Below are 72,089 nucleotides of genomic sequence, written 5' to 3' on the forward strand. Positions count from 1 at the left end.
AACCACCACAATACCAAATTAAAAAACATAACTACCCACAAATACACGTTCACACCTACACTCTCTCTCACACTTTTATTTACATATATATATATATATATATATATATATTATCACTTTGTTTCTTTTTAAATTTAGAGTTGCATCATGATTTTTTCTTTAAAAATTTATCCCAGAAAATTAAGAGAGGAAAAAGTTATTAAAAAATAATTTTAAGTTTAACACAACTTTATAAAATCAGTTTATAAAGTAAGGTTTGTATCCACTTATATAAAGGTGTTTGTCTCTAATCGATGTGGGATCTTCAATACATCCCTTCACGTCGAGACTTGTCAGCTCGTGTGTGAGACTATATATTTATGGGTGATCTGGTATATGACCTAAAACCCAACAAACTCTCATTAGGATAAACTTTAAATGACTTTGATATCATATTAAGGAGTGAACTTTAACCTAACTCAACCCTTATGAACAAATTTTAGAGATCAAAATAATTAGTTACTATATTAAATAAATTAGACATCATTTTATAAACTAAAAAATTATTGGTATCTAAAGTAGTTTTTATTATTAATAAAAATATATAAAGTAGTTTTTATATTAATATCTAACCATTAGCTACTAAGGTTTTATTAATTAACTAATTTATATTCTAAATTAGTCTTTATCCGTCTTTTATAGAGACTAATTTGGAATCTAAAATACTAGCATCTAAAATCTTGATTGCTAATTTAGATATCAATTTAGAAAGCATTTTATAAATTTTTATTAATAACAGAAACCACTTTAAATACTAATAACTTTTTAGTCTCTAAAATAATATCCAATTTAATCAATATAATGACTAATTATTTTTCTCTCTAAATTTTATTTAATAATTTTAATTGTAGTATAAAATAAAGTTTACATTCACATCCACTTTATATTATGAAATATTTTTATCTACAATAATAAAAAATATTTAAATTCTCTTTGAATTCCATTCCCAAATGATATTCAACTACTAAAAGTGTGTACAATGATCACTGAAAATAATTGTTCATGAACATTTAATGTGTAACAGGTCTAGGTACAATCTTATAGTTAACAATAAAAGACAAATTTATTATTAAATAAATATACAATCAAAACGATAAAACAACTTTGGAAAAAATATTTATTTACTTTTGTTGCTTAATAATAACAGTAAATATTATATTTAATAAACTCTCTAAAATTATATCTCAAAGAATAAAAAAGTACATTAAACTTTTTTAATTGTAATATAACATTGATAGAGTTTTCCATTGTATTTCACTTTCCAACTTACATATATAAATTAATTCAAAAATATATAAGGAAATAATTGATAAAACAATAATTAATATGATACCTAACTTTATAAATGACATACAAATAAAAATTCTTTAAAAATCAATTTATATATATGTGTGTGGATTTCACGCTTACACATGACCAAAAATTTTAAAAACTAAATTTTATTAAAAAAATCATTAAATAAAAATTAGGGTTAATGAAAATAATAATTAATCATTATATTAATTAAATTAAATATTATTTTAAAGATTAAAAAATTATTAATATTTAAAATAATTTCTATAATTAATAAAATTTATATTAATTTTTAAATTTGTAATTATTTACCAATTTAGAAACTATAATATATAAATTTAGTTAACAAAATGTCAATATTTTTTAATCTACAAATAATATCTAATTTAATTAATATAGTAGGTAATTATTATTTTTAATTTAATATTTTTTATAATATTTATTTAAAATAATTGTTCCAAGAGTATTTAATGTGTAACAGGTCTAGGTACAATTTTATAGTTAACAATAGAATACAAATTTATTATTGAATAAATATACACTCAATCGGATAAAACAATTTTGGAAACAATATCTATTTACTTTTTTTTTTTAATTATTTTAACTGTAAATATTATATCTAAATACAATAAGCAAACTAATTCCGTTTGCTTTTTTTTTTTAATTTAAAATTGGAATTATTTATTTGGTTTAGAGAAAAATAATAATTTATAAAGTAGAAAATAATCTTGATGATTTTTAACTCTTAAAATGAATTTGTGATAATTTCGAATCGATTTTGAGTTTGAAGGCAGAGTTAGTATATATGATTGTTATAGAACTCTTCTCTGAACACGCATGGTTGCATTAGATCTACGTTTTGGGGGTACTCTCCTAAAGAGTCAAAGACCCAATGCATAAGGAGTCTTCAAGATCAAGCAAAAACACTGCCATGGAAACCTAATATTTACTTCTGGAAATTCTGTCGGCGTGGGAACCTATTTTTGCAACTTCATTTCCACCATCATCACGTAGCTGTTAGTGCAACACAAAATTATTCCCTTTTCCAAATTAAAAAGAAAAGAAATCTTTCATATTATTATTATGTTTGAACCATCATTGGTGTATTTATAGGTAATCAGCCACGAACTGGGGCAGCAGCATATATAGTAACCTAGGTGGCCCATGTACTATGCTGCACCATAATTATAATATGTAATACTTCGAATTTGAAGCAATGATAGACCTGTGTGATCAAGAGGGTTACGGAAAAAAAGAAGAAAAATAAAAAATATTTATGATGAAGTGAGGGTATTTATTTATTCAGCAAAACAGTGTAGAAATTGTTGATCAGACAGAATAAGTCTCTGATATTCTGTCTCTCTTACCTTCCCACGTTACCCGACCAGCATGAATTATGAGCTTTGACACATTCACAAAATATATGTAATATTTTCAAAATGTTTTTATTTACTTTTGGAAGCTTGTTCTGGTTTTATTCTTTTTTTTGCTACTGTTTTCACAAGAAAAACAAACTACACCGTATAAATTCTTTCTGAAGGTACTGTCATCAATTTAAGCAAGAACAGTTTCCTTTGTAAATTATTCAACTGCGATACATCTTTATTACTTCTGCAGACACAAGCAATTAAAGGAACAATTAACATGATAAGTATATTTATTTTAAAATTTGACGAGTATTATTTTTTTGCAATTCTTTAAAATGGTAGAGAATCTCCATCCATGTGTTGGTGACCTGTTATTTTCTAACATTTAGTGCCATGAAATCAACACTCAGTTTTTGGTCAACTTTTTTTAAATTTTTTATGTTTTAATATAATTTAAGTTTCTTATCTTAGGTCAGAACCATCTAATTAACACCCTATATGATTAGTAATATATCCAATTGGTTAAAAGTTATTTAATGTTAGTGGTGCAACACTCTAATATTCAAGAAGGCATGTATGTTGAATAAGTATATCAAATGTGACATCAAGTGAGTATATAACTCATTTGATTAAAAAGTTTGAAAGAAGTAGTGTACACTTTTAAAATTTATTGTGATTTTTTATGAATAAAAATAATCTAATTTATAAGTTTACACTTAATTATTTTAAAATAAGAAAATATTTTGCGTCAATAAAATAATTTTTGAAAAATAAAAAATTATCTTAATATAAAGAAAATTAATTTACAAAAAAACTTCATGTAACATTTTAAACACTACTTCACACTACTTCATTTTAACATGTGATACATTATTTAAAATAGAAATAAATAAGTAATAATATATTGTATGAAAATTAATATAAATTATTATTAAGATAGTATCATATGATTGTAAGTGTCAATTAATCCTCTTTTGTTATACAAAGTTTAAAAAGACACAAACAAAGACTTAGGTTGTTATTACTTTATATACTATTTATATACCAATTTTTTTAATATATAAAATAAAATAAAATAAAATATAATTTAATTAATATAATAATTAATTAATTTTTATCTTTAAAATTAATTTTTATTTAATAGTTTTCTTATAGTGTTTCTTTATAACTAAAATGGATTATGTGTTTAATTACAAATTCTTATTGATATGAAAAAAATACATGTTAAAAGAGATAAAAACACTTAATTATAAAATCTCAATACTTGGAGAGAAATTTGACAAAAATTAAGGAAATTTCATAAGAAATGTCTTGGAATTACTTGAAACAAGCACATTTTACATTAAGCCTTGTGTTAATGTAACAAAGTGTGAAGCAAATGAGGTGGTTGGTATAACTAACTATCTGAATTTCTGAGTTATCCAATTTTCCTGTTTTCCAGAGTAGCTCGCTCGACCACTTAAATGGTAACTGTTAGATTGGTTGAATCGTTTAATGCACAATATATAGTTAATTGCATTTAAAAGCCTTCTTTGTACAATATATCTCATGAGGAATGAGGAGCACATTAATTCCCATGAGGATAACAGTGTACACCTCATGAAACTTTTATTGAAGATCAAAGTGGCAATTTAATGTGTAATCCAATTGAAGAACTCGTGCACCTGCAAGTAACTTTTTGTCTACAAAGTTCTTCCAATTTCCAGTTGCGTAGATTTGTTTTTATTTTGTTTTAAGTACATGAGTGACACCATAGCTTACCTCATCAACCCTTCTCAATAATATAACCAACCAACATAGCACTCTCATTGACTTCACTCCATTTTTTAATGCTCTTTTAAGCATTGGTTATGATAACCACTTTGCAGAATAATGGTATATCACAAGGCAGATGGGCCAATTGCTCATTACACAGTCTCAGCTATGAGCACATCCACTACCGTAAAACATGACATAAAGATATAAAGGGTTTTTGCCTTTGCCCTTTACACCAACATAGAGACTTAAAAACATCAATATCCATGGATTTAACTAGGTAGTAGATCTGTCATAACAAATGCATTGAATATATTGAAACCATGTGGGGAAAACCAGATGGACCCATTTACATTACTTTAGCTCTAAGATTGTCTAAATCAATTATGATGTAGTTGAATCATGTTACTTGGTGCTTCCTCACTTGTCTCTTCTTTTTCCTCCAAAATACGATATTTTTCCCCCCTAAGGGAGGTGACGTAGAGTAATGTACCAGATTAATATGTTTCTACAAATAGTTGAACTCCACTTAATGAATCAATAAACTTAACTTGGAGTAGGTTGGTTTATTAAAAAAGAACCATTTTACTCCATATTCTTATATATGTCCCACACGTGTAATTTTGGGTACTAAATGCACGTTAAAACGTACAAGTACCATTATAATAATCTAAAAACATTTTTCTCACTTTTGGCTGTTGAAAATCTACACGGAAGTGTCACTAAATGCTAAAACCAAACGGAGCATGTGGACTTGAATTGATTGTACTGTGATATGTACAAAACAAATCACTGAAATTTTTATTTTTGTGTCAGCGAAATATAGGTGATGAAAAACACATATAATTCAGAATCCATATATCTTAGAAATCCAAGTCAAATTACCTTCAGGACCTGAAATGAGATCTCTTACCTTATTAGAAATAGGAAAATATATATGCAGGAAGATGAAAGTTCAGTCTTTTTTATATATAGCTTACACTGCAGAACAATAATAGGGTACACTCAATTTGTGAAGTTTCATCCAAGATATCCAAAATTTTAATATATATTCTGGGAATCAGAATGATATAGAGGGAGATATATGATCTGAGGGTGGTCATGAATCATGATTCGTTCACCACTAATTATAACCTTAAAAAAATATTTGAAAAGGTGTACTAATTCTATAGCCACCTCATTAGTAGAGTATGATTTTAGATAGAGTTTATCCCAAGCCTTACATGTTTGTTTAGGGTATACTAAGTATGTAGTTTTGTACAGATAGACTACAGAGCTTACGTAATTGTGTTCATTAGTTTAACAAGTAGCTAGCTGTTATCAGCAGCCACTATAGCCATCTCTGAAAATCTTTGGGAATCACATTCATACATACGATACACTTACAAATACAAAATGTGCACAGAAAATAAAAAAAAGTCAAATCAATAATATGACAGTCTCTTTCCACTGTGGTCCAGTACATTGTTTCCGCATGGGATCATGTAGTTTTCACTCATCATGTGTTTTTATCACATGGAATACAGCAAAGAGCGTATATTGTATTTAGAGATTTAGATGTTTGGTACCAAAAAAAACAAAAACCAAAGTGATAAAAATAAATTAAGAAAAATATCAGTCATGAGTGATCTCAGAATTAACAGAAGGAGACAAGCACTACTACCTATACTTGTATTAACATATTACAATAAGTTGGGTTTTCCAAAGACATACTTGTCTTCACATACCATATTTTAGAAACTAAAAACAAAGATGAAGGTTTAAAAAAATTAAGAAAAGAGGGAAAGAAATACCTCTTTCTGGGTTTTCTTACAACAACATGAACACAATCATCACAATTCACAAGCTTAGAGGGACCTGGGACTAACATGTTCACAGGTGCTTCTTCTTGAGCTTGGAAGGTAGACTAAAGACTCAGAAACAGCACAAGTTCTCTTGCAAGAACCATAAAGGCTAATGAACCCAAAACGATCACTCACACTCCTTGGCACCTTAGCTCCATTCCACAAGTTTCTACTTGTTTCTTCACTATCATCCTTTGAGCATTCCACCAGTGCAGCAAAGAAAGGATCCCTTTGGAAAACACTTTGTATTGAGTTCTTCTTCCTCACCCTTGCTTCTTCCTGACTGAGCTTCTTAGAAGAGTGTGTGGTGGTTGGTGGGGGCAATGGTAATAGTTTCAAGGATGACTCCTGCAGCTTCTTTTTGGAGTTCTGTTTCTTGGGAATTCCAGGCAAGTGTTCCCAAGAAAATGGAACACCTGAGAATCTAAGGGGAGATGAAGGACTAAGAAGAGGATCCTCAGGGAAATAGAATGACTCAAAGGAGGAAGAGGAGGATGAGGAATGAGTCCTGCGAGATGAAGGGTACTTTCCTGTATGGAAGATGTCACATTGTTTTGGAACAACCTTTGTATGCTCACTAACACTTGCTGCTGCTGATGATGAAGAAGAATCCATTGTGTTCCTTTCAGGAAGAGAAAAGATGTCTCACAAAACTTTCTCCCTCTCTCTCCCTCTCATTGCACATTTTATTATATAGGCACACAGGCAGATACATGTACTCTTTAAACAAACAAATACTTTATTTTTTATGCACTTCTAGTTAAACTAATCAAAATCATTTATATACCTATATTTTAAAAACACTATTATATTAATATTGATGACTTTAGTATAAAAAATTATTATTATTCTTTAATCTATTGAATCCCATTAATATAAAAGTTAACATTTTTTTAAATAATTAATGATTAAATATGTATTTCGTTCTTATATTATAATACAAAATTGATTCTCGTACTCATTCAAATATTGAAGTATTTGTAATATATAAATTATTGAAATGAATCTTTTCGTATATAGAATTGGTTCAATTTGAAATTTCTCTTCTTTAACTTATTTAAAATTACAAGTCAAATTAAAATAATAATAAATTTTAAAAAAACTAATAATCTTTAAATAAAATTAACAATCATTTCACATACATGAAAATTCATTTTAATTATTTTCATAATACAAGTATCACCAGAGTTTAAAGTTTAGAACACGAATGAAAATAAATTTTGTGGTGCAATACAAGAACGAAAAACATATTTAACTCAATAATTAAATGAAAATGTAAAACTATTATATATACATATATGAATTAATGGAGGTTGGAGGGGGAAAAAAGTTGTGGTTAGTGGGAGAAGAAGGAAAAAAAGAGAATGATATTATAGAAACAAGAAAGACCCATAGCATTGATGGAGGGGAGAAAATGGAAAAGATGGGGATGATAAAGGCATGTTTTAAATAGGGAGGTTACCATAAAGAGTGGTTAGAAAGCAATCACATGGATGGAGGTGGCTGGATGGGCAAAGATGAGGAATTGCAGGTGCAGTGTGCAGTGCAGGTTTAATGGTTTAATTCAATTCTGTTGTCTGTGTTCATTTAGAAGAGTAGCTCCTCAATTTAATCTCAAAATCTACACATCAAACCATAAATGCACACACCATATGTTTCAACATCTCTACTCTCATTTTATTTACTTCCCTAAAACCTCACCATCTCCCATTCCCTTCACTCCTAAATTTTCACTTTCAACACACTAATTAAACTCTACTTTTTTCTTGCTACACTTCAATTTTTTCTATCAGTAAGTCACAATTGTCTGTCCTCTAATTCCTACTGCTACTCTAAAAAAAACATCATCAGGTACAACTTTTCACCCAGTTGTTCAGACCAAACTATTTTTTTTTATAGAATAAAACCTTTGGTGGACTTTCTACACGTTATATATGTTTATAGTATCATTTTTCCTTATTCGTACATATATGTTTATAGTTCTTAATTACTGGTATGCTTTCTCAAGTTTTATAATAAAAAACTTCTTTTAGTTTCTATCCCATTTATTATTTAGGGATTAGAAGTATAGAAAATAAATGTAGGATTAACCAATATTTTTTGTTGTTATAGAATGAATTCTTGGTTGAAATTATAGAATGAAATTTTAATGATGATCATGTACTGATTATAGTACATTTTCAGTTCCGCCATGTGGCTTATGCTAATTGAATATATTTTGATTTGATTACCTAACTCAAAAGATAGTGGATAACTTCCCCATTTTAATTTTTTGTGGCACAAAATTGGAATTGCTGTTTTCGAATGTGAAGTAAGACAAATGAACAAAATAGGTCAAGATATTTTGTTGTTAAATCTTGACTTTCAATATTTTTTTTATCAAAATAATATGGAAAACAGTAACTTTCATTTATGAGTTTTTCAAAAATTATACTGTAATAAGATTCCAATTTTTAAAATTCTATACACATTTTTAATTGTTTTATAATTATATATATATATATATATGTATCGGTAGGCACCGGACGAACGTGGCCGACCGACCGAAGCCACAATAAATGTGAGGCATGTATGACAGCTAAAAGTGGTTAAGATACACCTTCGAAGAATAAGGAATGCGCGTTTAAAGAAGATATGTTCCCCGGGCATTCCGGAGCACGATTGACAGGACCTATCCACAACCACCCTGAGCCCAAGGAATAGAAAGCCCATTAGGCAATCCTATAAATATGTGCTCAAGCCAGAGAAAGGTACGTTTTCATTCACTGACTAAACCACACTTAGAATCTCACACTTACTTGAGCGTCGGAGTGCCTTCGCAGGTACCCTCCCCGCCCGACCGAAGGAGACACCAAGAAGGAGCGACCGACTGAAGGAGAAGAAGACCGACACGTCAACAACTACACTACATCAACCGACCGTGCCTGGGCCCCATCTCTCCACTCAGGTACAATTGGCGCCCACCGTGGGGCCGAGGCAAATCTTCAACTTTTTGAAGATATAATGGTTGCGACAAGAAACAACAACGACGCTATGGCAGAACAGATGACTATGATTCAAACCCTCCAAGCTCAGATGGAGGAACTGCGACAAAAGGGGATGGAAGACCATCGTCAACATGAAGAAGATAGACGCCGCCAAGAAGAAGAAATCGCCTTATTAAGAGAGCAGAATGCACAACTCCAGCAACAGGTCGATAATCCCGAACGAGAAGGCCAATCCCATATGGCCGACCGAACCGCCTCTCTCATACCTACACCGGCCAATACCAATCCTGCTTCCAGAGCTGAAACAGTCGAAAGAAAGTCAAGTAAAAGGGGTCATCCTTTTACAGACGAAATTATCACCACACCACTTCTTGACAAATGGAGAGGTCTCGCTATTAAACTCTATGACGGCTCGACCGACCCGGACGAGCATTTAAATGTCTACAAGACGCAAATGACTTTGTATACCACAGATAATAATGTGTGGTGTAAAGTATTCCCCACGTCCCTTCCGGGAGAACCTCTTACCTGGTTTACAGAGCTGCCTCCGAACTCCATTGACGACTTTGACATCTTAGCTGTAAAATTCTCCACTCAATATGCCACCAGCCGACCGCATCACATGTCCTCCATGTCTCTCCTAGCGGTACAACAAGAAAAAGGTGAATCTCTCAGAACCTTTCTAGATAGGTTCAACAAAGCATGTATGCACATCCGAGGACTCAAGCAGGAAGTTGCATTGCACCATTTGGTCTCGGCCATCCGGCCGAGCCGTTTTACTGAAAGTCTCATCAAGAAGCCGCCTCAAGACATGGAAGACCTTCGAACTCGAGCAACCAAATTCATGCAAATCGAAGAACACATCGATTACCACCAACGGTTCAAAACCGTCGGATCTAAAGTCCTCAAAGATCAAACCCCGAACAAAGAAAGAGAAGTCGAGACCGAACGAACCGTCCGAATCACTCCAAGATCCGACCGGAGCAGAGGAGGCCGAATCCCCAGGTTTAACAGTTACACCCCCTTAACTGTGCCGAGGGGACGAGCCCTAGATGAAGCACTACAAACAGACTTAATCCTGATATTGAAGCAATATCAAACGCCACCGAATGCAGACACCGCTAAGCATTGTCAATACCATTGAAACTTCGGCCACACGACCGAAGGATGTCAGGCGTTGAAGGACAAAATCGAAGAGCTCATCCAGGCTGGTCATTTGAGACAGTTCGTTAAGAGGACAAGGAATTCAAGATCCCCACCACGGAGTACCGACCGTCCATCTCGTGGTGTCGACCGGTCATACCTAACGATTACAAACGCCGAACCGACCATAACCAGGCTTCGCGGAAAACGCAGTGAAAGCCTCGTTCGGCGTACACGCGCCCGCAGCACAAGTCCCGACCGAAACACCCGCCCTCGCCAACGAGTCCGCGAAGTCATCAACATGATTGCTGGACCCGTTAACTTGGGCGAACCGAACCACGAAGCAAATTATATAGCCGGAGGCTTTGCCGGTGGCGAGTGCTCAAATTCCGCCCGAAAGAAACATCTCCGGGACATCCAGTCCGCTCATGCTACCACAAGGAGGCGTCCACACATACCTCTGATCACCTTCACTGACGATGACTTTTCAGCTATAGATCCAGCCCAGGACGACCCTATGGTAATCACTGTAGAAATTGACAAGTTCGCAATTGCCAAGACCTTGGTCGACCAAGGTAGCTCGTTCGACATATTATACTGGGAAATTTTCAAGAAAATGCGTATCCCAGAATCAGATATTCAACCCTATAACGAACAAATTGTAGGGTTCTCAGGTGAACGGGTCGACACTAAGGGGTATATAGACTTATATACAACCTTTGGTGAGGAAGACGGTCTCCACAAAACAATAAACGTACGATATCTACTGGTTAACGCCCAGACTTCCTACAACATCCTGCTCGGCCGACCGTCCATCAACAGATTAAAAGCCATTGTCTCCACCCCACACTTAGCCATGAAATTCCCTTCGGCCACTAACGACATTGCAACCATCCATGTCGATCAAAAAACCGCTAGAGAATGTTATGTCGCAAGTTTGAAAAGTGAGCCAACTCGACGACTCTACACAACCAATTTGGACGACCGAGTCCCACAAAAACGAGGACGATCTCCCACTCGGCGTTCCGGACGGCACATGTCCCGTCGTCAGATGATAGCCCTTGTTGACCTCGACCCTCGTATGGACGATCCCCGTATGGAAGCAGGAGAAGACTTGCATCCATTCCCGCTTCGCAATGATCGCCACACTACGCACATCGGCACTTCGCTGAAGCCGGACGACCTAATGGCCATTGGAACGACACTCGTTAAAAATGCCGATCTGTTCGCCTGGACGGTCGCGAATATGCCTGGCGTAGACCCACAGGTTATCACTCACCGACTATCACTGTATAAAGAGGCTAGGCCAATAGCTCAAAAGAAAAGACATGTAGGCGAGGAACGACGTCAAGCCGCACGTGACGAAGCGGATAAATTATTACAAGCTGGATTCATTCGGAAAGCCCATTACACCACATGGCTCGCCAACGTGGTTATGGTAAAGAAAACAAACGGAAAATGGCGAATGTGTGTTGATTACACGGACCTTAATAAGGCATGCCCAAAAGACTCTTACCCTCTACCTACCATTGATTGTCTCGTTGATGGAGCGGTCGGACATCACATCCTCAGCTTCCTTGACGCCTACTCAAGTTATAATCAAATCCAAATGCACCCGGCCGACCGAAAGAAGACAGCCTTCATGACTGATTCCAATAACTTCTACTATGAAGTTATGCCCTTCGGACTCAAAAATGTCGGGCCACTTATCAAAGACTAATGGACCATGTATTCCACGACATGATCGGCAGGAATGTTGAAGTCTATGTCGATGACATTGTCGTCAAGTCCGACTCATGCAAACAACACATTGCTGACCTAAAAGAAGTTTTTCAGGCCTTCCGCCAACACCAGACGCGACTCAATCCTGACAAGTGTGCGTTCGGCGTCGAGGGGGGGAAGTTCTTAGGTTTTATGCTAACTCATAGAGGCATCGAAGCTAACCCCGAGAAATGTAAAGCTATCTCCGAAATGAGAAGTCCCAACTCCATTCAGGAAATTCAGAGACTTATCGGCCGACTCACCGCTCTATCCAGATTTGTTCCTAAACTTGCCGAACGAACGAGACCCATCGTCCGACTATTGAAAAAAGCATCCCGCTTTGAATGGTCGACCGAATGCGAAGAAATTTTCCTCCAATTAAAAACTTTTCTATCTTCCCCGCCGGTCATCCAGAAACCGGACGCCCGAGAGCCCATTATAGTCTACCTCGCTGTTTCACACGAAGCCGTCAGTTCAGTCTTAGTGCAAGAAATCAATTTTGAAGAACGACCAGTTTATTTCGTCAGCCGCGCCCTCCATGGCGCCGAAATCCGATACCAAACGATCGAAAAAGTAACTACGGCTCTCGTTATTACCGCCCGACGAATGCGGATGTATTTTCAAAATCATCGTATTATTGTTCGGACAAATTACCCCATAGTAAAGATTCTCACTAAACCAGATTTAGCCGGACGAATGATCGGATGGACGATAGAACTATCCGAATTCCATATTTAGTACCAACCACGAGGGGCCATCAAGTCGCAAGCTCTTGCTGATTTCGCAACCGAACTCACTCCTTCCTCAGCCGAGATTGAACACTCATTGTGGGTCCTATACGTGGACGGCTCCTCCAACGAAAGGTCGTGCGGCACTGGAGTCGTTTTGGAAGGTCCCGACGAGATTGTCATCGAGCAAGCCCTAAAATTCGACTTCAAAACTTCAAACAATCAGGCCGAATATGAAGCCATTTTAGCCGGTCTACGCCTCGCTCAAGAATTGGAAATCACTAAGTTAATTTGTAGAAGTGATTCCAGGCTAGTCATCGGTCAACTTAATGACGAATATGAAGTCCGAGAAAGCTTTTTACAGTGATACTATCACTTAGTCAAAAAGTCGATGAGCACCTTTTCTGAAATTTCTATGCAGCACGTTCGACGCGATCACAATACTCGCGCGGACGCCTTGTCCCGGTTAGCAACCACGAAGTGTAAAGGAATGCATAGGTCGGTCATCCATGTTACGCTTGCATGCCCAAGCATCGACCTACAGGAATGCCTAACGACCGACGCGGAATCTACTTGGATTACCCCAATCAAGCAATATTTACTCGACGGCACATGTAGTCCTCTCGGCGAAAAAACCATGAAGCTGCAGGCCGCCCGTTTTGTCTTAATTGGCAACAACCTTTATCGCCGAGGTTATACCCAACCACTCCTTAAATGTTTGACACAAAACCAAGCTTCCTATGTCGTCCAAGAGTTGCACGAAGGAATTTGTGGAACTCACTCCGGCGCACGGACAATGGCTGCCAAAGTATTCCGGGCCGGATACTACTGGCCGACCGTCCAAGGTGACTGCACCAATTTCGTCCAAAAATGTCTTAAATGCCAAGAGTTTGGCACTTTGTCCCATCAAAAACCTGAGGAACTCCATTTTATGTTATCACCTTGGCCGTTCGTCCAATGGGGTATGGACATCATTGGTCCTTTCGCCCCCGGTAAAGGCCAATGTAAATTCTTACTAGTCGGCATTGATTACTTCACCAAGTGGATCGAAGTCGAGCCTCTGACTGCAATCACCGCCCGCAATGTTCAAAATTTCATATGGAAAAATATCGTTTGCCGCTTCGGGCTTCCACAAATCATCATCACCGATAACGGTCGGCAATTCACCGACCGAACGTTAGCTGAATTTTACGAGAAGCTCCACATCAAACACATCGCTAGTTCAGTCGAACATCCACAAACAAACGGACAAGCAGAAGCTGCAAACAAGGTCATCTTGAACGAACTGAAGAAACGTCTCGGCCCAGCAAAGGGCAACTGGACTGAAGAACTCTTAGAAGTCTTATGGGCATATCGCTGTACTCCTCAGACGACTACACAAGAAACGCCGTACAGCCTAACGTATGGCACTGAAGCTATGATCCCCGTCGAGATTGGAGAACCCTCTCTCCGTCGGCAAACCCTCGATCTTCATCTAAACAAGGAAAGCCTCTCGGTCGGCCTCGATCTCATCAACGAACTCCGGGACAAGTGTAGAATTAGAGAAGAAGCATGCAAAATTCGGGCGGCCAGACGATACAACTCCAAAGTCAAACCAAGATTGTTCCACAAAGGCGACTTAGTATGGCGAATGCGGAGCAGCGCTCGGAAGGAAGGAGGCAAGTTCTCTAGCAATTGGGAAGGACCTTTTCGCATAGCAGATACGGTAGCCGGTGGAGCCTATTACTTAGAACATTTATCTGGGAAGGACATACCGAGAACGTGGAATGCCACGCATCTCAAATTTTATTACAGTTGAACTTAATAAAAAGTGTACTCTTTCCTCGCTCGGTCGGTTTTTCCCTAAGGAGGGTTTACGACCGAGAAGGTTTTAACGAGGCACTATAAATTAAAATCAGTCTCCTACTCCTTTTATTACTCCCAATTTATGCCACGTTCGGCATCCGAATAAACATTACTTTAACGTAATCAGGGTTATTTATGCCTCGTTCGGCATCCAAATTAACTTATTACTTTAAAGTAATAAGGATTATTTATGCCTCGTTCGGCATCTGAATTAAACCTAATCAGGGTTATTTATGCCTCGTCCGGCATCCGAATAAACATTATTTTAACGTAATCAGGGTTATTTATGCCTCGTTTGGCATCCAAATTAACTTATTACTTTAAAGTAATAAGGATTATTTATGCCTCGTTCAGCATCTGAATTAAACCTAATCAGGGTTATTTATGCCTCGTTCGGCATCCAAATTAACTTATTACTGTAAAGTAATAAGGATTATTTATGCCTCGTTCGGCATCCGCATTAACATTACTTTAACGTAGTCAGGATTCTTTATGCCTCGAATTATCTTATTACTTTAAATTATTTATGCCTCGTTCGGCATCCGCATTAACATTACTTTAACGTAGTCAGGATTCTTTATGCCTCGTTCGGCATCCGAATTATCTTATTACTTTAAGTTATTTATGCCTCGTTCGGCATACGCATTAACATTACTTTAACGTAGTCAAGCTTATTTACGCCTCGTTCGGCATCAGAATTCACTTATTTTGCAATTACTTATGCCTCGTTCGACATCAGGATTAACTCGCATTGTTGCTAACGAAATCAACTACGCCTAGGCCGGCATCCAACTTAATAAAATCTACTTACAACAAGGTTCAAAAATATCAATCCGGCCAATCAGCAAATCCAAAATAAAACTATTGTACGATGCCCACATGCCGGGTCCAGCAATTATCTATGGCATATTCATTAATTCTTCGAACGAGGCGTCCGGTTGTGGTCCCGGAGTCTCCGCCTCAGCCTCCTCATTGATGTCGCCAGGATTGGTCGGCACAAGTTTTCCTTCGACCACCACTTTCTCAATGTCATAGCGGTCGTCCTCCAGTGGCGTACCGTGCAGACAAGCTACTTGTTGGATGCCCAACCGGAAGTATTCTTCGCTAATGCGAAGCATGAAGTCGTGACACTTAGCCACTTCCGCTTTTAAAGCCTCCTCCCGGTCGGCTCCTCCTTTCAGTTGCGCCTCAAGGCTCTTCGTGAGTTCCTCTTGCGCTTTTAAGGCCGTCTGCTTCTCTTCCAACTGGACCTTTAACTTCTCGGCCTTCTCGGTCGACATCTTCGTGGCTTGAGTAGCCTCGGTCACATCTTTCTTTAGCCGAGGTATGGTAACGGTCGTCACTCTCTCGAGCTCTTCGACCACCGTCCGGCTTGCCATAAGCGCCCGACTTTGTAACTCCAATGTTTCCACCATCAGTTTAGTTGTAGGGATGGTGGCAAAAATTTCATTCTCTTCGGCGGTCAGCTCCGCCTGCAGGTGGGCAGCTATATCCATGCCGACCGCCAACAGCGTTGGCTCAGAGGTTGTTCGGGATGGCCCAGCTCGGCCGTCCTGATTTCCCTTAGGAGGCCGACCCCTTTTCTTAGCAGCAATCGAGGCCCCCGCCGCAAGAATCGTTGTAGACGGAACTGCCGCCAACACCCCGGCCGTGTCGACAGAAGCTGACTGAGCATCCCTACTCTGGCGCAGCTTGTTCATATACTCATGCAAGGAAGCGTCCGCCCTACTCATGATTTCTGCAAAACACACAGGAATTAAACACTATTAATGGAGTTATTCAACCAAACCAAATTTACAATCACATACCAATAAAATCCGCCCAGGGATCGGACGACGCATATAACGAAATTATCTCCCTCGTAGGTAACTTGTGAGGGAGTTGGTCAAACACCACCATAACAGCCTTATCCAAAGCCGACAGGGCCGTACGGGAACTCGTGTTAAGCACAGTCCGATTCTGGGTCCAATGGAATGGAAACTTGGTAACATCATTATTATAAAAATACTCTCGTCCTTCCGGCTCCACAAATATCTTGAAATATTGCTCCTTGAAGTTCTTGTAGGACGTGGTGAAAGCCGCAAAACGTACACACCCCGGACGGCTGGTCAACGACACCCAACTTACCGGGTTGAACGAATGTGTGTTATAATAAAATAAAAACACTTCCGCTCTGGGCGTCAAGTCAAAAAGTTGACACACCATTCGGAAGGCCTGCATGCACGCCCATGAGTTCGGATGAAGTTGGGTTGGAGCTAGATTCAGAAACCGTAGCACATCCATCGTGAACTCATCAAACGGCAACGTCACTTTCAAATCAACGAATAACGTACTATAAACATAAAAGAAATCTACCGGAGCGTTCTCCCTTCCATGACAGACACGGTCGGTATACCCACATATTTCGACAATAAGAATATCTGAAGGTAAACCCGACCGCACGACAGGGGCCCTAGCTATCACTTTATCCAAGTCGTCCGGTGTCTTGAAAATAGTGGGTATATTCCTAACGCTACTATCTACCCACTCATAACTCGGACCCACGGACCCACTCGTACTTTCGCCACTTCCGGACGATGACTCCCCACTCTCACTCGACTCCCTACTAGCTCTATTTGAAGAAAGTTGAGACATAACTAACCTTTCGTTCACAAATATACAGCTCGGTCGGCAACTATGTTTCGTACAACGCAACAACTCGCAAAGTGGACTCGGCAATCGGAGCAACTCGGATGCCGAACTCAAGGAAACGTGGTCCTCCTACAACTGGGGCTGCTATTTATAGCATTTGCCTCTCACCCCCATCCGTTAGATCCCCTCTCATCCTACGACCCATATCAGCCGGAATTCGAAACGTCACTTAATCCACACCGCCGGATTCATCTCCGCCGTCTTCGACCAAAAGCAAACGTCCCATCACACCGTTACATTTAATGCCTGACACCTCGAAAAAACAATCATTACGACTCTTCGGCATTTATTCACCTCGAGCCTGGGGGCAAGTGTATCGGTAGGCACCGGACGAACGTGGCCGACCGACCGAAGCCACAATAAATGTGAGGCATGTATGACAGCTAAAAGTGGTTAAGATACACCTCCGAAGAATAAGGAATGCGCGTTTAAAGAAGATATGTTCCCCGGACATTCCGGAGCACGATTGACAGGACCTATCCACAACCTCCCTGAGCCCAAGGAATAGAAAGCCCATTAGGCAATCCTATAAATATGTGCTCAAGCCAGAGAAAGGTACGTTTTCATTCACTGACTAAACCACACTTAGAATCTCACACTTACTTGAGCGTCGGAGTGCCTTCGCAGGTACCCTCCCCCGCCCGACCGAAGGAGACACCAAGAAGGAGCGACCGACTGAAAGAGAAGAAGACCGACACGTCAGCAACTACACTACATCAACCGACCGTGCCTGGGCCCCATCTTTTCACTCAGGTATAATATATATATATATATATATATATATATATATATAATCTAAATTAAGAAAGATAAACCGAGAGAAGAGTAGGTAAGTGACGTGAAAATCTAAAAAAGAGATGAAAACGATTAGTGTGTATAGTTTTCTTTTTAACAAAAGTTTGTCCATATATAAAAATGAGTCCCAGGCCTTTTCTTCTATGTATGGGTTTTATAACCTTTGATTAATTCACAATAATCACACATTTTACAAGATTATAAAATATTTTTGTGTGTGAGAATTGAACTTCATTTTGGTGTAAGAATGAAAATAAAAAATATTAGTTATTAAATCTTGTTATAAATAGTAAAAAAACATAATTTTATTAAAAATTGTAATTTTGTAAGTGATGTAATATTAATTTTTGTTTGTAAAAATGATTGATATTCATTACAAACAATATTCATTACTGCAATGATATATTTAGAGTTTATTTTTTTTTATTCAACCTTGTACACAAAAGTAATTATATTTTCCATCTTCACCCTTTATTAGAGGTTATAAATATGGTTAGATAATCAACTCCATCTTCAATCTACTAGGAGAAGTTGTTAGAGAAGACTTAAACTTAGGTAGATAATTAGTTAACATTTTAAAAATTATTTATTAATAATAGAATTACTTTAAATACTAATAATTATTTTAATTTTTAAAATAAATATTTAATTTATTTAATATAGTAATTAATTATTTTTTGTCTATAAAATTAATTTTTATTTAATAATTTTCATACAGTGATAACTAATAACACATGAATATAAAATGGATACAATAACTAATTAAAATCCAAACACATACAAATCAAATTGAGCTTGATATCTAGAAATTATTAAAAACTCATAATATTTTAGATTAGACAATTTACAAAGAAGTCCCATGTAATTAAATAATACAATAGAAAATAAAAGTGCTAAGTGATGAGAATTTTTGGATTTTAGAGAGAAAGATTGAAGTACCCACAAGCCAATGAGTTAATATGTTGTATCGGATCCCATTAGAATCTATTGTATATGAGAAGATGCAAAAACATGTCATTAACAAATAACACAATAAATAACAAAACACATTACAATAACACAATCAGTGTCAAACACATGACAAGAACAAAGGCAATACAAATCACATGACAAGAACAAAACAAATAGACTCATAATTTGAAATCTCATTTGCAAAACAACTTGCAAAATATCTAAACACTCCATGTTTGAAATTAATTCCATGTGTGGAACTATTCTAGTGTTCAATCTCAAATTCATATCATACATTTTCAAACACAAACTTCACAATAAAACAAATTCAATAACTTTGTGTAATTATTTTTAAAGTTTTAACCTAAATCACATTAGTGGGTACTAGAGGCAAAGTTGAAGTTCTCAATAATTCAATACATTTATAAGATGACATGCACCGATTCTGAATGAGCTCTTTTGGACTCCCAACCACAAAACCCACAGAATCACAACAATTTTAAATATTAAAATTAAAATATGTTATGCTTTATATTTATGATTTTATATTTGGTTTGAGAGCTTGTGAATAAACTCTCGTGCCAATAGTCATTCTTGGATTAAACCATTGACAATATAGCAAAGGGAAATCTTCTTACTCATTCCTAAATATTCCAATTCACAAATATGTTTGACGACACTAAAGAAGTTGTCTTCTCCTCCTTTGATAACAAGGTTTACATGCACTCCACAATTTGTAGTTTTTTTTACCATCACTCCACATCTTTGTATGGAACTTATACTTATTAACAAAGTACATGCTCCATGATGTTGCACATGAATTAGGTCGTCAAACTAATGCTTTCATGTTTGGATCAATCATTTCATTCCTCTCATCATTAACTTGTGTATTAGTCATATGAATCAGGTTCAATAATTTGATTGTATTAACAAAATATAAACACTGTGGATCTTGACACTTGCATATCATTTAAACCATTATGGAAAAGACTCATGTGAAACTTGTTTGTTGTTAATGTTGTTAACTTGTAAGACCAATCTTCAAAAAAATACGTAATCAATTATACTACTATAACATTTAGTGTTATATGTAACACAATGAAAACCAAGTTGTTGAATAACTTACTCAAGTATTTGTTTAACCTCATTCCAATTGATTAGGATATGTATATGAGCATAACAAAATTCATTATAATGTAACCAATACTCTTTGTGTGATTCATTAGGTTGTTTAGATTTATTCAAGATTGAAATTGTTGGGTGGTCATTTGAATTGATGGCTCGATGATCATTTCTCAAACTTGTACTTGACAACAAGGTTATAGTTTTGAAGTAATAAGGAAAAAAATATATGTAAAAATAGGGAAAAACAGAATAAGAGATGATTGAATTATATTTTTATCAAATTTAAAAGCTTTTCACAATAACTCTCCTTCCTAAGTTAGTACAAACAATAATTACTTATAATGTAGATAGATTAGGAAATAGAGAAATACACAATAATTTAGATTAGGTTTCATTACGGAGACTAAGGCTTTTTTTTATCAGCAAATAACAATGAAATAAAATGGGACCACTTCAAGGGTGGTCCAACCCTTATACAGTAAAATGATATTCACAAAGTACCTTTCCAACTACATATCGGGAGACTAAGGCTACAAAATACGTTTCAAGTATTCTTTGGGTTTGTGGCCACTCTTGGCTCCAAACCACTATTGGCTTAATCAAGTACTTTTGAGACACATAGCCACATAGTGTGTGTGTAGTATGACAATATGACATATGCATATCTCTAAGTCTAAAAGCATGAGTCTTTTATAAGTAGAGTAAAGTGTTTGTATGTATTGGTCAATAAATTTTTAATATGAGGAATATTGAGTATGAATTATTTATAGACACTGGACTGATTTCATATAATGAAATGTATGACAGTCATAAATTATATGATTGTAATTTAAAGTTATAGTTATATTAGAAGTTTTAAAAATTGTTAACTTACCATATTATTTGTGGTGATCGTGTATTACACCAGAGTCGATGAAGTTGTGGGTGATAAAGTTTCACTATAAACTAATAAAATATTTTATTTTGTTTTAATATTTTATTTTTAAAATATGTAAATGTTAAAATTCCTATAAATAGGAATATATATTTTAAAATATTGTATGATTAATACATATAAACATAAATATTTAATTAGATATTGAATACATGATATAGTCTTTAAATAATATAAATAGAGATGTTATATAACACCTGACAGATGAAATTTAGATACTAAAAAAATAATTCATGAAATTAAAGTTTTATTAAAGTGTTTGATTTTATTTAGTAAATTAGTTATTATTATTATTATTATTATTGGTGTAGTGTATTTTTATTATACTACTAAGCCATTTTAAATACCTTTACATATGCAAAGGATTTAAAATGAGTACTTCACATGTTTCAATTACTTATATTTTAGTTATCAGTTATTAACTACGTTAATACGTCATCATGTAACTTTTTGTGCTATACATTCTCTCTTCCTAATAATATTAAAATATTTATGCGTATATTATTTATATGTATCAAATTTTAAATATTTTTCAGTTTTAATCTTAATAAAAACAAACCTTATTCAAGAAGTTTCAAATTTCTTAAACTTTGAATAGTTCTGAAATGTACCAATTTATTCACACATGCATGGTTTACAAAGTAAACATATAACAAAAGTGGAATAAAGAGAGGAACCAAACACATTTACGAACTTCTATATCACTTTACATAATCAAAACGTGATCACCAACTCATAAAAAGAGTTCAAATCCATCAAACTCTCAACTAACTCAAACCCTAACCCCTCCATTGTTACTTTTAAGAGAAAAATAAAAGGAGAGAACTTATTCAAAAATACTATTTTATCCTTTTTTTTAAATGAAAAAAACTGTTTTATTCTCTTTAAAATTATTTTTTGAAAACTTTCCAGAACATACTTTCCAGAGTCTAACAAATATATTTTTGAAAAACGTTTTTCAGAATTGAAGAATAAATTTTCCAAAATACATATAATGTTTTGGAATGTATTTTCTAGAATAATTTTTCTGAATTTTTGTTCCAGAATTTTTTTTAAGAAATAAGGATGAATTATATGGGATATTTAATCATTTCACTTATTTGATGGGGGTGCAATAAGAACTTTGATGGGGTGCAGGAAAACTTTGATGAGATGCACGAACAAACACCCAAACTATATTTCTAAACAACCCAAAATGTAAAGGCCCAAACTCCCCCTTCCTCAATTTACTTCAAAACTTTTCTATTCTCACTCTTTTTTAAAATACTACTATATCATTCCTTATATATAAAAAAATATCCCATAAAATTTAAATTAAAAATTAAACCTAAAATACTTTCAATTAAATCTTTTTAGACTAAGTCACACGTTTATATATAAGACACAAAACTCATACACTTTATAATTTATTATTTTTCAAAAGATTTATATATTAACATACTTCTTATGTTTTTAAAGTCAATAAAAAAGAGTTGTGGGCTCTGATAAAAAATTGAGATATGAATTTGGATTTTCTTTGAACTTTCTACACACATCTCAGGCTGTTTCTTCATGCACCTCCATATATTCTTTTCTCCCCTATATGATATTTCGGATTACGTAATCCGAAAGTATTTTTTCAAATTCGTAATTAGCTTCCGGATTACATAATCCGAAAGTCTTTTTTCAGATGCATGATTAGTTTTGAGATTATGTAATCCAAAAGTCTTTTTTCAAATGCGTGTCTGCATTACATAATCCGGAAGCTACTCTATGGATGACACAAGAAGGATAAAAAAGTATTTTTCCATTATCTATGGGGTGAGACACGAACCTATGGATGTGCAGAAACAAACAGTCCACGTCTCAATTAAAATTTCTTAGTTTTGAAACTAAGAAATTGTTTAAAAAAGATTTTGTCCTATGTGTGCAATTTTGAAACTCTCTTATTTTTACTTAGTTTTAAAAAAGTTTTAGTTAGACCAATATATTGATAATAATTTTTTTAAAACTTTTCTTAATTCTCATAACATAGGAAAAAATATTTTTAAACTAGCAACTACTTATTAAAATTTATTTTACATATAATTTTATAATAGTTCTTATAAAATAAAAAATATTAAATTCCTTATATTTCATAATGTATCACAAATTCTTAATTTAGTCAAAGTTTGTTGAATTGGTTTTTATACTATAAATGTTATTTACTTTACTTTTCTTTATTTGATGTAATTGATTTTCCTTTCATTATTAATTTTAACACGGTTAACGCATTTCTATTTTGATCCATATACATATAAACATTTAACACGGTTAATTTTGATTTTTTTTTAAATTTTGATGAACGATTTATGAAAGCAGATACTAGTTGAAGTGAAATTTGTAATTTCAAATTTACTTATTTCAATTGTTTAAAAATATATTGTAACAAAAAAATATCTTCTTTTTTTCAAATGTTATAACTATCTTTTTTAGAGTGAGAATAGTTGTAATTCAACAATTACATATAATTTTTTAGGATAATTTTCATATAAATTTTAAATTTTAAATATGATTATAAATATGTTCTCCAAGTTTGGAATATTTAGGATTAAATTAGTAATTTATAATTTAGCATACTTAATTATTTAAAATATTATAAATATTTTATTTAAATTTTACATTAAAAAAAATAATTGAAAACAGTTGGGTTATTAAATTCATATTTACTAATACATTCATTTAAAATTTTCATAAATATTTTTATTAAAAAAAATATTTTTCAAAACTATTATAAATATCTTCATGAAAAGGAGATTATTTGCATCTAAAAAAAGTAAAATCATACTCGTAAGGATTTCAGTTTTTTATATGATTAATTGTATGTAATATTTATTATAATAAATATTATTTATAGTGTAAGATTGGAGTTGAAATAAAGTCTGAACTTATCAAAGTAATAAATGAGCGTCACTATAAAAATTTGAAAAAAGATAAATTTCTTTCTTCAATTTAAGTTATAAGTGTAACTCTTATTTGTCAAAAACTGTATTTTTTCTTCTTCTTCTTCCTTTCTTTTTTTTTCATTTACTCAAGAACAAAATCTAAAGTTCTTATATACTTTCTAAGGTGATTTTCAAGAGTACAACCTAATTAAGATATAAAATAGAGTAAGGTTAAGTTGTCATAACTTGCATATGCCTTCCATTATTAAATTCTAAATTTTAGTCAATGAAAGATATTTGGTGATGTCTTCCATCAACATTTCATTCAACCATTTAGTTTATATATTTCCTAAGTCATCTTAAGGTAAAAGAGGTTAGAAATTTTCCTAATAGAACTGTAGATTCTATAGACTAACTATTTTTTCTCTTATAATACATATTTTATATGTGGAAGCAATAAGGTGTTTTCAATTACCCGTGAAACATTGTATCCTATGATTCATAGTCAAAATTTTGGCATAATTGTTTATGCTCTTATAGTTTGAAAACTAGTTGTTAAATTTTAAATTTGAGTTAGGTTACTAATGGTTAAGTAAATTGAATTAGATGGTAATTGAAATTGTAAAGGAATTATTACTAGAAATTGTTATGATTGGTGAATTTTTGGATCGTGATTAATTATGTATCAATTAATAGTTTATATATTAATATGTAATGTATTTAACTTGTTAAAATGGAGGAATTGATAAAGTTTTTAGTTGTTGTCAATGTTTTTTAGTGTCATATATGCATATCGTTAAAAGAGAATAATTTCATTTTAGTGGGAAAGAAATTCGATATAGATACTTTCCTTACTTATTTAAGTAATATGACGTATAAGTATGTCATTCAAATAATAAGTGAACATTTAAAGAAAAAAAATATCACATTAAGTATTTATCATTTATTTTTCCGTAGAAATATGATTGATAAGTGGTTATGTACAATTTGTTATTAATAGCATTTTAACGTTTGAGTAAGGAAGAAGACCAAAATCAACTATTTTTCTTGCACAATATTACTCAAACAATCTTATCATGGTAAAAATGATATATTCTTTTAATTTTATATATATATATATATTACATTATCTTTAAATATCAATTCATCTCTTCTAATATAAGTCCACCACCATGATAATATATGTTATTTTGTGGAATTTATAATATTTACATATTTGCATCTAACATTATTATAATTTTTTCTTATAAATTGTAAACCTTTATACTTTATAAATGTTTTTACATTATCAAACATTGGGGTTAAATTAGTAATGTTAATTACTGTAAATTTTGTTATACATGTTTTTTGAAATTTTAAAAATAATTAAAAATATTTTATTGATATTAGCATTTGAAATTACTAATTAAATTTAAATATATATTTAATTTTATTTAAAAATATTAAAATATAATTTTGAAATTATAATTTTAACGAAAAGTTATATACACGTGTTTTTTTTTCAAACGAGGTAGTAGGATTAAATTAGTAATTTTGAATTTATTAATTTTAGTTATTGAAAAACATTAGTAAATGTTTTGTTGAAAATTTAAAGTTCTAAAAACTCTAATAAATATTTTCTTGAATTGGAAATAGTATAGGATTTGTACTGCTTTATATGAAAGTTACAATAGTCCCATTTAAAGCTTTGATAGCAGGAAAATTGATCTGGATGGTGAGAAGGATAGGATAGCATATTCCCCATTTGCAACCACTGTATGGAACCTCTGTAATAGACTAAAAACTCAACAAATGTTACGAGAGTGATCACCCCACCCCCAGAAGAAGAACTTCTCATTTGAATCACAAAAGGTTTTCTTAAACGCTGGTGTAGGGGAAGATCACCATAACTTGTATAACATTTTGAATGTTCCAAAGCTGCTGGTGCATAGCAGACACTCTGTAAATGGTGGGAAGTTGAACTTTACTTTTCAATTTTTCAGAGCTATTGGAAGGAGCTGCACAAAATAGAGATGACTATATTATTTTTAATACATGTCATACAAAGTATTAATAATCAAAACTTAGGTACCATGGATAATATAAACTCATCTCTTGTTTTAAAACTTATAACGTTAAACACTACAATATTGTGGTGGACGTGTTTTGGACAACTAATAATGTTTCCGATACTTACCATTACGGATTTCCGAATGAAAAGAAATGGCAGAGCTAAGAGCCAAGAGCTGTAAAAAAACTTGAAGATTATTTATATATATTCCATTAAGAAGAAATTTCTTTATTTCTTCCCCTAACATTCCGAATACAGAATGAACTTAGAGATTTGAAATCCAAATCTACAATTACACTTCTCTTCTCTCTTCATTTCAATTTTTCTTGTTAATTGATTCTCTAACTTTACAATTACAACAGAAAATCTCTCATTCATTCTTTTCATTACAGTTAGTACGAATCAACTAGTGGTCACTGCTGCACTAGGAGCCAACAAATTGATCCATCCTTCTCTGAATTAATTTAAGCTTTCCCAAAAGAACCAAATCAGAATTTTTCAACTCTTGATGCGCCTCAATGCAAGGTAAGCCAATAATCTGTAGAACACAAACATGAAAAGCAACACCCCAGTGCAGCCCAGAGTGCCAATTTGCCCCACCACATCCTCCTCAACAAACCTGCAGCCACCCTTATCACCATGATAGCAATCTAATAGATATGATATCTTCTTGCCATCCTCATATTGGATTCTAGTCAGCAGCCTATAACAGTAGAAGGTTGTGGATATATACTTGATCCAAGCCATGCAAGATGGCACCTTATGGACATAGTATCCACCTGTCAACACAAATGCAAGCATTGTCACTGCTGCCACTGTGGAAGCCTGTTTGGCATCCATTATTGCTGCACCTAAAGCAAGCCCAAGACCCTGTGAAACCATCACGTATCCAAGCACTACCAACAAAGTCAACACAAAAGCCCACAAATCTTGCTTCAATCCACCCATCCAATATGTAATAACGAGGAAAATCGTGGGGAGAATAAGCTCCATGGGCAGGTCTCCAACAATTCGAGCCATGAAATATGAGGACAATTTGTACATACCAGAAGCTCGCTCTTTCATAAAGATGGCACGTTCTTGAGGGAATGCAAATACTGAGTTAAAAGACGGGAAGACTCCCCAGAAGATGGCAATGAAGAAGAGAAGGCCAAGCCTATCTTGAATGTTCCTGTAATCTGAGTGCCACCACATTAAACCAGCTAATAGTGCTGCAGCAATAACTTGAAAGACTCTCAGAGTGTTGAAGGATTCGTGTTTTCTTTCTTTGAGGCTCCTCTGGAGTAGGATACTGAATTGGTAAAACCAATCAAAGAAGCTAACCCTGTTGCTACGTCTACATTCTTTCGAACAGCTGCTTCTCAAAGGGTTTGTGCTTTTTGTAGGAACAGTAGCGGTGTCCATGCAGGCAGCTTTTACCTTGGGACCCAGTATTGTGTTGTATGAATGGATTAGGCTTTGCTTTATGTTTGGTCTATCTTTTTCACTTTGACCATCGACGTGGCTAACACCTGCAGGATTCAAGGATAAACTTGATTAATATCGTAGAATTCCCCCCTCGTAAAACTATATAAAGTTCATTATTCTATTATGCATTCCAATTATGGAGATAAGATTTCTTATATATGTGAATAAAACAACTGGAAAGGTGCAAAATAACCAGAAAATAAAACCACAATAATTGTCTAGTGATAATATATATCCATATCAAACACTCTATCATTATTATTTCTGTCTTTTTATAGCATATATACCTTTGTCTCTCTAAGTGTTACTAATTAACATTTAATGTCCACCACCCTTTTTCTCCTTTGATTTAGAATCTGGATTGCATTCAATTTAGAAATAGGTTCGGGCCGGGGCTAGCTTCATATTACTAGTTGGCAAAAGGGGAATAGCATACCACCACCACGACAAAGTAGGAATAGAAACGGATAATCCACAATAAAACGAGAAAGATTGAAGACTTCAACCAGTGAAAAGATGTTTGAATTAATTAAACAAGTACTTTGATTATTCAAAAAGGGCTGATTAGGGGGATGAACGTGCTTAAATAGGATAGTGGGACTCGTAAAAGCTGACTTATGTTAGTGTTATGGTGAGTCTCCACTAAGATTGGTGCTGGCACTGCTGACTGGGCCACAAGCTCCCACTTTGATTTGCATAATATCAATGTAGCTATTTACTTTCATTTCATTACACCTTTCTGCCATCAGACATCACTTTTCGGGGAGAAATGTTTATATTGATGTAAAGCAACCCAACACGTGTAGCTCTCTAACAGATCCTAAGATAAGAGACTCTAAAAAAAGTGGGAGGAAAAGAGAAAAAGAAACAAAGTGAACGGGAAAAGAGAATCACTGCAAAATTGGCCAGATCATTGTCAAAGAAGAGAAGGTCAAGTTTTTTTTCCCAGATGCAATCATGAATACGGAACAGCCCCCAAGACCATGTGCTCGAGTAGATCAAGATTAATTTATAACAAAATTAAGCATTTATAAGAAAGGAAAATAACTTTTCTATTTAACTTTTAATATATAAAACATTAGGAGCAAAGAGTAGCTTTATTAAAGGAAATAACATCAACGTACAACTGTTACATGTAAAGCAATGCAAAGTCTCAACATAGAACATACTGTTAAACATAAATCCTAACCCCAATTTAATACCCCTCATACCCCTGAAGGTTTAACCTCCTCCACAGAATACAATATACCTATAAGAGGTGTAAATTACTTGAGAATTTTATCACTACTTTTTAAGGGTAGACAAGGATTTAGTGTGCCACCTTTCCCAGGTGCTCTTCGTATTATTTTTCCTTTTAACAGCAGCATCATGGTTTCTCACGCTATCAGTGGCGTCATCAACCTTAATATCGACATTATCATCATGGTCCCAAGAATCAACGAAAAAGGTTAAGAGAGGCACATATCCTAACAATATTTTAGTGCCCAAGGTGTTGAACTCCATATAAGATAAAAATACCTAGTCAAAGAGCAATTACCATAGAGTTACTAGTTTATGAAATATTTAATCAGAGTTGTGCTTAGTGATATCACCAACCAAAATCTAGCTATACCAAAAGAAGCAAACAGAAGCACCAATAAAAGGCCAATTATCTACAACTCAAAGACTCCGGTCCACTACCTAAGCATTTCCAACTTTATACCAATGCACGTTCGTTCTCTTTTGACAGCCCACAAATAACTTTAGTCCACATGGCATGCCGTTTTCAACGATTATTACACTAGCCTACTCCAATTACATCTGTCCTTCAACAGATGCTAAAACTTCAAAATTATTCACAGAGCTTATACTAACTTCATATCTTATAAAACCAATTGTTTGCTATGTGTGAACTTGACATAGAAACGGAAACAAAGACGTTTAGTTGAAAAAGAAAATAGAAAACTGCAAAGTTATCCAGTGTAACTTTGAAAACAGAGTCTGCTTGTGAATTGTGAATTATATCTGCACCAAGACGTTACTTTCTACTCAATAAATTTTTTGTCCTCGTACAAGCTCAACCAAATGCCTATTTTGGACATCACAACAAAAGGATTGTTGATTCTGATGTTATTCTTTCTGAAGGATATCAGATTATGTTGTTCCTATTGAAAGGATATAGTTGATGGTTATGGTAACAAGGGGCCACGCCTGCATAAGTCCATGAACGAATGATATGCATCCTACTATTTTTCTTCTAAATATGGAATATATCCGGACCCACATAAAAATTGACACCATACTGAATTTGATTGGGAATCGGAAACTCTAAACTACTTTCTTTGTTTCTTAAACCACCCTTACTCTCCACTCTTCTGAGGAGATCTATCCAATCACTTAATTTCCCATTATCCATCTCTCCTGTTTTCTCTTCTCTTTCCTATTCCCTCTCCATTATCAAACACACCCTTAATTCCCTCCATATCCTAGAAAAATTCATTATTTAAAATCTTAAAGAAGGTACGTCCAGCTTAATTCCAAAATGCATTGGTAAATCTAGACTTCAAAAAATTTACTTATCTAACTGAAAGTTAACTGAAAGAAAAAAAAATTGCATGCCTCGCTGGAGGAGGTAATGGTTACAAATTTGGTTTGGCCATTGAGAGATGAAGAAATTGGAGGAAAAAAGAGAGGAAAAACCAGAAGCATAAGGAGTCAAATCAGGTTGGCCCCGTAAAAAGGAAAACTAACTGGCCATACAAAGAAAGGCAAGAAAAAGTAGAGCCAACGACAGACAGTTCCAAGAAAAGAGGACACGTGGTAAGCATCAGTGAATTGTTTATATAAAGCATCCCAATATTGATCGAAATCAAAACCCATTACGTATCTAATCGATTCGTTCCACTCAAGGAGAAATCTTTATCTTTCTCCCCTAGCTTATACCTAAAATATACCTTTATTGAATGAAAAATTATTACACCAAGCGAAAAACAGAGAAAAGTGAAAATATATAATAAGAGATGTCATGTTATAAAAAATTTAAAAATCATCTTTATTATTACTAAATATTCTTTACACTCAATAATCGACATCACCACTATCAAAGTTCAAATGGCCAACTCATTTAAAAAAAAAAGGTGATTTACAAGGTTTTTTTAACTACATCCTATTAAGTTCTAGGAGAGATCCGAATATTGTTAGAGTAATCACTACTAAATTTCCACTAAAGAGACCCGGCAAAGGAAGAGGAACTGGGAAGAAATAAAAAGTAATTTGATAAGTCTTATTCGAGAGAATCCGCTGAATATTAATTATAGAATAGAACCCTAATATATTTTGCTCAATATTTAAAATAATAAACATTAACCAATTTTAATTATTATAATTAATATTTTATTTGTATTTTATAATGACATCCTAAAAATACTTGCCAGAAATTGAGATTAGTTGTAATTAGAAAAATGAAACGATGGAATATATTATACACTATCAATACTTATTTTCTTAAAAGTAAATACTAATTATTTGTCTTTATAACGTCTTTTTTAATTAGATAACATTACCTTCACTCTTTCTTCCTCTCTAGGGTTTCAACTAGATTAAAAATTGGAAGTAAAACTGAGTTTGTAGTATTAAAGCAGGATGTAGATTCTTTTAACAAACTAGAAAAAGGGTGTGAGAAAACCAGTTGTCGAGGACCATAGTATCACGCAATCATGGCAAGAAGGAACCGAGAGTTACAGAACATGATATCTTGTCCAACTTATTGCCCTTTTGCCCGAATGACGTTTATTAATTAGTGGGATGATGGTATTTTCACACTGAACAAATAAATATCACTGACAACTCAAAATAATAATAATTTTTTAATTTAAAACTCTAGTATATATTTTAATATTATTAAAATTAGTTATAAAGTGAATGTAATTATTATATTATATTTTTAAAATAAGTTGTATGGTGTAAAAAATAATTTGAAAGTATGAGACTCCCTTTCCCTAATTCGTCCTAGGAACACATGCTCAGCCATCGTGCCCATATACTAAACATTTTACCCCACACCATGACACTATACACATTACCATAATCCTTACAATATCCATTACCAATACCATGACCCCCCACTACAATTAAAAAAAATAGATAGATAGATAGATTGATAGATATCATATCAACTTATCAATCTCACACAAACACAAACACTTCCTTCCAAGCCAACATCACTCACCACTAATAATTCACACAAATAAACAACAAACAGCTGCAAAAGCAATTGAAACCGACACAACGCAAGCAGTTGTAACAAGTTAAACCGTAATTCGTTAAGAAAAAACAGAAACGGTGACGTACCGTTAGCGAGATCGAGCAGGAAGTCCGCCGGATTCATGGGAAAAGACGGCGCGAAACCAACCGACTGAAAGTACCGCATGGCGTCGCTTCCTTTGCCGAAGTACAAACACTGTCCTTCCGATAGCAACACAACTTTATCGAACATCTGGTACACACGGCTGGAAGGTTGGTGCACCGATGTAATTACACTTTTGCCCTTCTTCGCCAGTGTCCCGAGCGTCACCACGAGGCGGTGTGCCGCCGTCGAGTCCAGTCCGGAGGTAGGCTCGTCCAGTATCAGCAGCAAGGGGTCCACCAGCATCTCGTGCGCGATGCTCACGCGCTTCCGCTCCCCGCCGGAGACGCCGCGGATGAAGCTGTTTCCGATTATCGTGTGCTCGCACTTCCTCAATCCTAGCTCCGCGATTGCCGACTCCGCCGCCGCGACCTTCGCCGCGCGCGGCAGCGCGCGCGGGAGGCGCAGCATAGCGCAGAACACCAGCGTCTCGCGAACCGTGAGATGTGGGTAGAGGATGTCGTCCTGTGTAACGAACCCGGTTCTCCGAAGAACAGATTTGTTGAGTTTGCCGGAGTTGGCGAGAATTGTTCCGGTGAGGCCGTTTCCATGGAGCCTCCCCGCGAGCGCGTTTAGGAGCGTCGATTTTCCGCTCCCCGATGGACCTAGCACCGCTAAGATCTCTCCTGGGTGTGCTATTCCCGTCACGCCTTTTAAAATAACTCGCTCCTGCGGCGCGCCTGCCCTTGATCCTTGATCAGACGGTGATGATTGGTGCGGCGTAAACAACCTCTTGATGCTCCCTCCGGTCTTTTGTTTGTCCTCTATCTTCAACCGGTATGCTACGTCCATGAACTGCGTTGCATGAAAACATGAACTCATGAAAATTAGTTTGTATTAATTTTTTGGCACTAAAGAAGGAAAATTAGGTGAGGGAAAGTAAGCACAGATAGTGAAGTGAAACTAAGATTAATAAGTCTAGTTATTGTGCTTATGAATAATGTGATAATAAATACCTTAAGGGTGATGGGATAAGAAGAAGACAAAAAAGGAGGAAGATCACATGATTCTTGAGGGTTGTGTTTGGGAGGGAGATTGGTGTTAGAGGAGTCTCCATTTGGTGTTGGCATTATGGTCTCTCAAGTATTGGGGGGAGACAAAAAGAGAGGAAGGAGTTTGGAAAGTTGAAAAAGAGGGAAGAAATGATGGTGAAGAAAAGAGAGGAACAGGAAGTGAAGTTGGTAGAGGAGTGAATGAATGAAGTGAGAGGAACAAGGGATAGGAATATGAGGGGTATTTATGGAGGGATCAGAACCCATAGCAGTGCCACGTTAAAGTGGAAGTACCAATTTGGAATTGCTACGTGGCGATCTTATACATGCAGTTGGCATGGTGCAATGTTTTGTGGAATGGTCCACTTTCTCTTCCTCATACTTTTTTCTTCTTTTATCTCTTCCCCTTTTTTCCCTGAGTTTTCTTTTTGTTTATGAAAATATAAAAGAAATATGAGGTGTTTGAATGTGTAAATGGTAATGGAGTGATGAAGTTATAAAGGTTGAGGAGAAGAGCAATAACTGGAGAATCTTAAATAGTGGTCAGAAGTTGAAAACGTACTGGTATGGTAGGAGCAGACACTGGTGATGGTGTTGTTGCCCATTGCCTTGGCAGAAGGAGGCCAATTCATGATATTTTTGGATCTTAAAATCGTGAAATAGGGTGGCTAGAACACGTGCCACCACCAATTTACCATACCCATTCATCCTCTCTTCTCCACTCTCAAACTTTACATCCTCTTTCGGATCATTACACAATCTTCTGCCATTTTCTTTTCTGCTTTTCCTCACAAACTCTCATCATGCTTTCAAATTATACAACCCACTTACCAACTTTAATCCAACTTTTTTCTTTTAATATTCTAAATATTTTTTTATTTTTTAAAGCATTTTTACTTTCTTTTTCTTCTTCCATCCAAATATCTACAATGTGTTTTACTACTATATGTATCTTTAAACGGCTCTACATTTATTACCTAAAATGTTATCGGAAACTGTGAACTCGATCTTAAACATGCATTAAACTGCACTGTGCATGTATGTGGAAACGGTCATATCTTCCTTTTCAGCAGTGATATTTTGATCCCAATTAAAAATAAAATATATTCGTTTGACATCATTAAAATATAAATATTTATTTCTCTTTTAATATTAAATTATAATATGTATGATTATATTATTAAAGTTAGTTATTAGGTTGGAGTATTTTTTTCAGGACTGTCAAAGTAATCTTTTTGTTTTTTTTTTAAATCTTTAACTCTTTCAAAACGCGGAATACATGTGATATTTTTAATAAGAAATTTTTTTATTTATTTACTTTTAAATGTCTTTCAAAACGAAAATTATTCTTTTTTACTTTTTTTAATTTGAGTCAAAATCGTTTTTTAATTATATTTTTTATTTGAGTAATACACGGAGTAAAAAAATTAATTATTACAACAGAAAAAATACAATAATACATAAATATATATTAAACTATTTTGTTTAAAAAAATAGTAAATAAATCACTTAAAATTGTATTAAAAGTAAAACATTAAATACTTTTTTTTTAGTAAAAAAATATACTATAAAACCTAGATGTAAAAGATTGTAATATGTTTTTTTACAATAAATAAAAAAATCGTAAATTCAAGTCACTATGTTCATCTTAATCTCTTACACACAAATTCTATTCAATAAAAGGTTTAAAAGTATTATCTATTAATGGATAAAAGAGTGTTTTGTTATAACTTTTCTTCTGGTCAAACAATAATAACTTTCACGTTTTCAATTATTTTGGATGGATATTGACTTTGAAAATCACAACCATTCATTTCACCTTTTGTTGTCCAGTTTTCGTAATAAATATAATAGCATGCTTGTGTAATTATATATTTACATATATATATTGAATTAAAGTGAAAATGAAAATTGTAAAGCTGCTGATGGTGTAGGGTCCATTTTTATTTATTTTGAAAATAGGAGAGTAAATTCACAGTGTAAAAACAATTATTTGCACTCTCTCTTTTTTTTAGTAGATTTACAGGAGGGAAATAATGTCTTAAACAGTAAAAGTTCATTATCCATGGTTAAAGTTTAGATTCTTTATCAAAAGAGTGTATCTGAGGTAATAATTATTTGAGGACAATAAATTTTTTTTATTAAATAGTAATTAAAATTAAATATTAAAAATAATTAATTTATTATATTAATTAAATTAGATATTATTTTAAAGATTAAAAGATTATTTATATTTAAATTAATTTTTATTATTAATAAAAATTTATAAAATAATTTTTAAATTAGTATTTAAATTAGCTACCAGAATTTTAAATTAGTTTTTAAAAGATAAATAAAAATTAATTTATAATATAAAGTAGTTAATAGTTAAAATTTTAATAACTAATAATTAAATAATATTTTTTTAAACTATTTTATAAATTTTTATTAATAATCAAAATTACTTTAAATATTAAAAATATTTTTAATTTATAAAATAATCTTTAATTTAGTTAATATAATAACTAATTATTTAATCTCTAAAATTAATTTTTATTTAATAATTTTTGTAAATGATTTAATAAGATATATTACTAATAAATAATTATCATCCACAATCAAAATAATCTATCCATCTTCCATTTGAAATTATTAATCAACTATTAGAGTTATGAAATTAACGTAACAAAAAGAGTAATTTAAGATTTTTTTATAAAAAAAGAGAGAGAATTTTAGATAATATGTTATAAATATAAATATTTGATCTTAAGCATATGTATCCTTTTTTCCAATCAAATATTTAAACTTTTACTGTACTTTGATCAACTGTGTCAAAAAGTGATCTTAATAACCAAATAAAATTATTAAAAAAAAGGTAATAGAATCATGACATAAGTAAGTGATTCATAATATTTTACATAATCCTACCTCCAATCCAACATGTAAGTTCATATTATGCAAAATAACTAATATAAAGTCGTATCACGCATAAACATAATATCAAGAGGTTTATATATTGAAATCAAGTCAGATTTTTCTTCAGTTGGATACTAGTGACACTATCAGACTTTATTTATTTCTCAGTGATGATAAATTAGTCTTCAGAGTATTAGAAATTGTTAAACCATGTTTATAGACAAAAAGCTTCAATCTTCTCTTGAGCAACTATTTACAATGATCTAAATCACACTACAATTTCATGAGATTTTGTATTTTGCAGAAGGAAAATGAGTAAAAAAGGTGGAACAACTTGCAAGAGGATTAGATATCAGAATATTGGAACTACAAAATTGCATGTTAAGAGACTGCAAAATAAAGCTTGTTGGAGGAAGAAAACCAACCATCAAACATATGCACATGTACAAAGAGGATGCTAGATTATGGCAAAATGGAATATGTAAAAGAGATCATGGTCAAGGGAGGGTTGCGTATGCTAAGAATGAGAAACATAAGAGATAACATGTTTTTAATCAAAGGACCAGAGTACAGACATTAGACAAGTAATCGAAGATAACAAAGAATAGCTTGAATCCTATTTTAAAAAACAATTTAAACGTTGATAATATTTATGCCTTTATATTGTTATGGAGTCTGAAAACTATACCTATACCTAGTGCACTACATTTTGTCTTAAGAATGTTTTTGAATAAAATCACAACAAGATTAAACCTAGTGAATAGAGGTTTGCACGTGTTTTGTATGGAATAAGAGAAAACAACAATGCGTGTATTATTTAGCTATAAATTATCTTGGAGGGTATGGGAGATTTGTGATAGGTGAACATGAATCAAATCAGCGCACCACAATCAATGATAAACTTTTTACACTCTCATCTAATGGACATAAATGGAAACCAAAATATAGCTTGGGAGGGAGTATGGTTAGCAATAATATGGGAAGTTTTGGAAGCATAGAAATATGGTGATTTTTATACAACGAAAAATAGATGTTCAGAAGATATGACACTACAAGTGACTAAATTAGAGACCATTTTAGAAACTAAAAAAAAATTTGGTTTCTAAATTAAATTTTATTATTGTTAAATGATTTCTAAATTAGTATCTAATTAGCAACCAAGGTTTTAACTACCAATTATTTAGATTCTAAATTTGGTAGCAAAAACATTGGTTACTAATTAGATACTAATTTAGAAACCAGTTAACAATAATAGAAACTAATTTAGAAACCATCTTTTTTTAGTTTCTAAAATGGTCTCTAATTTAATCACTATAGCAACTAATTATTTTTTGTCTCTAAAATTGGTTTCTATTTCATAATTTTCTTGTAGTGTGATGTATGCCACAATTGAATGCATGACTATGGTTAAAACACAAACTTCAAAATACATTTTTACATATTCTGATTCGTGTCAGTGTCAATATCATGTTCTCTTTTTGAAAACACTATGAAAGTGAGGATGAATATATTTAAAATTTGTTATTGCTCAGGATATCGTATGTTTTGCAAAGTGAAATACACAACAAAAAATACAAGGGGACCATATGATACATACTGAAAGTCTTTTAGATACTAATTTAGAATCTAAAGTATTAATAGCTAAAACTTCAATAGCTAATTTAGAAACCATTTTATAAATTTTTATTAATAATAAAAATCATTTTAGATACAAATAATTTTTTAGTCTTTAAATTAATATCTAATTTGGTTATAATATAGTGACTAAATAATTTTTGTCTCTAAATTTAATTTCTATTCAATGATTTTCTTACAGTGTTAAACTAGCCCTTTAAATAGTTTGAGTTTGGATTGACCTTTATGATTAGTAATTAATCTAAAACTTCATTTTTTGTTTACTTTTATAGTGCAACTTCACTCATTATTCCTCAATCTTCTTCCTTCACCCTTTTCAAGTTTCTTTCTACCAGCAGAACCTAAAGACTTATTCTCTTGCTCTACCTCCTCATGGAGATTCATCACCAACATAGCTATTGAATAAAGTAGATTACCAAACTAGATTTTAGCTTTGAGTAAGTTTTTTCTTCTTTACTCACTTCCATTTTATCTTCTTTTTTCTTTAAACGCTTGCATGCATGGATAGTTGGGGAAAAAAGATTTTTGAGTAAGTTTTACCATTTACTATTAGCGTTGAACTAAAAAAGTTTTTATTTTAGTGTTTTAGTTTCTCTTCCTTCATCTTCTTTCAGCTAAAAGAAACCAATGTAAAGAAAGCTAGCCTAATTCTAAACTTTTCTTTAAGTATATTTAAAGTTTAAATTGTGGATTTTGGTTAGATTTTTGCATGATGGATTTTGGTAGATTTTTGCATGAGTAGAATTTTGGAATAATAGATTTTATACGTTGATTCATGTCATGTGATATTTTGAGATTATTCAAAATTATTAGTAGAATTGAAGGTGTATTGTATACACCTAAGAAATATTATAAGTATAGATAAATTTTGGATAAAATAGACTATGCCTTTTAATTTGTTTTTTTTTATGAGTTCTAAATAGAGTTATGTATTAAGCTTTTAAAATCTTGTGTAAAAGTTTGAAAGATTTTAGAAATTGAAAGAGTGATTGGATTTTTCTTAATTGCTAAATGATTTGAAATATTTTGAATAAATATTTTTGGGTGAGTTTTAAACTAAATTGATACAAGTTGTAAAATATAAATTTAGGGATGAATTATATATAGGTACCTTAAAGTGCTAACTTAGCACAAGAAAGGTTTTCACACTTGGAGGACGTCATCGGGTTGATGCAACAACAGTTGACTATGAAAATGGAACGACAATTTAACCACATTTTCCACATTTTTACTTGTACGAATCAAGTTCATCTTCACCATGCTTTTTAGTTTGATGACCGGAGCTTCTTCCTTGAACTTTACTCATAGTGTGTTTACTTTCATATTTCATGTTATTTATTCTACTAATTATTTGATTTTTTTTACACATGCTTTTATCTTGGACAGTTTATTTTCTTCCTTTTTACTTTTCAAATATTGTAAAATATTGTTTGCACTCATTTGGATTTTTATTTAAGAACTAAATTGAAAATATAGACTGCATTTATATTATAAATTTTGATTATAGAAAGATTTATGACTATAACATCCCTAATTTTACTCATATTTGCTAATATATTATACATGCAATATCTAATTAACAGATAAACATATATTGTTTTCTCATATTTGTATCTCAAAACAAAAGGTATCCCTCTTCGTAGGGATTTAATATATACATCAAAAAGTTTAAAAAAAAAAGAAAAAAAAGCAAAACATTCAATTTACATCTATCTAATTGCTCACTGAGGAGTTCTATTACCTGCAATCTCATCATCTGCTCCCGGGTAAATACACGATTCCCGGGTAAATACACGATCATCACAGTTAAAGAAACAACACAACCAAATAACAGGTAAGCTAGCCATATAAAACAAAATTCTATAAAATTTCACTTTGAAATTAATAAAACATAAATCATAAGTCTCCTACAAATTCTCAAATCATCAAGTGTCATACAAATTCTATATTCATCTGCGTAGACACTTGACTCTATTTCCGGAAAACTCGTGCGTTGACTTAGACTCAGAGATCGGCACCTGTCATACTAAATCACTGTGAAATCCACACAGCTATGCGCATAAATAATCCCAATATCATCTTTCTCCTAGTATAACAGGTTAACTCATATAATAGGTCAAGTTAGTTGTCTTTCAAACAACTTACCTATCCATATGAACCTCCTTCGACTCTCACCACCTGAATAACTTCATCTATATGATTTCATTATCTCAGTAGAGTCAGGATATCTCCTTCTAGACCAATCCCTAGTCAATGCACATCCTAAACAATCTTAACACGTATTTTCTTTCCTGAAAATACTATGTATTGATCTTACTTTCACATCATTGCACACTTCATTTAACACATCAATACACCATTCAATCATAACATATAATTTAAACTTTCTAACAACCCAAATATATCCAAAAAGTTATATAACAAAGTCCCTGCTATAGCTAAAATTACTCTAATCAACATCAAACAACCAATACTCAACAACATTATAATTGTATAACAACAACCATATATCAAATTTCACCTTCAAATCTTCTAGCCTAGTGTTCTATTTGAAATTAAGGCTAGCTTCCCTTACCTGAAAATTAGTAAACATTCACTAAGAGCTCCAAAACCACCAAGAACCCAAAGGTAACTTAACCTGTAACACAAAGTCCTAATAAAAAATCTAACTATATCACTAGGACTCTTAGCTAACAGATATTAACCCTGAAGCTAAAAGGGTCACATGCAAGCAAGGACAAAAACACCCTAACAAATTCCAAATTTGACTCAAAGAGAAGAGCAAAAATGAACTTATTCTGATCGGGCAGTCTTGTAGTACTCACTGCCAGGAGTTTGATGGTGGACTCTGATCTGATCGTCGAAGGGAGAGGAAAGGAAAATAACTTTCTAGAGAGATGGTGGTTCTTTTTAAAATGAAACCTAGATAACTGAATTTCTATTTATATGCCTTTTTCATTTAAAATTATTCAGGAGTCATTTAAAATATACCACTTCTACTCTAAAGTAATTTTCTAGATCCTTACAATAGTTACAATGATAGATTTTGATTTTTGAACTCAATTGCAAATATATAATGATTTATGGACTTTGAATTTAGATACGCAATTACAGTAAGATTTAAGATTACTATTACAATTACAAAATGAATTTGGATATTATAATTATAAAATGTATTTGGATTTTTAACATCAATTGAAAAAATATATTGCATATGATTATAAATTTTGATAATAGCATGATTAATGTCATTTAGATTTTTGAACTCCATTTGAAAAAATGTACTACATTTTGTATTATGAATTTTGCATAATTACTCTATTGGAACTTTTTAACCTCAATTTAAAATATAGAAAAAGATTATTTAGTGATCGATTTGGTTTTCATCTGCAAATTAGCGATCAATTTGACTTTGTTAGTTAAACTATAAATAAACAATCAAAATTGGTTTTTTTTCTAATTTACAATGATTTAATGACAAAATCAAATTGATCGCTAAAATTAGTGAATTATTTAACGATAAAATTATAATTATTTTAATATTATGATTATATTTATTTTATTAATATATTACGATTATAATTATTTTGTTATTAAGATTATAATTATAATTATTATTGTATTTTTATTTCTATTTTTGTTACTAATAATTATTTTTATTATTATTATAATCATTGCAATAATAATTATAATAATAATAATAATATTATGATAAAAAGTAATTTGGTATAATGGTTATAAGTAGTACTTGGATTTAATTTCCTCTTAGACATTTTTATTATTATTATTATTATTATTATTATTATTATTATTATTAATAATAAATAATGTTTCGTTAAGTGGTTTATTACTAAAAAAGTTCTATCACATGTGTTTCGATTGCAAATCAATTTAGTTATCATTTTAATCGTCGCTAAAAGACATTTTTTAAGTGTATATATTGCATTATTTAAATTCAATTGAAAATATATACTACATTCTTGACCTCAAGTGAAAATATGTACGAGATTTTGTATTTTATTTATTACAAATTCGTGTAATTTATAATTAACTTTCACGCAAAATAATTTTTATTTTTTAAAATAATAGTGAACATCGATCAAACCTACTCAAAACAATACTATTTTTTAAAAACAGTCCACCAGCCAGCTAGAGTCAGTCAAACTCAGTCAAAATAATAATATTTTTCAACTTTTCTTTATAGCGCAAAACCATTTGTTTTTTATACTTTTGGTAGAATTAACGTCTACCAAACCTTCTCAAATTAAAAATATAATTTATTTATTTATTCTTATTAATCACCCACACAAAACTATAATTATATTTTTTTTTTTTTACATCCACGCTAAAGTTTATATTTTAATTTTATTTGAAAATATTAGCGTCGGTTGAATACCTAAGTTTTATATATTTATCTTACTTGATTCGTTTATCTCCTGTTATCTGTTATGGTCGACGTTAAATTATAGTTTTTATTTTCTAAACTTTTTAGCCGACGGTTTTGGAATGCAAAATTAGACATTAACGATTGTTTATTATTTATTGTGTTTTTCTAATATGTTACTCTCTTTATTTTTTAGTGAAAAGAGGTAAGAATAACATTTTTGCGTGACATTATCATGGCGAGCAACTTGAATTTTGAATTATGTGAATGAATAAATAATTGAGTTATATCATAATCAGAGTTGTATCGCACGTAACATTGGAAGGCCACAAAATATAACGCTTTATACATGAATATGACTTCAGAGGCAACCTTCAAACCAAAACTTTCAAGCGTTGAAATGATAAAGTTTATTCTAAAAAATGTTCTTCTGTGTTATTTTTTTACGTGCAATGAGAGTAATAGAGTTTGAGTGATTCTTATCATTAGATTGATTGAATCAAGTGTTGAATCCTGCTTTAGAAAAAAAGGAATAACATTGACGTCACTCAATTAAACGTTTGCCATGAATAGTGTGTAGCTAAAGCTTTTAATTTGATATTCTACTTTTTCTTTTCTTTTTGTTTGTGCCTGGCTCTGAAGTTAGTGATGGTGAAACAGAGAAAAATGGATCCATTTAATGTGTCAAAACCTTTTCTTCATTTGGGGGTTTGTTTTGAGGCGGCGAGACATGAACATAAAGTGCACTGGTGAAGTAAGAGCTTCTACTTTTTAGGGTTAAGTTTGGTGATTGCTTCAATGGAGTATTATTTACAACACCTAATTCAAATAGATAACATCTTTCTGAGTTTCAAATTTGATAATTAAGTTTCATCCAATCCATAACAAATATTATTTATATATATTACACATATTGTTATGATGTTATCATTATTTAAAAATATTTGAATATTTTTAATAAATAATTATGTTTAAAAAATACTCAACTTAATAATCTAATTCATCAAAATCTTAAAATCATCGAATAAAAATTAATTTTTAGATACCAAAATAATTAGTTGCAAATAGTAATTAAATTAGATATTATTTTAAAAATTTAAAAAAAAATAGTTTTTAAATTAGTTTCTATTATTATTGTTAAATAGTTTCTAAATTGGTACGTAATTAACAAGGTTTTAACTATCAATTATTTAGATTCTAAATTTGATAATAAAAACTTTGGTTGTTAATTAGAAACCAAAAATTTAGAAACTAATTTAGAAATCAAAAATTTATTTAGTCCCTAAAATATCTTTAATTTAGTCACTATAACAACAAATTATTTTTATTTCTAAAATTGATTTCAGAATCAATATCAAAAATTATTTTTCATTAGAATCAAACAAATATCTCTACTTGTATTTTCTTATAATAAAATTGTTATGAATATAAGTGGACAGCATAAGGAATTTTGGATGAAAATTTGATATTTATAACTTATAAGTGAGTTTGTTTAAACCTTAAAAATAAGCATTTCAAGAAACATGTGATATTTATAAAGGATCTTTATTAAAAGTAACTTAAAATTAATGTTTCGTTACAATTATAAAAAGTGTTTTTTTTTTAATTTAAAAGTGATTGTCAACTTGTTTGGAAATGACATTACAAATATATTTTGTTTATTATAAAATTACATAAAAGACCTCATAAAAGAATCATAAAATATGATGTTTGTTTATATTATCTTTTATAGTTAAGATTCTCTGCCAAAAAATATAAATGCGATATTAAGTTTGGAATCTCATCTTATAATAACAATACAATCAATAGATTTTTTGTTGTTATGCGATCCAACATAACAACAATACAATCAAGAGATTTTTTGAAGTTTTATATATGCTATTCCATATACTTTTATCTCCTTTTTTTCCTCTTTGAAAATCTCTTCAATTAAGATACTAACAAATATAATTTAAAACTTTGGCTATTGATGAAACAATTCTAATCACTTTTAGAAAACTAGATTTAAATGCAAAATTCAAGAAAATCAATTCAGGCAAGCTACATAAATATATCTATTTTCCCAAATAAAAGCTAACATCCAACAAAATAGAATTATATATTGAACTGAAAATTAAGTCATAAATCATACTTTTTAAATGTTCTTCCTTTTTTTACTACTCGATCATTTCAATAAGTTATATAGAATTTATATGGAAATTTTCTCAATAAAAAGATACGACAAATATTAAAATTATAATGATAATATAAGTAAAAATGATACCTTGTTTCTAAAAAGAAGCAAGAACAATCTCTATATTCCAACTGCCAATTGCAAGAACAAGATAAAGAAGGAAAAAAAGAGTGTGACTATGACTGTAAAGAAAAATGAGCAGCTTCTTATTGTTACCAATATTAAAAATAAATAAAATATTAAGAGTTTAACGGATTACACATTATTTGTTCAAATTAAGAACGACAGTTATTATAAAAAAATAAGCACAAGTATTATTTTAAATAATAATTCTGAGTGGTACAAAGATAAAAAAAATATTTATATTTCAATATAATAAAAATATCTAAATAAAATTATCACAATTTTTGTAACTTACGAAAAAAATATTAAAATATGATATTATTATTTCATTTATTTTTTAAAATTCTATAAATAGAATAGTTATGTAGTTTATTTTCATAAAACCTATCTCTCAACCACTATTTTTTTAAGGCAAATATACAAATGAGGAACTGGCTTGATTAAAATTGTGAATGGAAAAGTTTAAATTTATTATTATTAAATAATTTTTATGGAAAGATTTTTTGGATTTTGAGGAGTTTTTTAATTGGATTATGTATATGGGGCTAATGATGTCTAAGATTATGAGATAAAAGAGAACTAAAATTTGGGTCATAATAATTCTTTTTGAGGAAAAAAATTAACAGAATTCAAGTGATAGGAGTTATCACTTAAAAGGTAATATTTATAACGTGTTGTATACATTTGGTTACAACGACTGTACATTGATTTGTTTTTTATAAATCTTATTTTTTATATTTATTTATTTTTATGCTTAACTTAGTGTTTGGTTGTATAAGAATGATTAGGAGTTAAGAAACTTGCATATTAGAGGTAAAAATGTAGGTTTTCTCCATGTGAGGATTTTTTTGTTTGAGCATTTATGCTCAAGTGAAAGATTTCCATTCAAGCAAAAGTTTTTTTTAAGTGTTATTTTTGCTCCAGTCAAAGTGTTGATGATGCTCAGGTGATGCAAGATAGTGAGCTTTTTGTTCAAGCAAAAGTTTTATTATTGTCATTTTTGTTAAAGTGAAAGTGTTGTTGGCGTTCGGGTGACGCAAGTCGATGAGCTTTTCGCTCAAGTTAAAGTTTTGGAGGTGCAAAGTTTCACTCTAGCAAAAGTAAAGACAACTTTTTTTTTGCTTTGGTGACAAATTTTTCATTCAAGCAAAAATCAATTAGATTTGTCGGGGGGTCTTTAGATTTCCATCAAAGTGAAATTGAAGGATTATTCAGTAGTTATGTATTTGTACTTTGAGGTAAGTGATTTGAGATCTATGAGAATTAAGGATTAGACCCATAATTTACTGATTGTGTGAGGTTGAGTAAAGATAGAGGTTGATACCCTATCTATTGAGACTTGTTGATAAGATGTATGATACTACCCAGAGAGGTATGACTACATTCATGTTATGTTTGTATCAATGTATCTACTATCGTTGAGGATGAATTTGACAAGAGAAGTCGTGTTTGTATCAACCTAATTACAAAGAATTGAAGGCACAAAAAGATATAGAAGACTTCAAAACTACTCTTCACATATATGCCTTGATTTGAGATAAAAGTCACCTTAGCTATCTCATTTTTTATTCTTCTAAAAAATAACTACTCAATTTTTCGTTTTTCAATGTATTTTATTTTTGTTACTTTTGTATTTATATAATTTTTGTCTTGTTTTCTATATTTACATATCTGTGCATTTTAAAATATATTAATTAATTTATTATTAGATATATAAATAATAATCGATTATATATACATAATATATATATATATAATTGATTATATATTAAAATTATAACATAGAATCAATTATATATATAATTAGTTATATAATAGAATAGAATAAAATAATATTAAATAATAATAATAACATTAATAATTAATACTAATAAATATATATAATTATTTATAATAAATATTTAAATTCATATAATAATAATATCGATTATAAAAATATATAACAATTTTATTTTATAAGTATATTTATATATTAAATTAATTTTAAAATATAATAACTTCTTTATAATAATATTAATAATTATTATTATTAATATTATATATATAATATTTATAAAATAATATTAAAAATAATAATAAAATATTAAATATTACATGAACTTATGTTTAAAAAATATTTAATAATATTATTAATAAAAATAAAAATAATAAAATAAAATTATGATATAAAAAAACATATATAATTATTTATAATAAAAAAATTATTATTATAATTAGTATCAAAAAGTTATTATAATATTATTATTGCTATTTAAATTAACTAAAATATTACCTTTTAATTATATTTAAATTAAATTTTATTTTAATTGAAAAACAATTATTTGCTGATAACTTTTTATGTTCTGATAAAATTATATAATTTGTAATTTTTCAAAGTGAGTTTCTACACAAATCAAAAATAATGTTTTAAATACGACTAATTAAAATATATAAATAAATAAATTATATTTTTTAAATTAATTTAAATATAAAAATAAATTTGTATATGTCAAATAAATTTTTTATAATTATTCTGATAATGTCAAATAACTCATTGTTTAAAAAAAATATTTTTTACTTTAAAAAATACTAATTAATTTAAATTAACATAAAAATATTTCATATTTTATTATTCAAATATTTTTTACAAAATATAAATTTATAATAATATATTTTACATCTTTAAAAAATTAAAAATTCTCTCAAATTATTATATTATTTACAAATTTTAATAATTTTTTTCCACATCTACTCTAACCTACTTTCAATCCAAACATATTAATTTTCTTTTCAAATCCTTATACATTTATCCTCTTATATCTCAATATATCTTCTTTCAAATTCAAACACAACCTTTGACCGACATACATATCTAATATCTAATGCCATGAGTTATACTAAGATCGAGTTAGATAAAAAAAAAAAAAAAAAAACTCCAACTCATGAGTGAAAAGCACACAGTGAAATACTAAGAACCGCTGCACAGAAAGAAAGTGTGAGATTTCCTAATAGGAGAAGTAGCTTTCATATATAAAATCACATGGTAGTTAGCTTTCGTACCAACTTTTTTTATGTAAAATACTCTGAGTAACTTATTAAAATAAGTTACTTTTTTAATTTTTGTTAACTTCTATTTTTTTCAGTTTAAACGTGCAACAAAAAAAATAACAATAACTGATTTTTAATTAAAATATATTTTTTCTTTAAAAAATTAAAACCCATTTATTAACTTTTTTTATAAACTAAAGTTAGAAGTTATATAAGAAATTTTTTACCAAAAAGAAGCTAATAGAACTTCTAAAATTTAGCTTATGGTTCTTCCTATATATTTCTTTTATATAAATCTTTATAAAAAAAAATCATCTAAACATGCAGATTATATATATATATATATATATATATATATATATATATATATTAATTATTGTTGTTGTTTTATTTTCTCCTAACTAAACAAATCAATAGACAATTTCTCAAAGTATGATGGAGTTACTTGAATAATTTTCTTCACAGATGCTTTTAAGAAAGAAAAAGGTAATAACCATTTTTTTTCATAAATTAAAACTATTTTTTTTGTATAAATTAAAATATAATTTTTGTAAATGATATATTTTATATAAGTTGATTGATTTATTTTTATATTTTTTAATAATTCATGAAATTTTATTTTAGTTCTTAAACTTCAGGGATTAATTATTTTAATCTATATATAATCCTAAAAAACACTGTACGTCTGTGGCTTTGCTTGAATGACTTCTCTTTTGTAGGGAATAGGTACAAAATAAACTTGCACTGTAATTAACAAAAATTAAAAGAAAAAAAAAGTTAATTTATTGAAATTCTTTTATATATATTTTTTTAATTCATGTATAAGTTAATTTTAATTTATGGAGAAACTTATTTTATTCTTTTAAAAGTAGTTTATGAAAAAGCGTTATAAAAAAACTAACAATAAACTTGGTAAACGAATGAAACAAGTAAAAAGGGTTGTCGCGGTAATTAATAACGTTATTAAAATACGATAGATGATAAAATAATGTAGCTGATTTATTTTTTAAAGTATATGCTGATGTAACTGAAAAGTTTAAAGCGAAATTATTTAGTGATTATTTTTTTATATTATACTAAAAGCTATATATTTACTTAAAATTCAAACACTTAAATAATATATAACTTTTGTTAATACGTAAGCTTTATCTTCTAAATTTAAATTTAATCTTTTAAATATGAAAAGAATTTGTTTAGTCACTCCAAACATTTTATTTTCAACGTTGTTTGAATGAATGTTTTCTAATATGTATTAATAATTAATATATATTATTAAGGATGTAGTAAATAGTTATAGGGTATAAATTGTATAATTAAAACGATATCTAAATATTTTATTTTTAAAATGAAAAGTGTATATAAATACTGTATTGGTCGTTATTTGTGACTGACCGTCAGAGTCAAAGAACATAAGAAACACAATAAGTGTAGCGTTAAATGAGTCAAGGTGCATCTCGAAATATACAAGAATATCTTCGACAAACCTGCTAAAACAGATTAACTGGAAGATGCACATCCCTAATAATAGAGAACCACGATGGATGTCAAATAATAACTTATATACGACCCACCAGAGCTAGGGTCATAAACCAACACTATAAATAAAGTCTTTTGTGGAGGAGTAAGACACGTTTTTCCCATTTAACTAGAATACACTCAAACCAGAACACTTACTTGAGCTTCAAAGTACCTTTTGTAGGTAACCCCGGACCGACTGAGCATGAACATTTGAGGAAGGAGATTTGAAGTAATTAGGAGATCACTGACACATCAACAATAATACGTCTAGTCAAAGGTACTATCTAGGCCCCTCTGCCTATACAGGTACAAATAGAAAAAGTAGTTATTCATGTTTCAATTTAATATAACCATCATCTATAAAAGTTTTGTTTTTCTCCTTTGTCTTCTCTCTAGATTGCTAGCATCATCTTTCATGGCTAATAATAAGAGACCACATTTGGACTACTAATAGTGAGTGGAGTAAAACTGTCGGATCAAACTTTTGATTAGAGTTTGAACTAGTTTCAAGGTTTCCTGTTTACTTGGATAGATTTTCTTTACATGTGATACCTGAGACTTCAGGATGAGTTAGTTCAGAGTCCCAATTAATTATATGATTGAATCATTGATCATGGCTCAGTGATGCAAGTTAGGTTATTTATATTTTCTTTAGGAGTTGAAGCTCTTATTGAGTACACTTACTTCTAATCAGGTAAGGGAAACTAGTTTTAATTTTCAATGGAACTCTAGGTTAGAAGATATGGATGTGAGGGTGACGTAATCACAAACTTCAAATTTTGTTGCAAGGTTCGTTGTTGAGTGAATTAGTATGGTTTGATTGAGATTGATTGTAAAAATTTAGATATAATAGACTTTGAAAATTTGGAAATGTACATGTTGATTGTGATGTTGAAGGTTCTTAAATGTGTTTAAATGAAATGTAGTATGAATGATTTGAAATGTAAATATTTATGAATGTTAATTGTTTGAATTTTAATGAATTTGGTTTATAAATCATTAATGTATATATATATATGTTTACATACGAGTTCAATAAGAGTATCTATCCAACTTTGAGCAATGTGATATCATTTTAGTCATATATGTTTTCTAAAATAAAAATTGAGTATCGATTTTGGGTGAAAGTTTGAAAAGAAATATATTTATGATATTTTCTCTTAAGGGAGAGATTTTTGCTCAAGCAAGAGATCTTCACTCAAACTAGAATATGACGATAAAATCCATTTATCGGGTCCATTTTCGCTTGATCGAGAGATTTTCACTCGAGCAAGAGGATTCTCGATCAAGCAAAAATATTATTGGAATTGAATTTACTATCGATCTCATTTTCGCTCAAGCGACGAAGTTTTCGTTCCAGCTATAAAAACTTAAACTTTGAAATTTTCTTTTGAAAGACGATTTAACAATTGTTTATTATTTTAATCTAAATTTTAGGAAAACATATTTTTAATATGTAGTTGAAAACAATTAGTTTATGCGTTTATGTTATTTTCTTTGATATCTTTGGATTATTAAAAAATCTAACCTTTTGTGTGATTGAATGGTGTACTTGTGTGTGATGTGAAATATGATAATGTGAAATTGTGATTGTGACATAGTATTTTCAGAAGAAGAAAAAAAATACTTAGTTGAGATTATTAGGATGTGAATTGACTAGGAATTCATCTATAATGAGGTATCCTGATTCTATTGGTATATTGAAATTATATAGATGCAGATTATCAAGTGCTGAGAGTTGAAGAAAGTTCATATGATTGGATTTGTGGTTTGAACGATAATTGGTATGATCTCTCATATGAGATAATTTGATACTAAGATTATTATGTGCATGAATGTGTGGATTTCACAACAGGGTAGTAAGACATGTACAAATCTCCGAGTCTAATTCAATGCACGAGTTTTCTGAATGTAGATTCAAGTGTCTATGTTTGTTGGTTAATAAATTTCTGACATGAATAACATTGATTAAAATGTAATGTATGAAAAGTGATGAACTACATGTTTATGATTGAAAGCTACATTTATATTGAAAGTTTTGAAATACTAGCTTACCTTATTTTATGTTGTGTTTGTTTCAAAAGACCCGATGATCGTTTGTTGTAACTTGTAAGTGATCAAATGATGTTGCAAGTGGTATAAATTCACATTTAGCAGATGAAGTGTTCTCTATATATATTAAATTTCCTAAAAAAATATATTTTGAAATACTTTATGGATATGTATATGTTTAACTACGTAAATAAATAATTTATAAACTAAATCCTTACTAACATTTGAGTATTTAATTGAAATATATTTTTTAAAATTATAGAAACTTTTTTAAAAATTTAAGAAACAAAAATAAGGTTATTCTAAATTCAAATGACTAAAAATGATGGACAATACCTTTGACGAAATGTGATAAGAAAGAAGATAGGATAACATTTTTATTTCTATGGAAGCTTTAACAAACATTAGTTTTCCAATTATTATTATTAAATTAATTACGAAATGGTAGTTATTTATATAATTGGATGTTCTAATTAGAACATGTCAGATACACCTGTTTATTTAAGAAAAAAAGTTTGTTTAATTAGATTAATACGTTTGTAAATAGAAAAATAAAAACTAGTTCAGAACCTTTTCCAAATTAAAATATACACTCAGTCATGCATGTTAAGTAAGAAACATTATACTGAAAATGAAAATATAAAAAAAATAATAAAACAAGGGCATAATAGAATTATTATTCAGAACTTAAGAATATTTTGATGGTGGCAAATGCTTCAAGTACTATGAGTTGTCAAATATATAACTATCCGCGCACGTGGCCCGCATCACATATTTTCGGAAATTATATATGATTGTGACTCACAGACATGTAAAATATATTTCTAAAGCTAAAGTTAAAATATTTATTCCCAAACTTTAAACTTAAAATATTACTGAAGAAAACCAAGTCCTCATTTAGAAACAAATATGCTTCATTTGCGTGATTTTAGTAAGTGATGTGATATTAAAAAAACTTTTCTAAGAACTTTATTTATTAATTTTAAAATGAATTGCTATGATGCCAAAAATAACTTATTTTAAGGAATTTGCAGTTTTAAAGCATTTCTTTTCCCCAAAGTGTAAGCACTTTTTTCTTTCCGCTTTTTCTCTGCATCACAACGGAGTTTTTCTAATCTAACGTACGGTTGCATGACAAGTCACCGTCATTGGTTTGTGAGGGAGGAAGTTTAGTTGGAGGTGAGTGAGAAGTTGGGAAATACATATAATTTAAGACGCAGAATATGAGAAACAAATTTATATATTATATATGTACATTAAATATGTTAATTTTTTATTTTTAGTTTTTTATAAAAGAAAATGTTTTTTATATTTAAATAAATTTTTTTCTTATATTTATAATCATAATAAAATTTTATATAATATATTTGATTTTTTAGAAAATAAATGTATTTTTTTCTTTTTAAAATTGTGTTAGACCCATGTTAGAATTGTTAAAAATTTAATAAATATTTTTTAAATTAGATACTTCACCAATACGTATTATATGAACATCGTACAAGTGTCAGTGTCTGTGTCTGATACATATGTCCAATACGGACACATCATTTTAAGAGAAATGTCTGAACTTCATTTATGAAAAGGAAGAGTGAAATATTGAAATAGATTGGGCACGTGTGAAGTGACACGTGCTCTGTTAAGGAAGTGTATAATTTTTGTAGTGTTTGTGTGTGAATAGGCATAGTGATAGATAGAAAGATAGGTTAGGTTAATGAAGAAAATGGGTTGAGTCCACTTGGTTTTGTTTTGTGTGTGATAGTTGTGAGGCTGTGATTGGACCACATAACCCACTCAAAACACACACACATTCCACCAATCATTTTAGTTTTTCAATTTGTTAGGTACATTATCACCACCCTTTCACATTTTTCTTTCTTTTCTTTCAACACAAATTTATACTTCTCTTCACTCTTTATCCAATAAAGCTTATGTTTCTTTATATATAAAACCTCACTTCATACTTTTATAATGAAAAAAAGGGGATTATTATAATCAGAAGAGTTTAACACACTTCAATATTCAAATATTTGGTCATTTAAATTCAGATTTTTTTTTCAAAATAAAAAAATCCTTAGTTTAAAGTAAATGTTTGAAATTTGGTAATAAATAAGATATATACTAATAATAAAAATTATTTTAAATATCAATAATTTTTTATTCTCTAAAATAATATATAATTTAATTAATATAATAATAATTTATTTTTATTTTTAAAATTAATTTTTATTTATTAATTTTTTTCATATATATATATATATATATATATATATATTTGTAAACGTAATTCTTTTTAAGTTAGGATCTCAATATTTGAATAGTGTTAGAATCCTCAATATTTGAATAGTGTGATAAAAAAAAAATTACAAATATGTGAATTAAATATAAAACTTATATTAAAGGTAATATTTTTTTAATTAAGGTATCTATATTTCAACTAAGTCCAATATCTTTACTTAAGTTACAACAATTAATACCAATTAATCTTAATCTGTGTTTGAAAATAAATATACCCTACATATTAATGTTTTGCCAAGTTAAAGTTTGTATTGAGTTATATATGAAATACAACTATGGTTGACACATTAAAGCCTTCCAATTGGATTGCAACAAGTAGCATTGTTTTACCATGCTTTTTTTTAGAGTAGGATAAGATTTATTCCAAGATTATTCAGATTCATCTTTTGAAACAAACTTTAAAAGGTACCTTTATTCATCAATAAATGAGTACCTATGTATAATTAAGTTATTAGTAATTTAGTTTAACAATTAAACATGGATGTTAACATAAAAATGATAGGGTAGCACATTTAAAATTAGAGTTTAAGCATATTGGTATTATGAAGGAGTCATTATTAGCATTTCATGAGTGTTTAACAAGAAATTAGTTCAATACTCTTTTAATCTCTTTTTCTTGGTGAATCCCTCTTTTAATATCAAAATGTGTTCAATTTATTAAACAAAATCAGTATGTTAACTTAAAAAAATGTTTAAACCAAAATAAAATAAACCAAATAAGATAAGATCTATAAATAAACCTCGTATCCTTTATTTTTAAAAATTAATTTTGTTTATTGTGCAAAAGGGTCGAATTCTCAACTATAAATAGTGATTTTAGAATTCAACCTCTCAACAACCGAATTGTGATAGTGTATTTTACAACTTTTTAAAAAATGGGAATATTTTTTTAAAATGAAAGTTATAATAAAAATTAATTTAAAATAATTAATTAACTTGTTGAGATTAATTTGAATTTTATTTACAATAAAAAGTAAGAATTTCAGCATAATAAAATTTAGAAAAAATTGAGTATAATTTTAATTTTGATTTTGTAATATAAATGAGGATAATTTTTTTATTATGATAATAATTTGAAAAAAAAATTAATGAAAGATAGAAGAAAAACATTAAATTGTATATCATTGTTATTATGATGAATTAAATTATTAAACAATTTTATTATAATGAATTAAAAATTTACAAATTAAAAAATAGTATAAAATCAATTAATGCAATGATAGTTAAAATTCAGGATGAATTTAAAATTTGAAAATTAGTGTTAATTTAATTCAATGTTAATAAAATGTTGAATGGTTTTAACTTTAAATATCATTTTGAAGAATATTTTTAAAATTAAAGTATTTCATAATCAATTAGTTGGATTTTATTACAAAGCAACTTTACCCCAATACCAAACTCTTAACTCATATATAATAAAAAATCTTTAAAATCTCCTTTTAAATATTTTTCAACATTAAAAAACAATTATCATAGAAAATTATTAAATTAGTAACAAGTTATATGTCATATTTATTTACACAACCTAAAATAATATTTATTTTATTAAAAATACTCTTTATTTTATTTTTTATAAATCTAAAATAATTATATTTTTATTTTTATATTTTTTTAAATTGTAAAAAAAAGAGTTAGAATTCAGCACTGCAAAAACCAATTTTCGATTTATTTTCTGAAACCAGAAATCACTATTTATAATTAAGAATTCAAATTTTTTCATAAGCTAATTTCTGAAATTTTACTTTAAACATGTCTAGTTTAAAAAATAAAATGTATGGAAATCTATTTAAAAATTATATTTATTTAATTTATTTTTGGTAAAAAAAATCAATATATATATAGAGAGATATCTTTAGTTATTTAGTGGGCCAACATATGATTTGTTTTTGGGTGTTTGGTGATAAGGCCGAACAAAAGGCCACTCTCACAATTAAACCAAATAAAAAAAAGTCACAACACAATCTTTAGTACTATTTTTTTACACCATTTTTATTACTATAAAGTTGCTCAAATTATCTAGAGACTAGTGTACACATGATATTTTATTCAAAGGACCAAAAATGTCTATTTTTTATTATTAATTTTCTTATTAACATTTTTATGTAGAATTCGATGGATGTTGATACTAAATGTTAAATTTTTACATTCACATTACCTGATAGTTTCTTTCATGAAATATGAAAATAATATTTATTATAAATGTCAACTTAGAATTTAAATAAAAATAAATAGACACTAAAATATAAAATTAAATTAAATGTAAATATTACACAAGTAAAAATAATTATAGTATTTTTTTTATAAATTTTTAATAAATTAAAATATGCTAAAATTATATTTCATTAAAAAACTATTTTTAATAAAATATGATTATTAAAATTTTAAAATTATTTACAAATTTAATTTTATTATAATATTTTTAAATAATAAATATGGTAATAATTAAAAATGTTACATTAAGATGTGAGTAGTATTCGACTTAATTCGCTTAAATTTAAAAAACTGTAAGAAAATTGAAATCAAAAGCATAAATTTCTTACAATAATAATTAAAATTGTCATTACATCCAAACTATAACTATTGTTACATTATAGTTTCTCTTATATTTTTAAAAATCAGTATTTCAGTTTAAATAGTAACAATTATACAACCTATTACTCTGTATCAATATTTATTATAATAAGTGTTCTTTGAGCAAAATTATCTAATATTTAAATGAAAACAACTATCGAATTAAAAAATGGATTAAGATAAATTTTTATAATAAAATAGTATATTAAAAAAAAAATAAAGTGATATAAAAGGCTATTTGTTCAAAATTATGTTAATAAACAATGTTATTTTCATTGTTGTGTTCAAAGGGTAGGTATGGTGTAAAGGCTTAAGTGGTGCTTTTCTTGTTGACTAAAAAACAAAGAGATGGGATAAAAAGAAAACAAAACTTGTACTGTGTTTTTTTTATGCATAAGTGTTGGACCAACACTGGTTATTACTGTTACTGAGAATAGAACGTGTTCACAACACAACCAAAATGCTATGCCACAATTCCTCAATACACATTGAATATGGTGTGTGTCAGGTTTTCTCCTTTTCATTTGTTCTATAAATTTTGTCACCATTCTTATTTGGCCTCCATCCACACCATAGCTTTCTAAAAGAGTTCCATTAAAATTGAAGTTCTATGAGAATTGTGTCCAACAATGTTATTTTATATTTCGAGGTCCATGACACTCATACATATGATTGCATTTAAAACAAAAAGAAATAATAATTAATAAGACAAAGAAGTATCACTTTATATATGTCACGATTATGAAGGATTTGAAGATCCACACATTAAATTTTTTTTACACTGATAAAGAGTGCCTACAAAGCTATAATCCGCACTCATAATACATTTTTTACTATCTTTACAAAACCTTTTGGGCCAACCCATTTTCATTTAATTTTTTTTCTCTTTGCTTTTTGAAAAATAAAAATAGTGTAAGTAGATTTTTTTTTTCTCTATTTGACTTCTCATTCCCTCTGAAAATTGACTTCAAAATTTTCATCTTTTCTATAAGAATAATAGTGAGATAAAGAATATATCCGTCCAATTGGATTTTGAAACTAAGTTATTTTTGTTCTATAATTTCTTTGATTTTCATTTTTTTTAGTTGTGTAGTTTAGAAATTTGATTCTTCTCAATTTACCTTTAGATGGTTTGAAGTTTGTGGTTTGGTTGTTTTAGAGTTCAAAACTTGTAGGTATAAAGGGTTTTAAAGGCCTAATTCTTGATTATTTCTAGAAACTCGTGTTAATTTGGAGTCATTACTAATTTGTAGAGTTAGAAATGTTAAATGGATGTTATAAGTTGAAAATAGGTAATTCTTTGTTGTTGAGTTTTTTTTACTAGGTTGTTATGCTTAATTTGAACAATAATAGTTAGTGTTTGAAATCTATGTCAATGTGTGTTAATTATTGTATAGATTAAGGAGCCAATTTGAAGTGTTTGAGCAAGCATAACTATAAATTTTTCTACATAATCTGCTTAACATCCCTAACTGTCTCAATATTTCAAGTTAAGAGGAAGTCAGTTTACTATGAGAAATTCACTCACTGGATAAAAAATTCACTTAGTAGATTTAGATCCAAGAATAACTGGAAAAAAAAATTGTTGTCAAATTTGCATGCATTGAGCATATCAATGCTTTTCAAGTTAGACTTTGTATACTTAATGAAAGTTGTACCCTTAGATATTTTATTTATCATAACTTTGAAATCATCTTAGAAGGAGGTTTAGAACTTCAATTATAACTGTTTTGGTGAACAAATGTCAAATTATCAATTTTAGTTGACGTTGTTACAACTTTTGAACTTGTTAAGCTAAGAAAATGTTTCTTTTTTAAATTGAGGTCTTCATAAGAGTTGTAATTTATCCTCTTAACTTTGTTATGGGTTATATTTGAGCATGGTTGATGAGTGAAACTCAATATGATTTATTATTTTAAAAAGTTGTGAATAATTGATTTATGATTTATGAGTTGTTTTTTACTTGTGATGCAATATAATGAAGTAAGGCATGAGATATGATATGACAAATGTGTTGAATATTATTGATTTAATTTGTTTAAAATGATGTATGATATTATGGAATGATGTTATAGTGTTTAAATATAATATCTATGAATGTTATACACACATAAAAATTAGAGGCCAAAAGTCAGAGATGATTTGTGAACCAATATTGAATTTGTGTATTAATTAAAGGAACATATGATATAAAAAATATATCTCATTGCTCATTGATAATCTAAGTCACGTAGAATAAGATATTAGGTGGTGAAAAACCGAAAAAAGTAAAAGCTTGATTTATATTATCGATTTAAAGGTATTAATGTATTTTTTTTAGGATTATTAAGTTTTTTAAGGGTGTTATAATCTTTATTAGTGGGAATACTGTCATGTTGTACAAGTTTTTTATAATAATGAAATTTAAAAAAGTTAACTACTATAACAATAACAAGATCTTCAATTCCAAAGAACCCTTTGTGCTAGCATAAATATCATCATCCAATAATCACCTCCCGTTTAAGCAAGAATTTTATGTTCTTAAAATGAACTTTTATACAAAAATATTTTTTAAAAGTAAGAACACTTAAATTTGTTAGAATGTAAAAATTTTTAAAAAAAATATTTCAAACATAATTCACAAATAAAAAATACATTGCATGAGAAACAATAAAAACTCATGTATAAAAAAATATTATTCTATGAGTCTAATATTTCATTATCAAGTGGGTCAAGAGAGAGTTACTATTTTTTTTTCCAGAATTTGTGTTTTTTTTTTTTTCATAAATGAAATAGAACATGTGAGAAACGATAAAAAATAGTGTATGTGTTTTACTATTGAAAAGATAATGAGATGAAAAAGTGAGAAGAGAGAATAAAAAATATCTTAATTTTTTTCTATAAATTTCATTTGTTCTTTTGTTCTTTATTGATTCTAATTTTTTCTGTTAATATTTATTAAACTTGAATGATATGCATTATAAAATAAATTAAAAATCCTGATAATTTAATTTCAGTATTATATGTATGAATTCTAAAATAGGAGTATTTCCCACTCCTATTAAAGCATAAGAGACCATTGAGGGGTTGACACAAAATAATAATGACAAAAAAAGATAATGTTAGATGGTATAACTATAGATAAATATCGAGTTACACAACCTAAGAATGTTATATCCAAACTTTTACTAATAATTAAAATTATATAAATAAAAATATCAGATTATGAAATGTTAAATGAAATTTTCTAAGAAGTCACAAAACTCAATGAGTGTGCACAGAATTATCATATAGTCTTTAAAACAATCACTTTCCGTTTAAGCAAGAGATCAACATATAAACAATCTAAGTTTTATTGGAAAATATTGCTTAAACAAATAACTCTCGTCTTCACTCATGCATTTTGCTGCTTATTTTAAGTTATTTTAAATGATTTTATATGTTATATAATAGTAGTACTTGATCTTATATACTTTATATGTGTTATTTCTTATTAGTATATATTGACTATGTATGTATTATTATCATTGTCACTAATACGATAGATAGATGAGTACATAATTTAATATAACTATAACTATAAAAAAAATCACACATATTTAAAGGATTGTCTTTAGTTTCTTCAAAAGTTTTAACTCAACAATAATTGAATCATAACTAAAATTTTAAAGACTAATTATCAAAAGAAAAAATTATGATAAATAAATCACAATTAAATTGATTATATATATATATATATATAATAGTTAAGATTTTATTTTATGTAAATAAAGTTTTATATAAATATAATTTAAAAATAAATAAGAACACTTCAATTAGTTAGAGTATAATACCTTAAAAAAGTTATATTTTTGCATAAACTATATGAGTAATTAAAAAAAACTAATACTATATGATATATGTACTTATTGAGTTTTATTGAGTTATGTTATATCCAAATTTTTATTAATAATCAAAATTATATAAATAATAATATCAGGTTATAAAATGTTGAATTTCTTAACAAGTGAGAAGACTCAGTGTGCAAAGAATTATCCTATAATCAGAGAAGTCATTGAGTATTGAATGTGTGATCATAATGAGGTAACGAATGAATTTGATATATTGTTTAGAAATTCTAATATGATTTTATATGATTGATCAAAATTTATTACCTTATCTTTGTGTGTATTTTGCTGTGGACTATGATACTTAAGATATCTGACAAAAGTATATAGCAGGACATACGTAAAATAACCCTAAGTATATATATATATATATATATATATATATATATATATATATATAACACAATTGTTTATGCTTTGTAGTGACTATATATACTCGGATTGTTACTTGTATTATTAATTGACTACATGTTCTAAACCTCTAAAATCTAAAATTACATTCAAAAAATTAAAAAAACTGGAAACTACTTATTATTTTGACTTTCAACGTAAAAATTAGAATTAATTATGAAAAAAATTTAAATATAATCCAAACATACACGGAATTTCATTGAAATTCATAAAAAACTTTCCCATTTATGTTTTTATTTTAATTCATAGTGTCGGTAAATTTTAATTAATAGAAATGAGTTGAAGGAAGTATTTTACTTTTGTAATATTTATTCAGAAAATAATTAAATTTTAAAAAATAATAATTAATTACTATATTAATTAAATTATATATTATGTTAAAGATTAAAAAATTATTTATATTTAAAATAATTTCCTATTAATAAAAAATTATAAAATAATTGTTAAATTAATTACTAATCAATCTTTAAAAGAATAATCAACACTAATTTAAAATAGATAGGAATTTTAAAATTTTGATAACTGATGTTAAATACTAATTTAGAAATTATTTTATAATTTTTTATTAATAATAAAATATATTAATAATTCTTTTAATTTATAAAATAATCTCTAATTTAATTAATATAAACTAATTATTTTAATCTCTGAAACTAATTTTTATTTAATAATTTTTTTTTAGTGATCTTTCTCAATTTATAATATATGATTTTTTTTTATTCATTTTCATTTATAATATATTGTATACTTTTAAAATCTGAGCAACGTTATTCTCTATTTTTATTCATTTTTCATAATATTTGGGGATAGATAGAATATCTTTTTATGAAAGTTATCATTCTTTTAATATAATTGATGCAAATTGTTTCAACACAGCAATAAAATACCAAAATATAGATATACTAGTATAGGTTTAGCAAAAAATTGACAATGCCATGACATGATTAGTCTTGGATGAAGAGGATTTTAACTTGACTCTTTTATGAAAAGATTAACAGATTTAATAAAACTATTTTTATAATTATCACTAGATAATTATATGTACTTACATTACATTTAGGTAGCTTTAGTGGAATTAGATTCTCTCATTATTTTAGCCATGCTATAGGAAGACACAAAATAATTTTTTTTTCTTTCATAAAACAATATTGACATGCTAAACTTAGGAAGGAACTAACTAGAAACCAAGTACCAATGACTAAATAATTTACATTTTTTTAGAAAAAATAAAGGGTGTTTCTAATTAAAAAGATATTGAAAACAAATTCCCATAATTATGCTGCTTAAAACAAACACTTTACTATTTTTCTAAATAACAAATATCATCTTTTGAGAGAAAAAAAGTCATAAAAATATTATACCATGAAATCAACATTTTTTTTTTGTTAAAGTTTAAATAAAAAAATAATGTTTTTTTTACAGCACAACTGAATCATAGATTAAAGGTTTTACATTATCATGATATAAAGAAATTCCCTAAATCGGTTGTGCTTTTAAAAAAAAGGATAAAGGAATAAACCCTTGTGTTGACCTAATTAAGGTGTGTTGTGCTTTTAATGACCATTACAGCTCCTGTCAATCGTCTTAAGTAACATCCCAAATTCTTTTGATTTTTTCTCTGTCTTGAACTTTTTTTTCTATCTTTTCATACTAGGTGTTTGTATGTTTGTGTGTGTGGAATATTAATGATAAAAAGTTTTTTAAAGTGGAGTTTATGATTGATGAAAGCTTTGTCGACAGTCAGAAGACATTGTTTGTGCAGATGAAGACAGAGGAAGTGTCTAATGGGATAAGCTGTTTTGTGCATTTGGGACCTTTCTTCATGTTTGGTTCAATGAACGTTTATTTGTGTCAAAAGCAAAAACACCTAAAGCGCACCAAGACCTTACCCGTGCTTCCTGCATCATTATGTTCCAAAGTTTTAACAACCATTACTCCTTTATCTCAACTTCCATCTTCACACGAAACTGCTCCTAGATCTCAAAAATCTCTTCAACTACAATCATTTTCAAAAATAAAATTCTTTCATTCATTCTAGTAACTCAACAAAAAATTATATCTATTGAGGTGAATAACACGGATGAGATCTTGTTGCTGAAATTTCATCAAGGGTAACCAAAGCAACCATTAAGATTATATTACTGTTCTTTCATCTTCCCATCATGTTTTCTTTTATTCCATAAATTTCATTCGGATGCTTGACAAGAGATATCTAAACACTCAACTAATATTTCTTATAAAGGTAGAAGTTCTAACAAAGAAGACACTTTTAACCCATTTTCTTATAAAGCAATATTACAAATTTGTTAAAAGTAACTAGGTAAAATTTAGTTAGAATTGTAAAATTATAAATGGGTAAAATTTGAATAGTTCTGTAAGCCCTAATAAATCAGTCATAGAGATTTATGTAGTGTATGCATCTCAAAAACTCAATCAGCATTAAAAATATACATTGTTACCCTTTCAAGTAAAGAATTGCACACATTTTGAGCATCCTAAAGAAGGAAAATAATTAAAATCGGAACATCAACATTAGTTTTGCGGCAAAATGACAATCATTAATTTTGCGACAATTTTTTTCTGTACCTTCATATATATTTTTTAATATTAATTATATTCATATATATATATATAGTATGTTAGAGAGTGTAGCAACTTTTAGGTTAGTATGATTGCTTGTGATGATTAAAATAAATTTTATGGTATTTTTACGATGATAACAGTCTTTTCATTCACTAATTTTTTTTCCTTTTCAAAACCACAAAATCTAGAAAAAAAATAGTAAACTACAAAATTGAAATACAAAATTAAAAAAATATCCTCACACTAATATAAAAAAATATATTTATCAACCTAAATATATTTATCGGAAAAGAATGAAAGTATCAAAACTAAAAAAAGAAGATATGGAAATGCAAGTACAACTGAACTTATTTAAAAAAGTAAAATAAGTTTCATTTAAGATAAATTAAAAATTTTAAAAGGTTAAAACTCACTTTTCATTAATATGGAAGTGGAGGGAGAATTTTTCAATTTTGTTGTTTCATTCCACTTTATTATTCCCTTTCTCCTTCCCAATTCCAAACATCAAAATAAGTTTAAATTATTTCTTCCAATACAGAATATGAATATCAAAACCATCTATATACAATATACTAATAGTGATAATAAAAACTTCGTCGTGAAGCGTCAAACGATAATTCAAGAATTACAATCATATGATTTCATAAGAAAAAACTATCAATATCCAAAGTGCACATTAAAATTTACACGAAAAATTATCAAGTGCAGCTTATGTTGGTACGGAAAATTGGGTTGAAAAATCTGAACCAGATATCTAAATCAAGATTTCACGAGAACCATTACATTCAATTTGATCGGTCAAATAAACGGCCACCATTATTTTGGTTTTGTTCAATGCAAGGCTTTGCCGAGATGATTGATAAGCTATATGTATTTATCTTAATTCACCAGAAAACTCATTCAACTTAAATGACAACTCACTGCACTCACGGTTAGGATACGGGAATGCCGACATATGTTCCAAAACTCGTTATATGTGGTAATTGCCATCCACCTTTACAAAGAGGTAACAGTGCAAAGAATACAAATTTCCGTTAACTACCAAACCAAAAATATACTACAATAAATACATAATAGGCAAACAAACAAAGAATAAAGGTGCTACTTTATACCCATCAATGTCTATGCCGAGGGAAATTTGAGGATCCGGTTTTCTGGGTACCTCTGTAGGTTCTGCTAGGAGAATCCATCGAGTTCCTGAAGGGAGCGTAGGAAGATTTGGTTGGTTCTGGCATAGTGCCCGAAGGAATAGATTCTGCAAAGCATGCTGTGTTAATGCGTGTTCTCTCAAGCTCTAGTTGAAGGAACTCGGAGCTGTACTGTTGTGCAAGAGACTGAAATACAGAAATACAGCTTTAGATAGTAAATATAGCAACAGAAAATTTCAGCAAACAATGTATTAGAACTGCTTCACAAACATAGACAACCGACGACAAAATAAAGTTCATTTTCGTATGACTAAACAAGTCTATATTAACGTTACATCCACCACAAGCATTGAAACCAAAATAATAACTAATTTATTCAGCCACCCTCAGCTCAGTATTTAGACATGCCACAAGTAAAAAGAGCAACAAACTACACAAACTAATTGCTTACAATGAGCTCATCTGGAGATACACTTGTTCCTTGTTGCTTATCATCAAGTGCATCTTCGCTGCCACGAGTTGGCCGACGATTATGTCCCGGATTGTCGATAGCATCAGTCACACTCTCCGTGGCTTTTTCCAAAAGTAATCCTTGTAAGGACTTCAAGGAATCTCTGGCATCCGATGTAAAATATGGGTTTAATATAGTCTCGAAGTACTCAAGCTGCAGAGATACAATTCGATTAATCAAACAATCTAAGCTAAAATTTAAGTTCGTGGTCATGTCTAAATTTATACTGTGCAGGTAAAGAACATGAAGCATACTGTGTTTTATCATATTATATAAAAATAAAGGATAACGATCAAAGAACACATTTTAATGGTTCCTTATTATTTACAGATCCCAGGGTACAAAGGTGTTATATATACTATACATCTTTATTTTTCTTTTCCAAAACTACAACTTACCTCAAGCATGAGCTGACAAAATCCATTTGTATCAAGGGCACTGAGATCACTAGCTTCATTTTCATGAAAAATGCTGATGAATGTGTCAATCAAGCCTTCCACAAGAATGCCAAGTGTTTTATCTAAGAGAGGCTTAGCACCAGCAAAAACCTACGACGAAAAAACATTGCATCTCAGCAGACTACCTTCAAGAAAATATAATGAAGCAATTGTTTAAATTTTAAATACAAAAGCAAAGTTTCAGAACTAGGTTTCTAAAGCGAGGATCGCTTTGACTAAAATTCCATCTTCACGTTAATTATTCACTCCTATGCATTATAAACAAATAGCCTCTAAACTGACCTTACAGCAAAAGTTCAGCAAAATACAACATTAGCACTAGGTCAATGAAAAGAATACGGAATATTTGTAATGAAGAAGACATACAATAATAAGGAATAAACCTAATAATGGGAAATATCTTACAAATATTCCCTACCAAATCATATCATGTATCTAACAGTATCTTCAGTGGAAACCAAAAATCTCTGATCTAACAGATTTTCTTGAAAGTGTCAGTCAATAGCCTTTGTTGTGTTTAAGCATACTGTATTTTAAAGTAGCCTGTGTAGCAAAGATAGAAAGACTTTTTGTAGATTTTGTTGTGGTATGGAAGATATCATATACTCTAATGCTTTTTTTCCTTTTTTATTTCCACCAAATAAAATTAATCTTCACCTTTTATAAAAAAAAACAAGAGTAGGATACATAATCCCAAATTCATGCAATCATTACCTCTGCGTGCACAGCTACCAATGTATGCAGCAACTCTACTGCTGCATCACGGACACCCTGGAACAGACCAACATAAAAGAGAGAATCACATCAAAACATCATTTCCGAAAGAAAAATTAAAACTCATTTCAGAGAAAAACAAACAAATAATGACAAGACATATTTACAATACAAACAATTGTCATTAGCTCCTCACTTTAACTGCAGGCGCTGCTCCCCAATGAATGCCAGAATTCAGCAGATAATTCATGGCAGCAGATCTGATCAAGTTTGCCTGATGAGAACACAACAAATCATCATGGAGGTGAATAGTGAAAGCAAGCATACACAGTGCAAAATTTTCAAACATGAGTAAGCCCAGTGTTACAACTCACTATCCTTGATCTTCCTGCTTCAGAATACCCAGCCTAGTTATATAAAAATATAATTTACAAACCTAATAACTAATTACTACTTAAACACCCTTATACCTCTCATCACAGCCTCTATACTCATCTACTTCCAACCTAGTTATTTTCTTGAACAGAAACGATATTTTTCACATTTTACCTTTGCAAAAGTATATTGTTCAAGCACCTTCCCTTCAAGCGCTGAGAAACTATTCACAAGATCTTGTACATCACTGTTTCCTTCATCCTTCCCGCTGGAATTAAAATCAAATCAGGAATCAGAATGCTCTCGTAAATACAAAGAGGATAATATCTTTATAGAAAATTATATACAACAGAGTGACCACTCAGTCACATAGGAAAAATTAGATATACAAGACCGTTACAAGAGAATAATTTGATTAGTTGAAATTAATTGCTAGCCAAATTGAATCTCAATCATAAAGAAAAAAAATTGAGATATATACATACTATCATATTGAATGAATGATGACAAGCAAACATCAAAAGGAAAGACTAACTGATTAAAAAAGCCTAAGAAATTTCTGACGTGAAGTCACAACAAACCAAATGATAAATTTCTAGCTTGGTTAGCGTGCAAGTTGCAACCTAACAAAGTCAGCAAACCTCAGTTAGCTTTAATAGCATGCATTCCTGATGAATTCTGCAATATTTTACCATAACTTTTTATAATAAAGGAAGAATAAGGACAAAGTACCTCGAATGCAGCCAGATGTGTTTATATTTGTTATACAACTCATATGAAAGTTCATCTTTGCAATATCCAATATTGCTTAGAACAATCAATAATTTCTGATGGGGATCAGCAACACCTCCATGAAGGTCAGATGGTGTATTTTCTGATTTATGAATATATCCATTTGGTAGGGAGCCCTCTTCGCCTAATCTATGCTGGCCAAGTTCGAAACTTATACGCTCCAAACTACCTGAAAATTAAACAGAAGCTGACTCATAACAGAAACTTCATGTGCTACAACACCATTATGTTCTTTTACCTTCTTAATTTTGCTTTATTTAATTTCATTTATATGAATATTCTGTAAACTACCCGACAATTAAACAGAAGCTGACACAAAACTGAAACTTTATGTGCTACAACAACATTATGTTCTTTCACTATCTTCTGTTTTCTTTAATTTTATTTATCTGGGGAAAAGTATGCTATTGGGTATAAAATTAACTAAATCCAACATACCAGCAAAATCCAGAAAGCAGTTTAAAAACGCAAGTCTAACAGATTCTTGAATTTCTTGAAGTTGCATAAACATTTCCTCTGACTTTGTTGCCTCGTTCCTTAAGGACTGAAGCATCCTGAAGTGATGATCATCATTGAAATATTAACCCCGAATTTTCAGAAAAAAATAATAATTGTAAAGTAGGGGTCAGGGTCTTTTATCCAAATTAAGATCTCGACATTTTTGGTCCATGGGATATACAGAAACGCTAAACTTCACTCCAAAGACAGTGGACTAGAAAACTAAAATTGAGAGATAAATTATAAAGAAATTTTCAAGTATGTCCCTGTAACAATCAAGAAAATGAGTTCTTACAAATTAAAAACACAAGTTCTGATGCTAACAACATATAATTTAAATAGTTCTTGGCTTATTCAACTTCTATGGGTTTAAAACTATTTCTCAGATCATTTTGCAAAAATTTTCCCATAGTTAAGTTCCCATTTCATATATACAGCCCTTACTTCCAACACCACGTAGTGGGCTATTGAAATCGAATAAATGTGGATCGTTCAGCCATTCAGCAAAGTAGAGCAAGTGGCTAGCTTTTTCCCATAACATAATCTTCATGGGTCAGAAAGGCCTATGGGCCACAGGCCTACACTTATGGGCTTCAAGAGCTTTCTAACATGAGAAAATATTGACTAATATGATTACCAAACAAAAATCACCCGAGAAAATTTCATCATGAGAAGACCAATAAAAGCTCCAGTAAGGAATGATCAAATTAAAAAGTTGTTTTTTTATTAAGAGAGTAACCCAATAAAACATCATAGAAAAATTGATTCAGTGGCCACTGATTCATGTAGCTAACTCCGCAATTGAGATAAATGCCAGGGTGTTATTGGACAGCCACCTTAGAACATACTCAGAAGGAAACAATATTATACTACGAATTGGCATCCCATATGTAAAAGAAGGAAAAATGAAACTCATCACCCACTTCATTATTAGAGTAGTATTATACTCTAATACCTAAAAGTTAAGTTTAAATTGCATTTTACTCACCGACTTCACTTTAAGGCATCAGATACATATGAATATATAAAAACTTACGAATTGATTTGATCCATTGCAGAGGCTAAAACTGAACAGAACATTAAAGGCAAGAATGAGATGGCGTATGGAGATTTATTCCTTTCAAGAATTGAAACAATAACCCATGTCACATCCTTTGAAACCTCTTCAACCGATGCCCGCATCCAAGAGCACAGCCTCAGTACGTATATTCTTATAGTCTCTGATTGCAATGTTCGGATAACACCAACTGCAACAAAGAGAGAGAGACACATGCACTCAGAACCTTAATAAATGACAACAACTTTTAGATTTGAAGAACTGATACCAGCAATAGGAGGAGCGGCTTCCTTCAATTCCAAAGCTGCACATGCTTTAGATATATCTTCTATTGCCTCACTCATGTAGGACCGGAGGACATTTGGTTCCTCCAGTTCGTGAAAAATGTTAGTAACCTACACAAATAGGAGGCTGGCTATCAGCAAACACACAAAACAAATAGGAAAAATTGAAAACCATGACTACATTCTACTTGTAGAATCAATCAACCATGTTTCTCTATGCATCTCTAAATGACTAGACTAAGTTTTGACATGTAGGTACATGCTTTTATCTTTATATAATAAAAAAGTAGGCTTTCAAATATCCAGAAAAGGGACTACAGAGAAAAAGAAGAGGGGGAAAATACAAGCCAGATATTCAAAAAAAAAATATTAAACATATATATGACTGAATAAACAAGTTATCTAAGTTAAATTCAAGAGACTATAAACAATGAAAGAACTAACAGAAAAACTTTGTTATAGCGTAATAGCACAAGAATGGCAAAAGGGTAGTAAAAAAACACTGTCCATACCACAAGACAAAAGCATTTCTTACCTCTAGTAAGAGGTCTTAATGTAAAAAAATGCACTCTTTGTGAACATCTATAGTCAGACAGAAAAATCTGATAGGCACCAGAATATGAACAAAAGAGTATTTATATTGAAACATAGCTAAAAACAGAGAAAAATCCACTATTATAAATTAGACTGCGGAGAATTTTAAGAAAAGTGAAACTTCGAATTCACTTCCCTCTTTCTGCAATATTATTGTATCCCCCTTACTCTCCTAGCAAGCTGTCCATTTTGTTATGCCCACCTTCTCTTTCTTTTCACTACAGCCAGTGCAACTTGCACCACTTGATTCTCTCTTCTCTCATACACTAGCAGGCCTTGTTTGAGGCCCATTTGTCCTTTTCTCTTTTATTCCCCGCCCCCTCTTTTTCTATATGCCTTCATTATGGACCCATGAAATCTAACCCAGAAAATTCGACAAACATTTCTAACCCAAATCCCCAAATTGACATGATGTTAACTCAGAGATTAAACTAAATAAATAAATAAAAAGTAAAAGGAATAAGATATTAAATAGATTAACTAAATAAATAAATAAAAAGTAAAAGGAATAAGATATTAAATAGATTAACTAAATAAATAAATAAAAAGTATAAAGAATAAGATATTAAATAGATTAAACTAAATAAATAAAAAGTAAAAAGAATAAGATATTAAATATAATGTCTGCAGAGAAAACAAATAGAAAATATATCCTCCACGCATACTATAAAGAAACTGCAAAGTCAGAAAATATAGATTTTTATTGGAGAAGGCTCGGTCATGTGAACACAATAATTACCTTGACTCCATACAGTGATATTGTGCTGCATATCATTGCAGAAACTTCTTCCAGAGAATGACTCGAGTATTTCACATCTCCAGCTTTTTCTTCAATTTTATTTGCAGAACTGTTGGAGTTTGAATCAGTGGAAACTTGGGAAGACTGGAAAAAGAAAAAAGGGCCCCCTAAATATATGGCAGATGTAGTTATGGGTGATAAGTTTACGAAATAAACAAAACTATAATAAAATATATAGAATGGTAAAATACAAAAAAAAAAAATATCATAACTGCATTTCCAGAAGTAATGGAGCCTAGACTCTAGATTATCAAGGAAGAGAAATTAAAAACTCAAAAGAAGCTAGAAAAATAAAAGATGTCAGATATCATGTAATTCAGGAAGAAAAAAAGAATTTTATAACTAACTCAAGCACACCTCTACCCAAATAACAATACCTTAGCAAATTTTCCACTAAAAACAGAGAGAGCAACCTTCCAGAATGCTGGTATATGATGGACTATAACTGCAGTTAATCTACGGATATACCTTCCTCTTAAACCATCAACCTCTTCACCAGTTAAATGTGCGGGAGACTGGACTGCAGGAGAGCTATTACCAATAGGGGAGTTGTTGATATCTGACTGACAATAGTTACAAAAAACAAAATTAAAAAAATTGACACCAAATTTTATCCTAGCTTAATGACAATAAACTTACAGATTCATTCTCATCTTGAATCTGCCTCCATCTGGCATCAGAAAGAGCCCTGTCACGCAAATCATTATGCAAATTTTCCATTCTAATCTCATGATCTAATGTACACTTCTCGAGCAGACCGCGAATTCTCTGATTCTGTGAAAGAAAAAAACCCAAAAGGCTCAACAATTTGGCCATCACACAATGAAACTGAGAATGACAAGTTTAGAAATAATTAAAGCCTAAAGGGTGCGAAATTAAATGTATGAAAAACTTAGGAGGGGCAGTAGGTACTGTTGAACTCTAGGAAAGAGAAATATTGAGTTGAAATCATGTGTTTCAAAAAGAGCACGAGTGCTTTGTTTGTATTTAAAAAAAAAGGAATTAATACCATAGAAGAGATTATAGATAAAAATGTTCTTCGTAATATATATATATATATATATATACACATATACACACACACATGATTATATATATAATCACATATATATATATATATAATCTATATATTCTTCATTATATAGGATCAGGACCTTGATTATAAACTTGCTGCAAATATAATCAATTCTTAGTCCTCTTGACTTGATGAATATGGGAGCCAACTATTCACTAGAGTTGAGAAATCTAGGGCTGATGTCCACAAACTCTAGTTTTTCTCTTATAAAATGACAATTAATTTCAATGTGTTTGGTCTTCTCATGAAACACAAGATTAGAAGAAATATGTCATGTTGAATGGTTGTCACAAGGTGAATTTGGGAACTTTCACCAAATTTGAGCTCTATGAGAAGACGTTTTAGCCCATTTGAGCTCTATGAGAACTTTCACTATATTATGCTGCTGCACTTTATCGCTCTACAACATTTTATTTTACTTTTTCATGATATTAAATTGCCTCTAACAAGAACATAGTGCCCTGAAGTGGAGCCTCTATAGCTTGGTGACCATGCCCAGTCAGCGTCCAACAATTTGAGTATTTCCTTTATCTTATAAATGAAGCCTTTTCCAAGAGCCTTCTTAATATACTTTAGGATTTGTACAACAACATCCCAATGGTCTTGACAAGGATAGCTTAATAATTGACCTACTACTCTCACTACAAAGGTGATGTCAAGAAAAGTCACAATGAGATAATTTAGTTTACCAACTAACCTTTTGTTTCTCTCAAGATTTGAATATGGTTCTTAGTCAAATACAAGTTTGACACTCAGATACACTGGTGTGTCCACAAATTTAGCATTTATCATCCTTGGATTGTGCATCGATGGTCTCTCTAATGACGATTAATGCACAATTACGACATCTTGAGGTTGACAAAATTACAGAAGATGGTGTCAAGTTTAAAACATTTATCTACTTTGAATTGTGAATCATGTCAAATAGGAAAACGTATGTGTTAGTTCTTTCTTTTGTAGTCTTAATAAACGAGCTTCTTTTCCTTCTTTCAGTTCACTCTTGGGGTCCTTTCGTATGGTTACCCATTCTAGTTATAAATATTGTGGTACCTCTAATGATGATTATTCTAGGTCTATTTAGATTTGGTTAATGAAGAATCGATCAAAATTGTTTCTTATACTTTTTACTTTTTTAGTGAAATCAAACTTTGTAGTTACAATGCTCGCGAATATTTATCCACTACATTCAATGGTATG

General features: G+C 30.1%; 4 protein-coding genes across 6 annotated transcripts in view; 1 reads left to right on the forward strand and 3 right to left on the reverse strand.

The window, feature by feature from the left end:
- Positions 1-6,090: 6,090 nt before the first annotated feature.
- Positions 6,091-6,990, reverse strand: LOC137828832 (uncharacterized). The gene has a single exon (XM_068635564.1). The coding sequence runs from the start codon at positions 6,911-6,913 to the stop codon at positions 6,302-6,304; it is 612 nt and encodes a 203-aa protein (XP_068491665.1). The 5' UTR covers positions 6,914-6,990; the 3' UTR covers positions 6,091-6,301.
- Positions 6,991-9,301: 2,311 nt separating this feature from the next.
- Positions 9,302-10,429, forward strand: LOC137829009 (uncharacterized). Its single transcript, XM_068635806.1, has one exon. The coding sequence runs from the start codon at positions 9,302-9,304 to the stop codon at positions 10,427-10,429; it is 1,128 nt and encodes a 375-aa protein (XP_068491907.1).
- Positions 10,430-26,387: 15,958 nt separating this feature from the next.
- Positions 26,388-33,674, reverse strand: LOC137828004 (ABC transporter G family member 25). The gene is made up of 3 exons (XM_068634395.1): positions 33,019-33,674; positions 32,008-32,857; positions 26,388-27,722 (listed from the first exon to the last, which is right to left on the reverse strand). The coding sequence occupies exons 1-3, from the start codon at positions 33,130-33,132 to the stop codon at positions 26,710-26,712; spliced, it is 1,977 nt and encodes a 658-aa protein (XP_068490496.1). The 5' UTR covers positions 33,133-33,674; the 3' UTR covers positions 26,388-26,709.
- A 29,766-nt stretch (positions 33,675-63,440) lies between these two features.
- Positions 63,441-72,089, reverse strand: part of LOC137828924 (exocyst complex component SEC5A-like) — a 22,105-nt gene continuing 13,456 nt past the window's right edge. For 2 of the 3 annotated variants that reach the window (XM_068635678.1, XM_068635681.1), the window contains exons 9-21: positions 70,457-70,591; positions 70,195-70,380; positions 69,758-69,901; positions 68,409-68,535; positions 68,120-68,330; positions 67,024-67,139; positions 66,526-66,754; positions 65,968-66,061; positions 65,615-65,692; positions 65,419-65,475; positions 64,645-64,794; positions 64,187-64,399; positions 63,441-63,921 (exon numbers count right to left, since the gene is read on the reverse strand). In XM_068635678.1, the coding sequence (XP_068491779.1) occupies positions 63,703-63,921; positions 64,187-64,399; positions 64,645-64,794; positions 65,419-65,475; positions 65,615-65,692; positions 65,968-66,061; positions 66,526-66,754; positions 67,024-67,139; positions 68,120-68,330; positions 68,409-68,535; positions 69,758-69,901; positions 70,195-70,380; positions 70,457-70,591 (1,959 nt within the window). In that variant the 3' untranslated portion in view covers positions 63,441-63,702. The remainder of the gene's footprint in view (positions 63,922-64,186; positions 64,400-64,644; positions 64,795-65,418; positions 65,476-65,614; positions 65,693-65,967; positions 66,062-66,525; positions 66,755-67,023; positions 67,140-68,119; positions 68,331-68,408; positions 68,536-69,757; positions 69,902-70,194; positions 70,381-70,456; positions 70,592-72,089) is intronic. The other variant, XM_068635680.1, reaches the window with a different exon arrangement.

This window comes from Phaseolus vulgaris, chromosome 7, assembly GCF_000499845.2.
Source record: "Phaseolus vulgaris cultivar G19833 chromosome 7, P. vulgaris v2.0, whole genome shotgun sequence".
Lineage (NCBI taxonomy): Eukaryota > Viridiplantae > Streptophyta > Magnoliopsida > Fabales > Fabaceae > Phaseolus > Phaseolus vulgaris.

Bases quoted from the DNA above. Each gene is read 5' to 3' on its own strand.
- LOC137828832 (XM_068635564.1), bottom strand. From the start codon at position 6,913: ATGGATTCTTCTTCATCATCAGCAGCAGCAAGTGTTAGTGAGCATACA.
- LOC137828004 (XM_068634395.1), bottom strand. From the start codon at position 33,132: ATGCCAACACCAAATGGAGACTCCTCTAACACCAATCTCCCTCCCAAA. The intron at 32,858-33,018 runs GTATTTATTATC...CATGCAACGCAG, and splicing joins CTTATCCCATCACCCTTAAG to TTCATGGACGTAGCATACCG. The intron at 27,723-32,007 runs GTACGTCACCGT...TGAATCCTGCAG, and splicing joins CCTGCTCGATCTCGCTAACG to GTGTTAGCCACGTCGATGGT.
- LOC137829009 (XM_068635806.1), top strand. From the start codon at position 9,302: ATGGTTGCGACAAGAAACAACAACGACGCTATGGCAGAACAGATGACT.